The sequence below is a fragment of the Ictalurus punctatus genome, chromosome 19 (genome assembly GCF_001660625.3).
Source record: "Ictalurus punctatus breed USDA103 chromosome 19, Coco_2.0, whole genome shotgun sequence".
Taxonomy (NCBI): Eukaryota; Metazoa; Chordata; class Actinopteri; order Siluriformes; family Ictaluridae; genus Ictalurus; species Ictalurus punctatus.
In genome coordinates, this window is record NC_030434.2 from 14137736 (window position 1) to 14209824 (window position 72089).

At 39.2% G+C, this 72089-nt stretch overlaps 2 protein-coding genes across 2 annotated transcripts; one reads left to right on the forward strand and one right to left on the reverse strand.

The window, feature by feature from the left end:
- The first annotated feature begins 1485 nt into the window (after window positions 1-1485).
- LOC108279595 (fibulin-1) lies at window positions 1486-11504 on the forward strand. The gene is given in 13 exon segments (XM_053688120.1): window positions 1486-1566; window positions 1744-1885; window positions 3484-3576; window positions 3854-3991; window positions 4093-4230; window positions 8355-8498; window positions 9482-9607; window positions 9697-9822; window positions 9904-10023; window positions 10157-10270; window positions 10471-10615; window positions 11042-11093; window positions 11095-11504. Coding segments are annotated over 13 exon segments (1725 nt in total). The 3' UTR covers window positions 11401-11504.
- A 2967-nt stretch (window positions 11505-14471) lies between these two features.
- Window positions 14472-52939, reverse strand: LOC108279527 (potassium voltage-gated channel subfamily A member 5). Its single transcript, XM_017493835.3, has 2 exons — window positions 50447-52939; window positions 14472-15584 (listed from the first exon to the last, which is right to left on the reverse strand). Exon 1 carries the CDS (start codon window positions 52775-52777, stop codon window positions 51107-51109), a length of 1671 nt encoding a protein of 556 aa, XP_017349324.1. The 5' UTR covers window positions 52778-52939; the 3' UTR covers window positions 14472-15584; window positions 50447-51106.
- Window positions 52940-72089: the final 19150 nt, after the last annotated feature.

The following is a 72089-nucleotide window of genomic DNA, read 5'->3' on the forward strand; positions in this document are numbered from 1 at the left end:
GTTGTAGTTTTAGGCTACAAATCCCCATACATTTTTTAAACAAAAGTTAACATCTGGACTAAATAAATTGTTTAATTTCAAGGTTTCACAGGTTAAAACAAAAAGTGTTTTCCTACACTGTTGGCGCAGCAGATAGCATTGCTAGCCCACAGCTTCAGGGTCTCTGGTTCAATCCTGAGCTCTAGTTTCTGTTCATGGTCTCCCTGTGTCTGTGTGGGTTTCCTCTGGGTCCTATGGTTTTGTCCCACTCCAGGAAAAATATGCTACTATGTGTGAATGTGTGTGCATGATGGATGTACTGGTGTTCCATGTAGGATCTATTCCCTCACACTCGTTGTACCCAGGATCTGCTCCGGATCCACCAATACACTGTCAGAAAAAAGTACTGTGCAGGTGCAATTTTGTTCCTAGGGGAACAAGACATATAAATGTACCTTTAAAGGTCCACAACCTTGGGGTACAATTATGTACCAATAACGAGTTATAAAGGTACAACATTTTAGGTTCCGATGTGAATGGTCCATCTTTGTACCTTTAAAAATTTTTTTTTTTACATTTAGGTCCATAGAACTAGATTAACATGTCTATTTTTTTACACTTAATAATTTAATGTGTATGTCAGCTCATGATAACATCAAGACACAATAATAAATGGCTTTAAATGTTAAAAATATATCTTCTCAAAGTGTGTAAGAAATGTAAACTCCAACCACTTTATGTCTCCTGTCTGTAAAATAAGACAGACATTATTTAGAAATGTCCATCCATCCATCCTCAACCGCTTATCCGTTAATCGGGTCGCGGGGGCAGCAGCTCCAGCAGGGGACCCCAAACTTCCCTTTCCCGAGCCACATTAACCGGCTCTGACTGGGGGATCCTGAGGCGTTCCCAGGCCAGTGTGGAGATATAATCTCTCCACCTAGTCCTGGGTCTTCCACATATATCTCGCTCCTACATCTGCAGGTAGGAAAACACCTGGTTTGGGCCTCCATTACAACTAATAACACCACAAATGTGGAGGTTTTTCAGGAAAGCAATCATTTCTGCATAGTTTTAAACAGCTGGCTGAGCCTCACTCCCCCACTCATTCACTCACTCACTCACTCACTCTCCTACTCTCCCACTCATTCCCTTGCTCACATACTCACTCAGTCACTGCTTTATATCTGCTTTGAGCTTTTTGAGGTCTTTTTGATTTGATATCTGAATGGCTCAATATTCCTAATATAACAGAATTGTCAGATAGAATATTCTAATAGAATATAAGAGAATATAATGATTGTCTATAGGCTGAGATGATCTTTTTTTGCAGAAAGACAAGTGTGGATCAAAAAAACAAACAAACAAACAAAAAAACCACTGATCCCAAAGGCTCCATGATTAACTGAACTGTGATCTGTGCTGTTACACCATTGCCAACCATCTCTGCACTCTGCAGACTCACAAGCTACCACAGAAATTTGTGATTCTGTGTTCTGTGCTAGGATGGCTCAGAAACAGTGCTGCCAAGCTGCTCTGAAAGAAAATCTCTGTGTCAATGTCATGACCAGTGCCAAAAGGAAAGGAGTATGTGATTTCTACTTTTTCAGAGAGAGCCCTATAAAGTCAACACTGCCAAGGTGTGTGCATGTTTTTTTACAAGGTGTAGCATACTAGTTATATTTAAGGCTTCTCAAACATACTGTCTATAAACTGCATAAAGTGTCTTTCCTCTGTGCCATGTTTTATTTCCTCTTGCTCCAGATGTTTTGTGAGCGCTGTGTGCTTGGGCTGCTGGCTCAAAGAGAGAATCGTAACTGTGAACTGCAGATTCCTGTCACTGTTCACTTCGGGAACGTGGCACAGGCCTGCTGTGTGGAGAAAGAGCATGGCTTAATCCACCAAGGTAACAGAGTACATGAGGGAATGCCCACACTTTCTCATCATGACCTATGCATGGGAGATACTAAGACAAAGATAATTTCCTCGATGGAATCTACATGACCTGATGAACGTTTTAAAGATTACACAACTCACAATCACATCCGGTTACCTTGATTTTCTACTACTAGATATTTATCAAAAGTTTTGGCAGCAAAAAAAGAGAGAGAAAAAAAGAAACAAAATAAAAAAAAATTCTAGGTATAACAGGCAGAAATATGACCAATATTCTCATGCAACATGGAAACATATAGAATACTTGTCCAGTCAAGAAAAGTGAAAAAATTGATAAAATGCTCAGGAAACATATGTTAGGTTTGACATCTTAAGCCACTGATATTAATTTTTTTTGCCTCCAATGACTCCACTGAAATACACATTAAACTGTTTAACACCTACCAGAGTCAGTTTAGGTCAATGCTTCAATACTTTATGCCTGCAGTGTACAGTATCTGACTGATGACCTGAAAGCTTTCACCAGTAATACACATGTATTTACACTCACTCTCATCCATGTATGTCTAGGAATAATCAGTACTTATGCTTTAGTGACAATTATTAAAAAAATGCACTACTGAGATAAAAGATGACAAGCATGCCTTCGATATTCATTTTAACATTTTATATATCTATACATATAAGATTGTAAACAACCTCATTCAGATAATGTGTTGTGCTCATTCCAAGTCAACTTTGAATGAACTAATGTGGCTGTTTTAAAAAAAAATTATTATTATTATTATTATTTTTTTTCTCTTTCACACAGTGTCACCACTGCTGAATAACACTGATACCAGTAATATAGGTAATATCCAGGGCACTGACTTATGTGCAGGTAAGCATTAATCTATAATGCTAGCCTAAACCCTTTGGATTTTGTTATTATACATTAGAGAATAACATACTATAAGGCAGGGGTCGTCAGCAGGTGGGCCAAGGTCCAAATGCGGTCTAGTAAAATATTTAATCAGCGTAAACTAAGAACTAATAAAGAATACTATAGCAGAGCATCGCCAGGGAAGAAATACACACACACACACACACACACACACACATATATATATATATATATATATATATATATATATATATATATATATATATATATAAATAAAACCAGCAAAAGAGAACTGACTGAATTAATCAGCAATTGTTTCCCCTCAGATGTCAGCACATAGTTTTAACTATGGCTTGTTATGCACTTTACTTACTGTAGTTTATTAACACCCTTCAGTTATTTCCTGCATGTTAATGCAATATTACATAGGTCTAAGCTGTATAGTTCCTTGTCCTCTCTTGGTTCCAAGTCACTGGGATTTAACTCCTACTGTTTTTAATTACCTGTTATCAGACCACTGTGTCTGTTGTGCTGACCACTTGAATTTACATGCGTGCTCTCATTTTCTGAACGTCACTCTAGCAGTTACTTGTTCACATGCCACTTGCTCCACTTGTTGGTGGTATAAAGATATATTGTTTGAGAAATATAATTTGAGAGAATTGTATTCACTTTTCATAACTGATGAAGTATGTATCCTCTGACATTTATGTTTGCCTTAAAAGGGGGAACAAGATGTTCTCAGTTTTGTGTGGGTAACGGTTCTTGCGTCTGCCTGAGTGGTTTCCATCTTAAATCCAATGGCTACAGCTGTTAGGGTAAGTTTAGTACCTTGGATTTAATTCACATTTTGTATTTCCACTACAGGTGGAAAATGTTAAACATTATTTTCAGTATTGTCCATGCCATTTTGAAAGTAAAAAGGTGAAATAAAAACCAAGTATTGAGTTCAAGCAACTTGTCTCTTGCATGATTTTTGGATTATTTTTTTATAAGGTTACTACATATTTCGCCTAAGGACATGCAATTTAGCAATTTTAGAAAGAAAATTTGTATGTAAAAAAAAGATCACATGTCTTTCCCTTTTGCTGTCAGATTACAATGAGTGTCTGTCAGGAGCTCATAACTGCAAGCCAGGTGAAAGCTACATCAACACTGAGGGCTCGTACCGCTGTCAGAGTGAAACCAGCTGTGGCACAGGATATGAGCTGACTAATGTCAACACTTGCCAAGGTTAACCCGGGTTGTCCTATGTTGTCCTATATGTCCTTATTATTCTTAATGCTAAAGTGATTTGGTGCGCTCGGTTTTCAGTTATGTTTCATTTCCATTAGAAATTGATGAGTGTCTGGTAGGAACACATAACTGTGGACGTGAATTCACGTGTCAGAACACTGTTGGGTCATTTCGCTGCCATCCATGACATCAGTGTGAGCTTGGCTTCATCCAGGATGCTGTCGGAAACTGCATTGGTTAGATACTTGTCCATGTGATACACACACAAACACACATTATATATATATATATATATATATATATATATATATATATATATATATATATATATATATATATATATATATATTGTAGGGCCTCTCCCCAGGAACCGTCACCTTATCGTGGTGGAGAGGTTTGTGTGTCCCTACGGACCTGAGGGCTGTGTTTTCTGGAGCCTTGTGCTCCTGGTAGGGTCTCTCAAGGCAAAGTGGTCTCAGGGGAGGGGCCAGACTAAGAATGGTTCCAAAACCCCTCATGGAAAAGATAAAGAGAGGAGGAGTTACCCTACCTGGAGGAAGTCCGGGGCCTCCATCTGGAGCCAGGCCCAGAGGAAGGGCCCGACTGCGAAAGCCTGGTGGCTGGGTTTTGCCACGGAGCCCAGCCAGGCAAAGCCCGAAAAAGCAACGTGGCACCCCCCTCTCCATCCTATGGGCCCACCACTCATGGGGTGAACCATGGGGGTCGGGTGCGCTGCTACATGGGTGGCAGTGAAGGTCAGGGGCCTCGACGGACCACACTCGGGCGGCAGAGGCTGGCTCTGGGGACGTGGAACGTCACCTCTCTGTGGGGGAAGGAACTGGAACTCGTGCGGGAGGTGGAGCGCTACCAGCTAGATCTGGTGGGGCTTACATCTACGCACAGTCTTGGGTCTGGAACCGTACTCCTGGATAGGGGATGGACTTTATTCTACTCTGGAGTTGACCAGGGTGCGAGGAGCCAGGCGGGTGTGGGGATACTCACAAGTCCCCAGCTGAGCACTGTTACGTCGGAGTTTACACCGGTATACGAGAGGGTCGCCTCCTTACGCCTACAGGTTGTAGGGGGGAAAACTCTGACTGTTGTATGTGCATATGCACCGCACTCCAGTTCAGAGTACTCTGCCTTCTTGGAGACCCTGAACAGAGTCCTGTATGGGGCACCAGTAGGGCACTCCATAGTTCTGCTGGGGGACTTAAACGCACACGTGGGCAATGATGGAGATAACTGGAGAAGCGTGATTGGGAGGTATGGCCTCCCTGATCTCCCTGATCCCTGATCAAACACCCGAGTGGGCATTTGTTATTGGACTTTTGTGCTAGTCATGGACTGTCTATAACAAATACCATGTTCGAACATAAGGAGACTCATAAGTGTACGTGATACCAGAGCACCCTAGGCCGAAGGTCTATGATCGATTTTGTAATCGTATCATCCGATCTGAGGCCGCATGTTCTGGACACTCGGGTGCAGAGAGGGGCGGAGCTGTCAACTGATCACCATCTGGTGGTGAGTTGGATCAAGGGGTGGGGGAAGACTCTGGACAGACCTGGAAAGCCCAAATGGGTAGTGCGGGTGAACTGGGAACATCTGGAGGAGGCCCCTGTCCGTGAGATCTTCAACTCACACCTCCGGCGGAATTTTTCTGGCATCCCTATGGAGGTTGAGGCATTAAACCCGAGTGGGCAATTTTCAAAGCCTCCACTGCTGAAGCTGCAGTGGAGAGCTGTGGTCTCAAGGTCTTAGGTGCCTCAAGGGGCGGTAACCCTTGAACACCATGGTGGACACCGGTGGTCAGGGAAGCCGTCCGACTGAAGAAGGAGGCCTTCCGGGATGTGTTATCCCGGGGGACTCCGGAGGCAGTTGCAAGGTACCGACAGGCCAGAAGGGCTGCAGCTTCTGCCGTGAAAGAAGCAAAGCAGTGGGTGTGGGAGAAGTTCGGAGAGGACATAGAGAAGGACTTTCGGTCGGCACCAAGGTGTTTCTGGAACACCATCCGCCACCTCAGGAAGGGGAAACGGGGAACCATCCAAGCTGTGTACAGTAAGGATGGGACGCTGTTGACCTCAACTGAGGAAGTAATTGCACGGTGGAAGGAACACTTTGAGGAACTCCTGAATCCGACTAACACACCCTCTATGGTAGAGGCAGAGGTGGAGGCTGATGGGGGATCATCGTCAATTTCCGTGGTGGAGGTTACTGAGGTAGTCAATCAACTACACAGTAGCAAAGCCCCGGGGATTGATGAGATCCGTCCAGAAATGCTGAAAGCTCTGGGTGTGGAGGGGATGTCTTGGATGACACACCTCTTTAACATTGCGTGGAAGTCGGGGACAGTGCCCAAGGAGTGGCAGACCGGGGTGGTGGTTCCCCTGTTTAAAAAGGGGGACCAGAGAATGTGCGCCAATTATAGGGGTATCACACTTCTCAGCCTCCCTGGTAAAGTCTACTCCAAGGTGCTGGAATGGAGGGTTCGGCCAATAGTCGCACCTCGGATTGAGGAGGAACAATGTGGATTCCGTCCTGGTCGCAGAACAACGGACCAGCTCTTTACTCTCGCAAGGATCTTGGAGGGGGCCTGGGAGTATGCCCATCCAGTCTACAAGTGTTTTGTGGATCTCGAGAAGGTGTATGACCGGGTCCCCAGGGGTCTACTGTGGGAGGTGCTGAGGGAGTATGGGGTGAAGGGTTCCCTTTTTAGGGCTATCCAGTCGCTGTACACCCAAAGCGAGAGTTGTGTCCGGATGCTCGGCAAAAAGTCAGACTTGCTCCAAGTGGGGGCTGGTCTCCGCCAGGGCTGCACTTTGTCACCAATCCTGTTTGTGATATTCATGGACAGGATATCGAGGCGTAGTCGTGGTGGGGAGGGGTTGCGGTTTGGTGACCTTAGGATCTCATCGCTGCTTTTTGCAGATGATGTGGTCCTGAAGGCATCATCGGTCTGTGACCTCCAGCACTTACTGGATCGGTTTGCAGCCGAGTGCGAAGCGGCTGGGATGAGGATTAGCACCTGTAAATCTGAGGCCATGGCTCTCAGCAGGAAACCGATGGAGTGCCTACTCCAGGTAGGGAATGAGAACATAACCCAAGTGAAGGAGTTCAAGTACCTTGGGGTCTTGTTCACGAGTGAGGGGACATTGGAGCGGGAGAATCGGAGCAGCGGGAGCGGTATTGCAATCGCTTTACCGCACCGTTGTGATGAAAAGAGAGCTGAGCTGGAAGGCAAAACTCTCAATCTACCGGGCAATTTTCGTTCCTACACTCACGTATGGTCATGAAGGTTGGGTAGTGACCGAAAGAACTAGATCGCGGGTACAAGCGGCCGAAATGGGTTTTCTCAGGAGGGTGGCTGGCCTCTCTCTTAGAGATAGGGTGAGAAGCTCGGCTATCCGAGAGGAACTCAGAGTAGAGCCGCTGCTCCTTTGCGTTAAAAGGAGCCAGTTGAGGTGGTTCGGGCACCTGGTAAGGATGCCCCCAGGGCGCCTCCCTAGGGAGGTGTTCCAGGCACGTCCAGCCGGGAGGTGACCTCGGGGAAGACCCATGACTAGGTGGAGAGACTATGTTTCCACACTGGCCTGGGGACGCCTTGGGATCCCCCAGTCAGAACTGGTTAATGTGGCTCGGGAAAGGTAAGTTTGGGGTCCCTTGCTGGACCTGCTAACCCCGCAACCCGATTACGGATAAGCGGTTGAGGATGGATGGATATTGTAGGGATTTTAGCCAGTGGTGGGTGGAGCACAGACACACAGGAGGCTGTTTCAATGTTATGGGGGATTTATTTAAGATAATCGGTGAACGGGGGTGCACATGTGGGTGTGTGTGGGTTGAAGGGCGATCGGGCGGTGAGGGTCTCAGCCGTCGGCGGTTACAGCCAAGGGGGCGGGCGGAGCCGTCACTCGCGTCGGAGTCACCTGAAACCCGAAAAATCACACAACAGCGATTAGCAAACAGGCACGCGACGGCAAAACTGCATAAAACACCCCAGAAATCCGCGCACATGCTCGGGGATACTTCTCTCCTTCTGCGAGTGGAATATCGCCCTTTTATACTCTCCCCTCGCTTGCCGGATGGTGGAATTCTTCCGTACGGCGCACCATTCACGAGCCGGGGTTGTGTCGGCGGCCCCGCCCCGCCGTCTCGTGCTCTCTGGATGTCCAAAACATTTGGTGGCGCTGAAGCGGAGCTGTCTCTTCTGCGCCACTGCAGCAGTCGCGTGAGGAGCGATCTTTGTTTCCTGTGCACCGGCTACCGGCCTGGCGCCACGATATATATAATTAAGTATACCATACTATTCAGTACTATTTATAGTCAACAGTCATTCAGTGCTTGCTCTCTTTCTCAGATATAAATAAGTGCATACATGATCAGAGCCCATGCCAACCTGGTCACATATGTGTTAACACTGTGGGCTCCTACATGTGCCAGAGGTTCTCAGTGACCTGTAGACGTGGATATCACCTGAACAAAGAGGGCACACACTGCATGGGTAAGGAAATATGTGTTAGTAATTCCTATATTTCACCCATATATACTGTATTCCTATATTTCACCTTTTTACTTTCAAAATGCCATGAATAATATTAAATACATTTGCATGCTTATTAGAAAAATGTAAACATAATTGAAACAAACAATAACATCTTAAAGAATTTTTAATATGGTTTCACTTGTTTCTTTTTAAACCTATATTTTAAAGCTGTGTACAAATTAATAAAGTGTACTGGTTTCGTTGGTCAGAATTAAAGGTAACCTTTTCTCTCAAGATTTAAATACATTTAACAATACAATTAAAAAAAAAAAAATTACAATCTGACACATGACCGATTTCTTCAGATGTCTCTAATGATCTTGAGAGATTGATTTAGTCTCTGCCATATTCCCTCTATCATATATTACCTTTTTATGCACATAAAGAGGAAAAAATGTGATCTCTATGTACAGATGTTTCTATTAAAATGGATGGTGAGTGTGTATGTATCTGTGTGTGTATAATACAATTTAAAATTTAATATAATATAATATAATATCGAATATCATATAATGCCCTCTGCTGCCTGCAAGGTGAACTGCAAGTGCAATGAAATCAATTACACACTTTCCTTTTCCTCCTTTGCTTCATGGGTTCAGTTCTATTCCAGCTGGGGGACAAGCTAATTTCCAAGCCATAAAATTATGAGCAGAACCCAGAAATACAGAAACTGTTCACTCATGCTTCAGTTGATAATTTTTACCTGTATACTGTAGACATTTTAAGAACTACTGCTGTAATTATAATGAGTGTCCTGTGCTCAGCCCAGGACTCTTTTAGACAATATGCTCATACTGAATTTTCTTCCTCATGTTGTATCAGGGAGTGTTTTCTTGGGACCATCATTGACATAATATTCACACAGATGGTTTTGTTTTATGGGACATCTATTGCTAAGAAAATGAATGTCAAATGAAATGTCTTTCTCACATTTCTACCAGATGTAGATGAGTGCACCAGACCACACAGTGCCTGTCAGGGCCATGACTGTGTGAACCTTCTGGGCTCCTTCCGCTGCGACTGTCGTTCTGGATTTATGTTTAATAGCAACAGCAAAACCTGTGAGGGTAAGGCCAGCTTTTCCTCCCTGACACTCTGCCTTATATATGGTGTAAATATCTACATGGACTAAATAATTTTTACTTACTCCTCTTAGACAATAACGAATGCAACAGCTATCCTAGGCACCTTTGTGCTCATAAATGTAACAACACTCCTGGATCGTACCAGTGCAGCTGTCATCCGGGGTTCAAGCTGGCTAATGATGGCAAGAACTGTGAAGGTGGGTCTGTAATTAACCAGCGTTGTCGATGTTGGTAAAATTTACAGTGTTGGTGTGCACTGAATTTGATCCCTCCTTTAGATGTGAATGAATGCGAGAAAATCCCATGCAGCCAGGAGTGTGTGAATGTCTATGGCTCCTAACAGTGTTATTGTCACCGTGGTTACCAGCTCAACAACATGGATGGAAATAACCGTGAAGGTATATACGTTTTAGGAATGTTACCTGGAAATCCATATAAAACTCAAAAAACTGTTCATTAGCTGCAAATAAAGTAGCAATTAGTAATTTTAGAGCCCTCTGCTGCCAATTTCTTTCAATTATTCTTTTCTAGATATTGATGAATGTGCTTTTACTTCTGGAGGGAAAGTTTGCTTGCATCATTGTGTGAACACACCTGGTAGCTATGAATGCACCTGCCCTCCAACAGGCTATACATTCTCCCCCAGTGGGGGAGCACCTGCCTGGTTAAAGATTTTTTAAAAATCACACGGTGCCTCTCATTATTGTATTTTGCAGTTGATGGATATGTTTTCCTATGGATATGTAATATATCATTCTGCAAGAGAGCAGACTGAATACAGATCTATACCAACTAACAAGTTTAAAATTATGAAGGTGTGTAATTGGAAATGGTGTAATCTTGAGATGGCAATAACTTGTGTGCAGACATTGATGAGTGTGCAACAGGAACGCACAACTGTTCTGCCACGCAGACCTGCTTCAATATCTTGGGTGGATTTCGCTGCCTGTCATTTGAGTGTCCACCCAAATACCGGGGTGCAGCAGAGAAGTGAGTATCTTACACTTCTATTGTAATGGAAATTCAGATCAGTGAGAAAGTAAAACAACAACAAATAAATAAAATAAAAATAATAATGAAAAAATATTGTGCATAAATTAGTAGCTGAAGGTATGGTATTGATAATCAGTCACTGCATTGGTATATTACTAAAATAATACATTTATGTGTAGATTTCACCTGCTTTAAAAAAAAAAAAAAAGAAAAAGAAAAAGAAATTAGGGACCCTGTTTATAGCATGGACATGGAAAATACTTTTCTGATTGGTTGACAGGCATGTGACTTTGACAAAGGAAAAAGAATGTTTTCAATGTGATATCTAGTTAATCTAGCAAAAAATGGATGCAAAGTTACTAATATAGTAAGGATTAATTTTATTGCGCTATTTTCAAGCTACTTCTTGTGCTACCTTTCCAGTCGTTGTGAACGCTTGCCTTGTGAGCAGAATAGCGAGTGCCAGTCCCTGCCACCTAAGAATCTCCTTCTACAATCTCACATTTCCCATCAACATCCCCATACCTGCTGCCGTTTTCCGTATGGGACGGTCCAGTTCTGTACCTGGGGACGATATCCAGATCTTTATCATGGATGGTGATGCAGAAAGATTTTTCAGCATCCAGAAAACAGCCACTGGTGGAGTGGTGTCTGTGCATATACCACTGCAAGAACCCCGGGACTTTCTGCTCACTATGGAAATCAGACTGATTCGATACAGCATCACCAGCATTTCCGTGGCTAAGATTGCTGTGTTTGTTATTAATGACCAGCCCATTTAGCCCATTGTGCCAAAAAGCTGGCCAAAACCTTAATGCTGCTTCACCTACTGTGCCTTATTCTTTTTACAAGTGTAGCCATGGGAGTTGGTGTCAGCCTTCATTTGTATGATCAAATCACACATTTTAACATAACCATGGTTCTACAACAGTTTCTTGGAACGTGGAATTTTCCTGCGTGCTCGTTTCCTAGCTGGCTACTAATATCCTAATGACCATGACCCCATATGTGTTTCCTTTATAAAGTCCATGGTACATCACACTAATCCTCTGGCCTTTCTCATCAACACAAGTGACCTGGAGGTCCTTCATTTTATAGTAGAACCATGGTTACATATACATTCTACTATTCTGTTTTTCCATGATCCGGACTTCCAGGACAATTTCCTTCTAGAACTAGTTGAGACCATATGATGCATCTCTGGAGAGCGCTTACAATAAGTGTAAGGACTTAAAACAGTGCTTACAATAAGTGCTGATTTATTTTTCTATGGAAAATGATGAACACTCAAAGCATCAACATTACTCCTTCTTGAGGATACCAGTCACTCAAGTCTGATTTGTGAATAAGAATTATTTCAGTGCTGCTTTTGAGGATAAAAGTTACTCAAGTACTGATACTGTACCTTTTTACTAAGAGTAAACTCAACCTATCACTACTGTACTCTATTGAGGAGGAGAGTTATTGAGGGTCAGATACTGTTCCTGATTAGGGTGAGAGTCCCTCAAACTCACCAATGAACACATGGATTGTGATGACAATATTTTGTCTAGAGAATCAGGTAAAGGTGGATGGTACGTTCCCTGTCAGTGCTTCCAAGTTGTCCACCCCTTAGTGCTGCCAAGAAAGTTCTCATAGCGCAATCGCATTCGAGACGGTACTTTTACTTACTTTAATTCCTTTACCAGGTGGCCCGCATGACATGTTTGCTTTCTAGTCCCAATGCATGCTAACTGATAGCCCATATTTATAGCCCTTTTGCTGACTCACCTGACCATACTGATGCCCAATAACAATGCTTTATATATTTTGTTGGTTGCACAAAGTGCCTAGCACCAAATCCAGGCCCCACTGTGGGACCATTGCTTTGCATGGGGACTGGAGACCTTACACACCTTTTGAAAGAATGTCTATACTAGTCAAGATTTGGCCAGTTGTGTACAAACACATCCTGGCCCAAAACTATACATGTTACAAATTAGCTGAAAAAATTACATAGAGTTCAATCTCTATACACCAGATACACTCTTTGATTATAATGGCCTGAATGAAACTAGGCAGTGCTCTGAGACAGAAAATGTGCATCCACCCATTTCCATTGCTTGCTTGCCAAATTCTACATTGATTTTTGTGATTTGTGATTTTGTGCACAGTGTGGACACTGTGTTGTCTTCTTATAACATTAGTAAGGGAACTGGTCTCTCTACTGACAGGATTGATTTCAGCTCTGTTTGCCTCAACTATAGCAGCCATTATGTGTGCACTTATCAAAGATTCCTTGCATTCTGAAATGCATATAAAAGCTCCTTCATAAAACAGGTGCACTGTGGAATAGTCTAGCGTCTAGCCACTTACTTGGGCTTATATACCAAAAAATTGGTCAGGCATTTGATCCAATGTATCAGGTTAAGAATCGAGCTTTGTTTTGCCCTGGTAGCCTTTCAGTACATAACTACTGCTGTATCACACTCTGACCTTCAGAATGTTCCACTGATGGGCTAACAAGCACTCTCCAAGGTGGTCCTCAAGCTTAGAGAATGAGATGTGGCCATTGAAAGTACATCAGTATCTGTCTCTACATACAAGCCTTCTGTACTGCATTTCATTGCCACTAAAAGCTTGTGCTCATGCCCACAGCCATCATGCCAGTAAGGGCCCTCATTCTTTCCTTTCCATGGGACTGAGCAGCCGAACACTTTGTAGGCTGCTGTTCTTCCTTTGTTCGCAACACAGAGGAGTGGGCCTTTCATTCACATTGGTTGCCCACTTCACGCTGCACTGTACTCCTGCAGCATGGGGGAGGTTGCTCAACAGTTTTTCCATAGCCTGCAAAGCACCCCAGAATTGGCATTATTAATCTGCATTTGCAGCACTACAATGCTGCACACCAACACAAACAACAGACCGCATGTCTGCTTTCTGATTCAGTGGCGAATATCGATTAAATCAGTACTGAATCGCAGTATACACAATGCACTCTTCTTGATTGTGTAGATTTTACATAACACTTTTATGCAATCTTTTGTTCAAAGTATTTTTGAGCGCTTCTTATTTTATTCAATCAATTTCTTCGGCTCTTCAGAAAAAGAGCTTGGGAAAGTGGATGAGAGTGATTTAGCAAGAGCCCCTTATACTGTACAGGCTACATATCAAAGGTCATGGTCACAAGACCCCCTTGATATTAGAACTCGGCTAGGAAATAAGCACACAGGAAACTCCACTAGTTCCAGATGAAAACCGCCCTGACAGTCCAGCATGTAAGGAAGTAGAGCCACACGTTTATGCTGATAAGACTACACTTAAACTTAAACAAATACCTGGTATTTATTACATTTAGTAAATGCAATCACAATCTGAAGATTATATGTATTATTTCAGTGATGGTGTCATATTTATACTGCATATGCACTGACTTAATAGACCTTCTGTTTTACATCAGTATTTCCTAGAAGGAATAGGACCAACAGCTGTATTTGGTTGTTTTGGACACTTTAGAGTTTTAAAGCAAATTTCATTCTATGATGGACAAAACTCAGCAGCGTAATCTTACAAAAATGGGAACATTTTATGTAAATAGAGATTCTAAATTATTCCAAGTATAACAAAAGTAGCAATTGATTTGCACAAATCACTTAATGTTTACTCCACAGAGTCAATGTTAATGTCTCATTATTTTCCATTATTTTATCAAGAGTAAGATACAACAACATTGATTTTCTTTATTCATGTCTTCTTATTTTCTGAAATTATTGACACTTTAGAAAAGCATTGCAACATTTAAAGGGATGAAGTTTAAATGAAATGAAGGCTTTAAACCAATATGGCTGCATGTTTTTCAGGGTGTTTGAGAACAGAGGTCATTAAAAGTACTCTTAATAGCATGAGCATCATTAGGTTCAGATAAATATGAAAACCCCAGTGACTAGTCTCTAGTCTACTGACATTATCAGCATGCAGATGGTTTGGTAAAACAGGTATAATGTGCATGTGATGTAAAGAGAAATAGTACACAAAACCGTGCGGCACTGGGGCATAACAAAGCAACACTTGATTGTTGATATAATGAAGGTAGCACACTGAAGAAGATCAGTTTATCATATCAAAGTGTCTAAAATGATCTTATGTCAATCTAGGCATAGATTTTATACTTCCTTAGTGATGATTCCAGCCATGTCCCCTTAATTTCAGGTCTCTATTTTGGTTTTCAATTATCCATTTTAAAAACATTGAAGAAAAATGGCTTGAAAGGCAGGAGATTGATTAAAAAAAGTAAGATTAGGAAAAGAAAAAAGCTATTGGCCACACATCAACAGTGTATTGATACCCACTTCATTAAGTCAGGTTAGCCTCATGAAGCTATAAAAAAAACCCATAAACCTCCTGTTATACACTGAAGTCTAAAATAAATCTAGATTAAAATAAGTCCCACTTAGTAGAAACAATGCTATATCTTTTGCCCTGATGAAGAAACTGGGCATTTTCTTCTCTGAAGCCTTTATACTGAGTGACTATTATTAAAGTGTGCTTGGAGTTTCTTGGTCCATCACTTGGAGGGAAATTTCACTTTAGAAAAATAGAAATTAGATAAACAGCATTACAAAAATAAATTGACTGAGCACAGTCAGTCCATAATCTACTTCCACGTGACAACACTAATGTCGACGGATATTGCACAGAGAGAGATCACTTCTAATACGCACTGATTTGAGTTCCACACCAAAGGTAAGCCTCCGACCTGGAGAAACTCCTCCTTTAATGTTCCTCGTTCAGTTTGCAGAGAACAACCCGAACTGGAGTCATCAGCAGGATCTGTCACTATATTGTGGGTTGGGTGTTTTCTGTACACGAAGGGAGTGTCAAAAGAACGGAGGGCTTGATTGAAGGCACAGCTGTCTAAATGACTGTTAACTAGGTGGGAAGAGTTAGGATGGCTAAACTTTCCTCACTGCCTCCATTCTCCTGAGATCTGTTTAAAAAGGAAAGAAAGAAATTAGAGAAGGACATTAGACAGAAATCACACGTCAGTCACCCCAGAAAGAGCAACGTTGCTGCAAAGACAACATGGTTACTATAGCCAAAAAAATTCAAATAAATTATATATATATATATATATATATATATATATATATATATATATATATATATATATATATATATATATATATATATACACACACACACACACACACACACACACACACGGTCTCCCTTCACAGTCTCCCTTCTCCCTTCAGTCTCCTCTTCAGGAGGTGAAATGCTGCTCAGTTGGGTTAAGGTCTGGTGATTGACTTGGCCACTGTAAAACCTTTCACTTTTTCCCCCTGATGAAGTCCTTTGTTGTATTGTCAGTGTGTTTTGGGTCATTATCTTGCTGCATGATTAAGTTCCTCCCAATTATATTGGATACATTTCTCTGTAAATTAGAAGACAGATTGTTTCGGTACACTTCCGAGTTCATTCTACTGCTACCATCATGAGTTACATCATCAATAAAGATTAGTGAGCGGTTCCAGAAGCAGCCATGCAAGCCCAAGCCATGACCCTACCTCCACCATGCTTGACCGAAGAGCTCATATGTTTTGGATAATGAGCAGATCCATTCTTTCTCCACAATTTGGCCTTTCCGTCACGTTGACAAAGGTTAATCTTTGTTCCAGAACTTTTGTGGCTTATCTCTATATTTCATTTTCTTTCTGGTGATTAGTGGTTTGCATCTATGTGTGCTATTTGTGCTATGACCTTTATACTTCTGTCTTTTTCAAATGTTGGATTGTGATACCTTTGCCCCTGCCTGTGAAGGTTGTTGGTGACATCACTGACTATTGTTTTTGGGGGTTTTTCTTCACAGCTCACACAATGTTTCTGTCATAAAATGTTGTAGTTTTCTTGACCGACCTGTTCCGTGTTTGGTTGTTAGTAAACCAGTGGTTTCTTTCTTTTTCAAGACATTCCAAATTGTTGTATTGGCTTTGCCCAATGTTTGTGGAATAGCTCTGTTCGATTTTCACTCTTTTCTCAGCTTCAAATTGACTTGCTTTTCTCTGATAGACAGCTCTCTGGTCGTCATGTTGATTGATTTATTTTTTTTAACAACAAATGCAGTCTTCACAGGCAACACCCAAGGCTCAATCCAAGAGTAGACGTTCAGAGATATTTATTGTTAAAATAAGCGATATAACAAAGCACACCTGGACAACAAGAAACTCCACAGTTCCAATCACATATCACATGTCAGTCACATGTTCCAATATTTTAATCACTTGAAAAATAGGTGGGTTCACACAAAAGGTGCCATGTTCTAAGTTGTTTAACATGTCTAGATCTACATATCATGAAATGACAGCGGAAATTCTGATCTGTTGTCTCTTATTCATCTTTTGATCTCAAACCCAAAGGTCTTCAATGTATAGCAAAAAAAATTAATTGGTCTTCCAGTTCCGGTACTTTTGGAATGGACTGTATAATGCAAATAATAACGTAAAATCAACCTTAATGATTGGCTCAAACATTTAATGAAATAGTAACATTTCTGTTGTGTCTGGTTACAGAAGTGCTTTTGAAAGCCTACAGTGGTTTAGGCACCAAAACTGGACTGGAGCTCTTGCATGGAAAAGCTTCACTGAACATCGTAAAAAGAATTCATTTTGACACCAAAGTCTTGATGTGGTGCTATAAATAGTATGTCAGTATTCCTCTCAGTGTGACCCGCAGCTCTTTCAGTCCAATAAAAACAGGCAATCTGAAAGCGCATTCTACTTATCTTTCCTGGCCTACATTTGATTGAACATTCACTACTGAACCAAAATAAGCTGATGGGAATCTTGTATGAGCGAATTCAGCTGTCATCTTTTACTGTACACAGAGCATGCAGTACAATTAAAATGCAGTTTCTAGTGTGTCAGAATCACCAAGCTGTAACCTCCACCACACAGCCACCACTGGCATCTCCCTCAATTTTAATCGGTGACAGATGGTTACATGGAAACCCAGGGCACTGGGCTTGGCCCAAGCCTGCACACTGCTGTAGACTCTATATTTATGAATGATTGCGTGGTCTTAGGCATTAAGTTGGATCAGTGTAATCCTGCCCAGCATATGCAAACAGCTCGTGAGGCCAAATCTGAGCAGGACAACCCGTTAGCAGTCTACTGGTGCTTGTGTTTATCTTCTCCCACTGTATGTATTTTACCATGCAAAATACACTAAAAAACTCCTGTTTTTTTTTTTCAGTTTAGAGGTGGCTTCTTCATTGATAGGAAAAACATTTTCTAGTAAAATACTGAATGAGATGTAAAAAGATTTTAATGAGGGAACAGTGTGTAGTATTGTCCTCTGTCTCTCTGCCCCACGTCTGCTTGGCCACCATCAGCCATTCAGCCTTCAGCAGGCATTTCACATGGTTAACATTGAGTTTTTGTCACAAAACCTGATAAGTATTTTCATCTATGGTCTCTTTATCGTTCTTTGTAACTTGGAAAGTATTGGCCACTGGGCACGCTTGCAGAGGGTGCTTTGACCCCACAGACCACTGCTTGCAGGTATAAAACAATAGCATCTGTGGTTATATTGCAGGGCTCTTTAATTTAACAAGATGTCATGCATCTCATTCTGCTACTAATTGTGAAAGCTAACACATCAGCAGGCCTGAACAAATGTACATCAGTCCTCTTATCCGCCTGCAGCCCTCAGTATTCCATTAGTGCAGAGAATCTCTCTCTCTCTTCTTTATTCCATTTCTCTTCAGGTCACTGAACCTGAAGAAAACACTACTATCTCTCATGCTGTTGCATAACACATCCTGTCATCCTCTCTTTAATCTCCCAGTCCTGCGCACAAAGAGGACGATGCTTTCCCTCTGGGCTGTGACTAGTCAGTGCGAATGTTAAGTGCCCCCCGCTGCCTGGGGGAAGGTGGATGTAAGCCCCGAGTACTGCTGCTGCTGCTCACAAACCCAGGTCCACTTTAAATCAGTGTGAGACAGAGGGAAATTTAAGATGAGAGAGAGAAAGGGAAGGGAAATGAACAGCTCTTTATTAGACCCAGGCATAAAATCTTTTTACCAAATATCTGCCATTTTTTTTCTACCAAACTATAATGACTGCATTATGATGTCTTCTATTAAAGTGTCTAACAGGATACACAGGTTATTTATTTATTTGCCTAAAATTTTAAAATATTAATAGGCATTACGATATTAACTCATTAATTAAGCATACTAATATCAACTTGTATTTACAGTAAAAGCAATCTTAATTGAACTTTTGAAAAAATACTGTTAATATGTTACAAAATTCAGACAAACATTTTAACCCAGAGTAACTGGTTTGTGTTTTATGGGTGAAAAGATCAGAAATAAAAATCTCAAACAGTTCTAATAAATTAATAAATATGACCATAATTATTTGTCTAATGTGTCTAATAGTTGGACCGTGAAGTAAAGTTGGATAATGAAGCAAATCTGTGCTGCTTCTGCAATCAGAGGGCTTTTTATTTACATTCTGGCTGCAAAATGTTTGCAAGGCCCTGCCGTAAGGGCCAGTTGTATCGCACAAGCTTTGCTGACATTTTTATGTCAAATTATATAATATTTTATTTGCAATATATTAAAAAATCTCCATGTGGGTGGCTTGGCGGTGCAGTGAGTAATGTTGCTTTCTCACAGATCTAGGGTCCCCATTCTATCCTGAGCTCCGGTTACATTTAGCATGAGTTTGGCATGTTCTCCCCATGTCCATGTGGGTTTTCTCCAGGTTCTTCAGTTTCCACCCACCTCCCAAAAGCATGCCAGTAGGTGAACTGGCTACATAAATGCATGTGTGCAATAGACTAGTGTCCAAGCCAGGGTGCATTCTTGCCTCGGACCAACAATTCCCAGTATAGACTCCGGATTCTCCACAAGCCTGATCAGGATAAAGTGGTTATCAGACGAATGAATGAATAAATTAATGTCTTTTTGGGAAGATAATGTAGAAATCTGTTCTTAAAGACAATGTCTGCATTTCTGATCCATTTAAAATATGAGTTCTAATACTGTTATCGTCATGGCTCAAAGTAAGCATTTTCTACCACTAGTTGCACATTTTTCCCCTTTTATGCTCACTCTCTTGTCCCTGTATTTTGCTCCACTTGCCCTTGTTCCATATGCACACACATTCACACACTCATTCACATGTAGGGGAAATTAACATAGTCAATCCAAAAATTGGCATATTTTTAGGAGGTTGGAGGAACTCCACAAAGACTCGGGGAGAACATGTGAAAACTCCGCACAGACAGTAACCTAAGCTCAGGATAGATCTGGGGACTCTGTGAGGTGGCATCACTACCCTCTACACTTAAATTACACTCACTACTTAAAGCCATGCCAATGGTTCCCTGGTGGCCCAGAGGCTAGCATGTGGTGCTTTCATTACCATGGCCCAGGTTAGATTCCCATTAGTACCAGTCCCAAACCTGGAAAATGGGGAGGGTTGCATCAGGAAGGGCATCCGGTATACGGATTTGTGCTAGAATCAATATGCAGTTTAGTAATCTGCTCTGGTGATCCCGAAACTGGGAGCAGTCGAAAGAGGGGGAAAATCCCTTAAAGATGCACCAATCAAATCCAATGCTGGATTGGTACTGGGGCCACTGATGTATTTTACACAATATGGAGCCAGTTCTTGCAATGGACACATGACACAGCTGTCATGGTTCTGATGTTTCACATAACTTGGCGACAGAAACTTGCAGATTCTGTTGTCAAGAAGTGGATCAGTATCAAGTGCCACCTGATCACCTGATATCTGTATTTTATAGGACAAAAACAGTAATTAGCGATCAAGACATCCCTATATTTCTTGACAGTGGATGTATAAAGTTTTCCTGCTGCACTGTTCACTAGTTTGAAAACAGGACAGACAGCAATAATCTATGGTCTGCACTTATATAGCACTTTTATCCAAAGTGCTTTACACTGGTTCTCATTCACCCATTCACACACACACACCAATGGTAGCAGAGCTGCCATGCAAGGCGCTAACTTGCCATCAGGAGCAACTTGAGGTTCAGTGTCTTGCCCAAGGATACTTCGGCATGTGGAGTCATGTGGGCCGGGAATTGAACTGCAAACCCTACGATTAGTGGACAACCCGCTCTACCACCTGAGCCACAGCCACCCATATATATGAGAGATCACACATATCTGCCACTGATTATTAATTTAACATTTAATTAAATATTATTGACTGACACAAATACATGCACAAAGTGACCCTCTGTAGTTCCTATTGACTGCCTAGACTTGGTTAATTAAAGCCACTGATTAGCCTGTTATGTTTGTGGCAGTTACCTCCACTAGATGGCCTTGCACCTCTAGTTGCAGTGTCTCAAGGCTCTGGATTGATGCACCAGGCACATCATGCACTGTCACTTCCTTCTCATGGACAGCAGATAAACTGATGAGCTGTGTCATCTAGATGTAGGTTAAGGTTGAAATGGCTACATTCAGCTGCCCAGGTCTATCTACTTACTCCCTAAAGTATATAAAGAAGAATTTGCATCATTATTGCAAAGCAGAAGTTATTGCAGAATTCATGGAAATCGTAACTGATATATAATGAGGTACATAATGTTACATGCTTCTCAACTATGCTATTTATAACTAGGTTTGTACAGCAAATGTGTAGAAATTATATGGAGGAATAATTTCCTTAATTCCATTAAGATAAAACAAAAAACAAAAACTAATCCTGGATGTACTTTGTCTATGTTCATACTATTTACTGAAATTGTCTAATCATACCATCTTAAAACTACCTCTTGTCAGTTATATTGTAGCATCATTACCTTATTATTAGAAAAAGTAGACTAAAGCAAATGCTGTGCTGTGCTCAAGAGAAGGGCAAAGCAGAACCACACTCTTCAAAATAGATGTGTTGACTGTCAGTTGCTAAAAGCCTTCAGAAAAACACACATTTTGGGGAACCGTGTGAGACTGCCTCTGGGAAGGTTTTATGGCTAGCAACAAGGAATTATGGGATAGGTTTATCACATTTCTCAGTGAGGAACCTCTCAGGGATCATAGTGCTTAGCTTGGCTGATAACTTTTAATCCATAGAGACTCATCACTTTTACATCTTCTGGCATTTTTGATTTTTTTCCCCTAACCAGTCATATGCCATTTTTAGAAAAGTGACTTTAAAGAGGCTTGAGAAGTCAAGAGGCCATCCAGTTTCACATCCAAAATATGAGAAGTGATGGCTTTTGGTTAATATTTTCCACCAAATAATATTATATTATATAATATTTGACCACCAAATTATATTAACATCTAAATATAGAATCTAACAAGTTTTAAGTAGTAATAATAAGCGCAGTCTTACAGATATACTAACATCTTGAACTGCAACAGCGCAAGATTTGACTTTATTTAACAGACTGTAGTTGTCATTGTACTAAAATCATTGTGCAATAGGTACGTCTGTGTAACCGTTAAAAAAGGTAGTTTGAGGCCCACATAATAGCATTATACTACAATAACTACAATAAATATACACTATACCATAGCTTTTCATTCTCCATATAACTATATTTATGCAATATTAAGAAATGAATAATTGCAGCCTATTAAAATCACATTTGTAAACCCGTTGATATTTGTGGTTAAAGCCTGGCCTGAATTAATTTGAAGAAAATAATTTCCATTTGTTGGATGATGCCAATGTCGTGATTCATCCAAACCCCTACAGGAACTCTCATTTGAAATGAGACTAGTCAGGATGCTCACAGCTCACATTTAATGATTAGTCATAGGGCTTATTTGCATATTGCAGCCTTCTGTGATATCACTCCTGTTAATACTCGAATAACAATGAACAAATGTTATATAGTGCAGTGTGAATCTACAGAAATGCTTCTCAGTCTGGTACATGACAAGAGGTCATTATTCATTCATAACTCCTTTATCCTCAGGGTCACACTGGATTCAAAGCTGGAGTGATCACAGAGGTCACTGATCCACCTAAAGGAATGATTTTGGGAGTATGTAGGAAACCAGGAACTTGGAGGAACCCACAGGGAAAGCATGCCTCTCCACACAGACAGTCAAGATCAAACCAGGAACCCTGGAGCTGTAAAGTGGCAACCTGCTGCCTTTACATCAGCTTTTAATAGAGTAAGAACTGCAGGCTGGATTTTTGTGATGATGCAGGAGGTGCCTGCTATACTAATCCATGTTAATGTCTCTGTCATACAGAGCACAGTCAGGCTCAAGCTTTAGTCTCCAGCTGCAGAAATCAATCTAGGACAACCACAATACATGCGATTGGATTACTACATCTCCCATTTTGGTGCTGGAGCTATAACATCATGAAAAAGCTGGATGGATTCAAAATAGTGAAGACACTGCAGTTGCATTTCCTATTTGGTATAAGCTAATTTGCTGAATACGCCATCATAGCACGTTGTGTTCACATTTATACCATTTTTAAATTATATAGATACTCCTTGGCACCTATCTTCTGCACTACCTGCTATATCAGACGCTTCCACACTAAAACTGTGTACTTTTCGGCACTACACTGTCACTTACTGTGCCTATTGTCCTGTTTTAGTAGTACTGTACTGTCCTGTGTTTTTAGCATGTGCACTTTGTTTAGAATGTGTAGATCTTATTTAGTTCTGTGTCGTCTCATGGGATTAGTGTGTTGTTTTATGTAGCACCATGGTCCTGGAGGAACATTGTTTCATTTCATTGTGTACTGTACCAGCTGTATACGGTTGAAATGACAATAAAACCACTTGAACTTGAACTAAATTAGGTATACCAACCCCAGACTTAACCCTAACCCTAATTCTGTCAGACGTACCACCTACCTAAACATTGCTGCAGACCAAGTACACCTTTTCATGGCAACAGTATTCCCTAATAGCAGTGGCTCTTTCAGCAGGATAATGCACCCTGCCACACTGCAAAAATTGTTCAAGAATGGTTTGAAGAACATGACAAAGAGTTCAAGGTGATGACTTGGCCTCCAAATTCCCCAGATCTCAATCCGATCGAGTATCTGTGGGATGTGCTGGACAAACAAGTCCGATCCATGGAGGCCCCACCTCACAACTTACAGGACTTAAAGGATTTGCTGCTAACATCTTTGTGCCAGATACCACAGCACACCTTCAGAGGTCTTGTGGAGTTGAGGTCTCGATGGGTCAGAGTTATTTTTGCGGTATGAAGGGGAACTACACAATATTAGGTAGGTGGTTTTAAAGTTATACCTATTCAGTGTATATAATTAGCAAAATTCTGTAGTTGATATAAAAGTTGTAGTTGATATGGGCGGCTGTGGCTCAGGTGGTAGAGGGGTTGTCCACTAATCGTACTCGGTTCAATTCCCGGCCCACATGACTCCACATACCGAAGTGTCCTTGGGCAAGACACTGAACCCCAAGTTGCTCCCGATGGAAAGTTAGTGCCTAGCATGGCAGCTCTGCTACCATTGGTGTGTGAGTGTGTGTGAATGGGTGAATGAGACACAGTGTAAAGCGCTTTGCATAAAAGCGCTATATAAGTGCGCCATTTACCATTTACCATAAAACTTAATAGGTAGTAAACTAATTAAAATTGCAGTGATATGATCAGACTGTCTTTTCCTGGTTTGGACGTGATCTGTGAGAAGATAATAAGCCGATTTTTTAAAATTGCGTTTTGACTTTATTGACCTATTTACAACACTATGCTGGATTTTCCTGTACCTGTTTAATTTGAACTTGTGTTTTTTGACATAGTTAACTCTTTGCAGGCCAGATACGACTGCGTTTGGATGGATAGAATCCATCCTTAGAATCCGATGGATAGATCAGTCCTTGGATGGATAGGACTGAGTTTGAATTGAATATATTCAACTTCCTGTCAGTTTCGATTGATTATTTCCCTATTTACAAAACAGCTCATACAACAACTAAACAGTTTCCTCAGGGAACATGAACTTTCACAACTGTCACTGCTCAGACATTGAATATTGCTATTGTGAGTACAAAAACCAGTATCTAAACGGTGTAATTATATGCAGAAAGAACTTAACTAAACCAATAAAAGAAATGCACTGTCAATCAAAGTGTGCGCATGAGGACCTGACAGCTGGTGCCTTCTGCTGTTACATATAAAATCTGCACCATCCTTGTGTATGGAGTGTGGAATATACACACTATACTATGTTTCACTGAGTGGCTGCATGTTAAGTAATTAAATCAGTACTTTCGTATCTGATAATGCAGCACATGGTTGGAAATGTGCCAGGATGTGGGAGCTCAATGCATGAAAGGGATATAAGACTTCTTGACTTGACTCTGGACAGAGTGTTCTTTCTTCAATCATCTTTCTCTAGACATACAGCTGATTCATTGCTCCACAGAACAGTATATCAGAACTTCTGTGGCTTATTTATATGATTTTGAGCCGACTTTTCTTGTGCTTTTGGGTCAGTAGTGGTGTACGTCTTCGATTTTTGGCATGGAATCCTTCTGTGTTTAGTACACGCCTTACTGTCCTCACTGAAACCTCAGTGCCTGTTGCCAAAAAGTCTTGCTGCAGGTCTTTTGCAGTCACTCGAGGGTTTTTCACAACCTACCTTCTCAAAAATCTGGTTGCAGCCGTTGCAAGCTTCCTTTTTCTGCCCTGAACAGGTATTTGATGCATTTTCTACCCCTAGCCAGCTCAACAACAGCTGATGCAACTAATGAAGCCCTTTATTAGTTGCATCAGGTGTGCTTGAGACAACACCTGTTTTGCATATTTGTGCTGTTGTGAGGGATTCTATTCAGGGGGTTGAATAATTTTGAGAATGGCAAAGTCATTATAAGTTGCATTTTCCCTTGAATTTGGGGAAACCACTTGAAGCATTTGTTGTGTTGAACTATTTCAGTTGCTTTTGTTTGATTTGGTCATTGCAAACAGCTGAAAGTCTGTCAATTTTGACAATAAACCTTGGGGGTTGAATAATTTTGATTGCAACTGTAGATGTGTTTCGATATGCAATGTGTGGGAAAGGACATGTGATGATGTGTGTGCTATTCAGACCTGTGTGGGAGGTGAACAGCACACACACACACACACACACACACACACACACACACACACACACACACACACTCTAGTTTGTGTGTGTGTGTGTGTGTGTGTGTGTGTGTGTGTGTGTGTGTGTGTGTGTGTGCGCGCGTGTGTGTGTATGTTAAATGACATGTCTTCCCTGGTTGGCCTCTTCGGTAAAAGTCTGATTGTTGTAGATAGTGATTTGAGGACGATACGTGGGTGGACTCTCAGCAGTGTTCTCACAGGGAAACAGTGTGTGTGTGTGTGTGTGTGTGTGTGTGTGTGTGTGTGTGTGTGTGTGTGTGTGTGTGTGTGTGTGTTGGGGGAGGAGGGGGGGTACTTTAATCACACTGTGTGCTTTTATCCCAGTGAATGTTATTGTTCATTCTGTAGGACAGCATGTGAAGCTGGAAGCATGTAAAAAAAATCATGCTACACTTAAAAAAAGCTAACTTTCTTTTCTTTTTTTTCTTTTTTACATGTAACTATATCAAATAAAAAAATAATTGTGGAATTGTGCCATATGGTGTTATTATTCCCTGATAAAGGAGGGATTTTATTATTCATATCATGTGGCTCTCTTTAATGTCTAACATTGGACACCACGGTCTGTCAGTGATGTGATATGACCTTTGATTAACATAAAATTATTGTGAATTTATGTGACATTATGGCTGACTGTCCTGGCTGTCACTTTCTTTCTTTCTTTCTTTCTTTCTTTAAAAAAAAATAAATAAAAAAATCTGTTATATCTTATATATGTTTTTTTACATATATCATATATATGTTTTTTTGTTATATATGTTTTTTTAAGTTTAAATTTTTATACTGTATGTTTACATTCTTTTTGTTCATCCTTTCTTTCTCCCTTCCTTCCTTCCTTTCTCTTCTTGCCTTTCAAAAAATTCTGTTACATCTTCATGTTCATTGTTTACATTGTTATACTGTATGTTTACGTTCTTTCTTTCTTTCTCCCTTCCTTTCTTTTTTTATAAAAAAAAACCCTGCTACATCTTTATGTTCCTTATGTTTACATTGTTATACTGTTTTCTTCCTTCCTTTCTTTCTTTCTTTCTTGCTTGCTTGCTTTCATCTTTCCTTTTCATTATTTGTATTCCTTCTTTAGCTTCTTCATTTCTATACATTTTTCTGTCCATGGCATGTCAACATGTCAGCAGATAGAACTAGATATGTTTGTTCCCCTGGTCTACTAACAAGCAGAGATTTAGAAATACCTGAGGATGTGTAAATAATTTATTCTGGCTGCACTTTCCTAAGACTCAGCAAATTATTTCTGTAAAACAAATGGTGTTAAACTTTCACATTACACTTTTTCATCACACTTAAATACCATATCATAATAGTGTCAAATAATAGTCATCTGTCCAGACTGAAATAAATAACTAAGTCATTTTAAGGTATAGGGATTTTGTAATATGTCTGTTCTAACACCATGGAATAATAGCAGCAGCAGTTGGCTCAGCTAAACAGAATACATGTCTTGTCTGGCTACAAGAGAAGCCATGGCCTCAAAAAAGCACAAAAGCTGTCTACGCTATAAGTAATGGGGAGAGCATACAGCCGACCATTTCACAATGTGTTCACTCAGATAATGACTTGAGCAAGTCTCTTTCTTTTACTGGGTAAACAGATAATCAAAATTTTTCTTTTCTCGCCTCTCTGTCTTGCAGTGAAAAAGAAATTTGGAATTCATACAGATTCACTGTTTCAACATACATATATGTTTGGCAGTGATTTGGCAAGTGGTTTAATGTAATTATTACCAGTGGACCTCTGGGATTTTTGTCCAATGCAAATCTGTCATGTTAATCACTGTGTGTGTGTGTAAGGCTTATGCTATCTGTTACCTTCTATAAAATGAACAGTAGAAATAACCTCAAGTAATATATAGTCCAACTGAACTGACATGTTAATAAAGATGTGTTTATATCCTGTGAGAAACATGAAACCAAGTATTATGCAAGTTTAAAATGCAGGATAATAAATAAAAGGTCAAAATAATCGGTTTGTATTAAAATGAGGTGTACAGTCATGTGAAAAATAAGTACACCCCGTGGAAATTGTTGGCTTTTTGACATATATGGACAAGCAACCATTTGATCCTCTTTGTAACAGTGCTATTAATGAAGAAAACTACAAGGCAAATTAGTTTTTTTCAATAATTTATTCAACATAAATATCAATAGATGTGATATTCTTCTGTGGAAAAAGTAAGTACACCCTTGACCTCAGAAGCTAGTATTGCCCCCTTTAGCAGAAATAACTTAATGTAGGCATTTTGCATAATTTGTCCACCAGGCTTGCTAGGGTTTTTACCATTCTTCCATGCAATATTCTTTCAGTTGCAAGATGTTTTAGGGTTTTCTTTTATGTATTGGCAGTTTCAAATCCCCACATTTCAAATTCAAATCCGGGCTTTGACTAGGCCATTCACTAACCCTCCATTTCTTCTTTTTGAGCCATTCCTTGGTGTATTTGCTAGTGTGGTTAGAATAATTGTCCTGTTGAAAGTTCCACTTTCGGTTCAACTTCAACTTTCGGACAGATGGCCTCACATTATCTTCAAGGAATCTTTGATATGATGGAGAATTCATAGTTGAATCAATGAATGTAAGCTGTCCAGTCCCTGGGGCAATGAAACAACCCCAAACCATAACATTTCCACCACCGTGAGTCACTGTTGGTATGAGGTGCTTCTCCTGAAAAACTGTCTTTGTTCTGCACCAAAAATGTCTGCTGTACTGTGGCCAAACAACTCTATCTTTGATTCGTCTGTCCAGAGCACATTATTCCAAAAGGCCTGGTCTTTGCCTATATGCTCATTGGCAAATCTCTTTCTGATTGTAGAAGCATGCATTTTGACACCAACAGTTGCAAGACTTACTAGCAGATCCTGTGATAAAATTTTGGGGTTCTTGTAGACTTCATTTTTAAATCTGTTCTTGGGCTGAATTTGATGGGACAGTCAGACCTGGACAAATTGGCAGTCGTTTGAAATCTGCGCAATATGTAATTTGGAGATCTTTTTAAATCCTTTTCCAGACTCATAGGCATCCACAACCTTTTTTTTTTTTTTGAAGGCCTTACAATACTCTTTAGATCTTGCCATGATGGCACCACACACTTCAATAGCAAAGTAAACACCAGACACTAGATATGAGAGGAGTATAAATAAGACAGGTTGCACCTACACTCCCTAAGCAGGTTCTAATCACTGACACCCAATCTTCAACACTTGATTCTAATTTTATGGATTTGAAGGTGTAATTAATGTAGTGGTGCACTTACTTTTTCCATGTAACTGATCTGTTTTTTTGTTAATTTAAACTATGAAAATTACTACAAAATGCTAATTTTATGTGTCATTTGATAGTGTTCATCACCTATAGGCACTGTTTCAAAGAGGATCAAATGTTTGTTTGTCCAAATATGTAAAATAAACAAACAAAAAAAACAATTTCCATGGGGTGTACTTATTTTTTCACATGATTCTATGTAGTACACATGGAATTTTGGTGTGACAGCTATGCATACATTTTGAAAACACCTTCACAGACATCATATATCCTTTGTGAATTGATCATAATTATTACAGATGCCCTCCAGCAAAATTACATAAAATACATTTGTCCTGAAATCTTATCCCATCCAAATAATACTATAGTCATAAAGTCTATAACTAGTAAAGCTGTAAATCAAGCCAAAGCCCCTTGTTCTTTCCTACCACTCTCTACTTTTCTAGCCTTGACTAGATGTCAGTCAAACTACATCTGCTGCAGCATGATTGTGTGCTGGTGAGAAATGACATCTTAGCTACAGTACATATGGGCAAGACACCTTAAGATAAAAGGATGCTTAATGAAAACAGTGCTCCATAGAAGAGGAGAGAAGACATAGAAGAGAAGACACCAGACTTTTCTTCGCCCTTGACCTTTAGATTAGTACTAATAAATTATCAAATTAATGACAATATGGTCAATTATTTCCCTTGTACAGCATAATTGAAGAATAGTTTGCCACAGCCTTGGACTACTGGGCACTAATACAGTGCTGAGCTTAAATCCTTTGCAGAACATTTCCATCAACAGGAGATTAGAGTGAACATGAAACTTCAGATGTAAATGCACAGCATCAGAAATCTACTAGAGTATCTGTCAAAGTGGGTGACCTAAAACCAGAGAACCAGTCCTGGCTCCATCATGACACTGGCTGTTCATTTTTTTCCTTTTTTTGTGGCATCACTAAGTGAGACATACAGTTCCTTGCATAAATATTCACCCCCTGTGAACCCCCTTTCCACAATTTTGTATTATTACAATGTGGAATTGAAATGGACATTTTAAACCATGTGGTTTGCATTTGAATATGTCTAAAATTTAAAAATGCAAAATATTTTTCATGCCCTTGGTCATTTCCTGGTGGAACCACCTTTGAGTGCAATTACAGTTGCATGTCTTCTGGGATATGTCTCAGATTTATGTTTACCATCCATTTGTCTCTGATCCATCTAGACAAAAAGGACAATTACATAAGGATGCTGTTCACAGACTTCAGTTCAGCATTCAACATGATCATCCCACAACAACTGACAACAAAGCTGAGCCTGCTGGGTTTAAACACCTCCCTCTGCAACTGGATCTTGGACTTTATGACTTTTCCTCCAGGACTGACAACTCCACCTCCAGCACCACCACACTGAACACCGCCACCCCCAGGACTGTGTGTTCAGTCCACTGCTGTTTACCCTGCTATCTCATGACTGTGCTGCAAAATCCAGTTCTAATCACATCATCAAGTTTGCTGATGACACTACAGTTGTGGGCCTCATCAGCAACAGTGATGAGTCAGCGTACAGGGAGGAGGTGACGAATGGTGTAGAGACAACAATCTATCTCTTAATGTTGATAATACTAAAGAGATGATTGTCGACTTCAGGAGAACCCAAGTAGATCACTCACCACTGCACATCAATAGAACAACTGTGAAGAGAGTCAAAAGCTCCAAGTTTCTTGGTGTGCACATGATGGAGGACCTCTACTGGACTGTCAACACCACCTGCCTACTCAAGAAGGCCCAACAGTGCCTCCACTTCCTGCGGAGGGTGAAGAGAGCCAAAGTTCCCACTCCCATACTCACAACTTTCTACAGAGGGACGATAGAGAGCGTCCTGACCAGCTGTCTCACCGTGAGGTACAGGAACTGTACACCCTCTGACTGCAAGACCCTACAGCTGAAAAGATCATCAGAGTCTCTCTAACCACCATTGACACCTCTTTCAACAACCTCTGCATCCACAAAGCCACAAGTATTGCAGACGACCCCGCTCACCCCTCTCATGGACTAGTCACCCTCCTGCCATCTGGCAGAAGGTACAGGAGCATCCGTGCCACCACCAGCAGACTCTGCAAAAGTTTCCTCCCTGAGGCAGTCAGATTACTCAACACCCTGCTGACTCCCAAAGCTCACCTGGGCTTGTCAAACACCTAACCTAGTATGACTCAATACTGCTGCATATGCACTAACCCAGTAAGACTCAGTACAACTGCAAGGTGCACTTTACAAAGCTGCATCAGTCACTTCATATTATTGAACTAGTTTTTGCTGCCAATATTGCTGCTATACTTGTGCTATTACATTACACAACAGTTTACAGGTCATGTTCTGTGTATTTATTGTCCTGTGTATTTACTGTCTTGTGTATTCATTGTTTTGCACTCATCGCACACTGTTGTGTATTTACACTTTATGTAGGCTTGCGCACTGTTCTGTGTTTCACCATGGTCCTGAAGAAACGTCATTTCATTCCAATGCAATTACCTGGAATTATCTATGCTCTTCTTCACCAGCTTATATTGATTTCCAATACATATGCAACACCTAGTTGGCAAAAGGGGATTACTGTGTTCTATAGTAACCTAAATATCTGCCAAAATCCCACTTAATCTCTTGGGTGTTTACCTGACCTTAATGATTCATGTTTTAATTGATTTTTCCCCATCTCCTTCTGGCATTCTATTAATCCTCTACCTGAAAACACTGAAGATTAGAGCTGTTCAATATAATATTACAATTTCAATATTGTGGAATTTTTTAAAAAAAACATAAAAAAAACCCTGATTAGAAGCAGATGAGTTGATGTTAGTTTTATATTGAATATCATATTGAATCTTGTCAAATCCTTTACTTATTAGAATGTATAATTTCCCAACTCCTTTTCAGTTAGCACACCTGCCTCACACCTCCAGTGTTGGGGGTTCGATTACCGCCTCCACCCTGTGTGTGTGGAGTTTGCTCCCTTTGCTTAGGGGGTTTCCGGGTACTCCGGTTTCCTCCCCAAGTCCAAAGACATGCGTTGTAGTTTGATTGGCATTTCTAAATTGTTGCGTGGGCACCCTGCCTTGTGCCCCAAGTTCCCTGGGATTGGCTACAGGTTTCCCCACGACCCTGTGTTAGAGTGTTAGAGAAAATGGATGGATGGATGAATATGATATTGCCCACTACTGTTGAAGGTGTGTTAGATAATAAACTACAAAATACAAGATTTGTAATTGCTTGAACTCCTAAAAAAGCAGTTACTTGGACTTGTAAAGGCTTTTCTAGACCAATAATTATCATGTAATTTCAAAAATACATTTCACAATTTTGCAATGAATATTGTGATTGTGATTGGATCACCTGAAATAGATGTTACTATGAACTCCTGTTTCCTGAACTGTGTCCAAGTTTATTCACTGTAGAGCACCAACAGAGTGATTTGTTTTTTGAATTAGCTACAAAACCAGTGACAAAATTGTCAGTGACGTTATAGAGATGAAGACTCATGATCGATATGTGGCCCATAAAGCCCAGCTTCTCTCTTTGTTTCTTTCTCACAATCTTTCTCTCTCCCTTCCTCTCTGCCTCCTAACTACCCTGTCTCACACTGTCCACCCATAAAGATCAATATTACCACATAACCACAGATGCACAAAGAGGAGAAAGTGTGTGTGGCCGAACCTACATGTAGAGTGTGTATGTGGGTGTAAATAAATGTGTGGGAGTGCAGAGAGCAAAGGGGAGAGAGCAGAAGAGAGACTACATGTGGGAGTGTGTGTTTGAAAGAGCACAAAATAGAAAGAGTAAGTGTGTGAGTGTGACAGCAGGAGTGTGTACCTGTGTGTGTGTGTGTGTGTGTGTGTGTGTGTGTGTGTGTGTCTGTCCATGAGCCTGTGCTTCTGCATCTATTTGTCAAGATGGTGTAACCCAAGGATAAGTGTCAATCCTGTTGTCAAACAAACCTTCCAAAATAGACCTGCCATGATTTGAAGACTCCTATCTTCTAAGCCATCATAACTGAATTTAGGCAATTCAGTGATAAGACAAAGATATTAGACATTAACAAACAGGCTGTCATCAGTGTGCTCCACACACGCAAGTCTGAGCAGTTTTTGAAGGGAACATTCTTGCCTTCTGCCATCATGTTGACGTTGACGTCAGTGACTAACAGTCTGTCTCATGTTTTGTTTGCAGAAATGGTCATATAGTCACTTCTTGTGGATTACTGGGTGACTGGCCATTCTACAGCAATACTGCAATACATTCACAAACACTGACCACCCACTTTATTAGTACAACAGTACAACTGCTCATTCACGCAATTATCCAATCTAAATTGGACAGCTAAAAATGAGAAAAAGACCAGGCAATAGTTGTTTTTTTTTATCCAATCTTCATCTGTCCAGTTTTGTTGAGCTTGTGCCTACCGTAGCGTCAGATTCCTGTTCTTGGCTAACAGGAGTGGAAACCAACATGGTCTTCTGCTGTTGTAGCCCACCCCCCTCAAGGTTTGACATGTTGTGTGTACTGAGATGCTTTTCTGCTCACAGTTGTAAAGAGTGGTTTTCTGAGTTGCTGAAACCTTCCTGTCAGCTCAAACCTGCCTGGCCATTCTCCTCTGACCTCTGATCTCATCAAAAAAGTTTTTCCACCCACAGACATGCTGCTCTAGATGTTTTTTATTTTTCACACCATTCTGTTGTGTGACTCTTATGTGTGAAAATTCCACAAGATCAGCAGTTTATAAACTACTCAAACAAGCTTATTTAGCACCAACAAATGAACAGTGAATCACTCAGTCACCAAGTCACGTTATGTGAATATTAACTGAAACTTGTGCCTGTATCTGAATGATTTTAATCATGATTTATGCTTTTATTGATTTAATTAAATATGAATATAATTAATTTTGATGATGCCACATGGTTGGTCGATTGAATAACTGCATGAATGAGCAGGTGTTCCTAATGAAGTGTTGAGTGTATGCTTTATTTAGTACTCCTTGGTGCAGTTTATTTTGGAAGATGAACACAGCAAGTATGGAACAATGGCACCACACAGAGACAACTCACCAGAGGTCTCAGTCCCAGGGGTGCCATAAAAATGGAGAAAGTAGGGATGATTACAAAAGCCATGGGTAGAAAGGGAGCACAAGATGACCAAAGGGAATGGAAGTAATTCTATGCAGAGGTGGTCTAACTACCAGAGTAGGCTCATGGCACAGAGCAAAAGTATACACAAATGAACAGCTGAAAATGCTATCATTAGATTTGTGCTGAAAAAGATGAGTGCAGAGTTTCAGAAAAAAATAACCCAGCACAATTGTTAGTAAGAATTGGTACTGAAAGGCAGAGGCACATTTATATCAGCACTTTTACTTTTATTCTGTTATGTTCAGCTCTGTTTTTTTTGGTTCTGTATAGAATATTTTATGCAAAGAAATATGATAATGAAAAAGGCAAGGAAGTTATAAAAGGATTTCAGTTGGCCAAATGGGAGGGGACAAACCTGGAGTACTGCAATATGATGTGTTCTAAATAATAATTTCTAAAGTTGGGGCCCTCGATCCCAGACTCAGACTCGAGTCTGAGACTCGAATCTGCATCATGTGTAACATGAAAAGAAAGCTGGAAAATAAATAATGACATAAAATTAAGATAACAAGAAATTAATAGATGTCTCCCTGCCTGACACACTTGAAGCACGTGCACAGAAATCATTGTGCGAGTACCGAATTTAGTTCTCTTTAGCCGCTTATTACGCTTGGACGGTCAAAATACACACACATCCTGTCAGAATGCAGGTCTGGCCGAGTATTCATGCAAATACAGCCGGTTATGTCTAAGTGAATGTAAACAGTTGAGGAAAAAATCTAAGGTGTTTCAATACAGTGTATTGGATCTGTGCATTAGGTCTTAAAGTGACAGCAGTCCAATAAACCTGCTGCTGTCTATGTCACTAATGTTAATCAAGCAATAAAAGACAAAGAGAAAATCACTCACTCATTTGACTGAATAACTTCAGTAAATTTAATAAGAATCACTGTATATTTCATATAGTGAAGTCTATTTAATTTTACATTTAATTGCTTTATTCAATTTCCGTAGTATTTCTTACTTGAGTACTACTGATAGACCTGAGAAAAACGTATCATTATCGTGAAATAAGATTGTAGTCATATCGCCCACCCCTAAACATTAGCATTTGGTGATTCCAGTCTTGAATTTCACGTAAAATGTTAAATGAACTTCTTAATGTAGTAAATATCATAAATCCTGCTGATAGGGATTTTTTTCTGCATTCTTCAAATGAAATTTTTTTAGAAGAACCGAGCTGTGTTCAGAAATGAGTTTCTTGTCATTCATGGACTGATTAAAAGCCATAATAAAGCATGAAGCTTGTTGTTATGACATGCTGCTAAATGTAACTCTACTCTGTACTCTCTCTCTCAGCCTATATAACTGTATAGAACGGGAGAACACAATATAGTGTGATACAATAACAAAACAGTTTAATTTGTATTTTCATAAACTTATAATACAAATTCTACATATACCTTTATATCCCTTTTATTCTTTGAAACCATTTTTTGATAGGAAACTAGTTGAGCTGCTGATGACATGAAATAAAAATATTAAATGGCAAGATGTAATAGCGGTATTTTGTTACATTTATTTTGCCATTGGTTTGTGAAGGTTAAAATATTAATTTACTAGCTCAGTGTTGAGTTTACTCTGCAATTTCAAAAAAATTTTCTATTTAATTACCTTCTGGACCCAGCCAGACTTGACTCGGACTCGCCATTGGAATTGGACTTGAGTCCAACTCGGCCCCTTTTGACTCTGACTCGATTGGTTAAGGACTTGGTCTCAACTTGAACTCGACAAAGGTGGACTCGGACCCAACACTATCAATTTCACTCTGAATTAGGCAAATGAACTAATAGGTGAGAAATAATGGCAAGAAATCCCCTTTCACATTTACTCTAGTTTTGACCCCTTTCCCATACTCACCCGTTTTTGGACCTTAAGGCTCTCCATATTCCTTAAAAGGTCTTATTTTCCTGTTCTCATTTACTACTCTGTAATTAGTTTCAACTGGTTTCTTCCTTCTTTTTTCCCCAATTGCTTTAAATTCTTGGATGTTTGTTCAGTAATTCTAAACCCTGTTTCTCCTAAACTAGTTTCTCCATAGTCTAATCTGTTTTCTATTATCTTGTATGATCAGGTTTTATATCTAGCTTGTATTTTATGATCAAGGGCTCACCTACATGCACTGAAAACTGCCTGTGTTTCAAAGACTGCTACGGATATCACCAGAAACCTGAAATAAAAATGTTGATAAAAATACTGATCCACACCACTCTTCTAATGTTTTATACAGAAAATGCCAAAAAGTGCCATAAATGCCATATATGTAGTTTCAAGTATTTTCACTATACTGGTTCTAAAATTCCATTATGTTATACTGTATGTAGTCAACATATATAGCAAGGGTCGTCAGACCGGATGTGCTGCCAGAAGCTGGTGTCTGGCTATGCATCTTGTTTGCAGCAGGTCATAACAGCAAAAGGGTGCTCTATTAAGTATTAAAGATGCTTGCCATGAAGGGGTTGAATAATTTTGAAACTGGAGAAATCATTATAAGTTGCATTTTCAGTTGAATTTAGGGAAACCACTTGAAGCATTTGTTGTGTTGGACTGTTTCAATTGCTTTTGTTTATTTTGTTCATTGCAAAAAGCTGAAAGTCTGTAAATTTTTACAGTAAACCTGATTTGCAGTGGGGGTTGAATAATTTTGAATGCAACTGTACACACAACCTGTATAAAGTCAGTAATCTAGTCCATTGTTTCATACTTAAGTTAGTAACTGCAACATAAACTTAATCTTAATACAAATAAAGCAAAGTACTGCATTGAACAATATGCTGGAAATCTAGCATTCATTTTTGACACTTGCATAGAAAAAAAAGAAGAAAAGAAACATTGGCATGCATTTTTTGGTGCTAACATTAAAAATGTCATTGCTTAGTAAAGGCCAGTGTTTTATTTGAACACTCATATGCTTTCATTACACAGCAGTGAAAGATGAAGCTGTGGGCAGTGTTGAAAGCAGCTTATGTAAGAAGCATGTGCATTGTTTCCTCATTGCTTCAAGCACTTCCATATGAAGACAGGATAACGCACTCATAGTCATGGTTGTTTGAGCCCCCCAAGCCAACCCCCCACCCCCCATCACTGAGATTAACACTAGAAGCCCCACTTCAGCTAATGCTCTCAATACACAATAAAGCAAGCATCTTCAAAATAAGCACACAGATGGGAAGGTTTAGAAAATTGAACATGATTTACCTGCAAAATGTGCATTTCAGATTTCTGTTTGCAGGCAGTCAGTACATGAATACAAGTCAATGCACACTGTGTTTAACTTTCACCACTTAAATATTTTCATATGCACTGTCTGCTCACGGCAGACGAGACACCAGCTCACAAATTTTGTCAGAGCTAAGTGTTAAGCTCCATTGTAAGTATACATTAGATGTATAGCAAAATGTGACCTTTTTCAGGTCATGTAATCTGCACTAATGGCATAGAAGTTTATCTTTTATCAGAATAACAGGATGAATTAGACCGATACTGAATGGCAAGGTGGATTGATTTCACATAAACCCCATAAAGGCAAAAACCTCTGTTTAATCACAAGTTGGCTGCATCTATTATCTCTATGTACATTTCTATTATGGTAATATTGGGTGTGATAAAAGCAGGTCAAAAGCATACGTGGTGTGTGGGGATGTGTGCCTGCATATATGCATTCATGCATGTTTGAATATTCAGATACTTTAGCAAATAATGGAACACTACATGCACATCTGTTCCTAAACTCATCTTTAATTTTTTCCCCCATTTTCTTTCATGAAATATCCCCATAATCCCACCTTAATCATATGTAGTTCCCATTGCTTTAATAATTCTCTTTCAAATCAAAGGTCAGTCCATTCAAACTGCAAAGCCTGAGATCTTGAGCACTCTAGACTTCATAAGCATTTTCAAAGAAGAACTCAATCTCATTTTGCCTGCAGGTTCAGAATTGGGACCTGTGGTCTAATAATATTTCATCTTTTCTCTATACATTACTGATAGACCAACTACAGCCGATGGATTTTAGTTGTATCTTACAGGAATTTAATCGCCTTTCTGCAAAATACTAGGAAGGAGAGCATTCTATAGAAAGTGGTCTATCTGTAGGTATAATATTGCAATATGAGTTTACAGAAATGCTTAAGGAACTTTTTCAGGAACTTGTCCTAGAACTTTGTAGTTATATAGGATAGACCTGGGATGAATTTCTGACTTGAGTTTTCATCACACTACAGGAACCGCAAACATTATTTAAAGCAGGGTCATCAAACTCAAATTCTGGATGGGACACATCAGCATTTTTATGAGCAATTGAAGGGCAATAAACTAAGGCTATTCATCTTTAACATATTATCTACTCTAATGATAACACCAATAACCCAAGCTCTGAAAGTAGAATATAACTTTCTTAGGAAAAATAAGGGTTAACAGAAACTATTCAAATTTATGCATATTTATCAGGTGATAACATTTATTAGATTTTACTGATTTTTCAAATATCTACAGTTTATAACAATAAGGAGATACATGTCCTTGGTCTCTCAACTCTCGTCTTCGCAATCCATCACCTTTTCCTTTTTAAAAAATATATATTTATAGGTCTCTACAGTGGGTGATATATTTCAGGATTTGGATTCAATCACTGAATCACAATAAAGGCCAATACCTGTTTCTGAATCAATTTTAGACACAAGTCTGATTTGCATCAAATGCAGCTGATAAGTATCCATTTTAACTCGTGTTATGAAATCTCACAACCTGTGAGATGTGAGTCCATGCAAGCTGTACAGTGGCACATTGTAAATATCAAACTTGTTCTATATTTACAACATGCCATTCTGTTGTGTCAGGGAACACCAACTGTCATTAAAAAATGAAAAGAAAAAAAAAAACCCCACAGTCCTGGTGCATTGCATGAAGGAATGACAACCAATTACACCTGATCTGAACTGTCATCTACCATATTTGTTTGCGTCTAAAATTCACAAGAAATCCTACAGAATCCCAGATTCTGAGGTTTAGGGTCGATCACAGGTAGAGAAGGGTTGATCCAGTTTAAAAAAAAATGAGTGAAAGCTGTCATTTTATCTGGAGTATATCACATTTTGAACACTACTTAGTATTGTATAAATCTTGCAGTGTAGCCCTGGCATTAAGCGATTATGTAATAATTGTGACAGTCCACTCGCAAGTGCACAGTGTCACCAGCCTACTGACAACTGGCTTGCCACCTCTTCACAGTACATTCACCTGTTCAATGATAAGAAATCATCAGGACTCTACTCTCTACTCTCTGCTCTGACTTTCTGAGCAATGATAATTCCTTGGAATCTGACATATTTATCTGTGTATCAACCTTTGCCTGTTCACAGACAATTAACATCACTGGGCTGTGCACTGAAATGCTTTCATTCTCTTACAATCCTAGCTATCCTGTGCATAGAGTTCACTTTCTACATTCATTTGTTGCAACTGTGTTACCGTCAGCTTTTCAGTCAGCGTTTGTGACAATGTACCTACGTGTACCAGAAGTGAAAATAATTTATAATGTATAACTTGTGTAAGGAATAAAACAAGACAGGCGTGCCACTACAGGAAAATAATCAACAACAAGCTGGTGTGATGTTACTGTCCTGTAGTTTATTATTTACCAATGATAGCATGTTCTAAAGTATTTTATTTTCCTTATATCACAGCAATGTGCCAATGCTAACAATTTTGTATTTATTTGGAACAACATTTTTATCCATTTATAGTTGCATTTAATGTTAGATAACAGAAACAACTTAGTTCATACTATTCACTTATGTTCCACCTATACAACAGGTATAAACAGATGAACCATCACTAGCTACTTTTTTCCTCTAAAAAAAAATCAAACAAAACACAAAGAAATTGCAGCTTCTCATGTTACAGAGGAGCCAGAAAACCTTTAACCCTTGGAAAACCTAAAGTTGGCACTTTACCTCTGACTTGTAAAAAGTGTGGACACTCCTTCCAAGGCTGAATTGAGAAGATGCTAAGACTGAATCATCAGAAATACTGTTATGAAAATCAAATAGTTTAGATTTATTTAACACTGATCACTGCATAATTCCGATTTATTTCATAGTGTTAATGGAGCATTAGTTTGATTAGATTGAAGATGGATAACTTTGAATATAATTCTGTTTAGGCACCTTGAAACATCCATCCACCAGTGCCCCACTCATGCCTACTGCAACCACAAACAAGGAGAAACCAGGAGAGTCACAGGTATTAAGGAAAGGTATTGTAGCTCATCCATCCAATCTATTGATGGAACTTTTATAAAGTAAAGCAGTTTTGCATAGCTTCCTAGACTCAAACAGTTCAATAAAAAAGAAGAACGAAGAAGATTTTTGGTAAATGCTACAGTGCAGTGTATGTGTGGAGCAGTCAGCATTGTGAGAAAGCACACTTCCAGATTTAACCTGATGCCACCTCCAGTGCAATGTCACACTTTGCAATGTTCCCGTTCATGTGAGAATGAACGGGAGGTGAGAGAAGCTCTGGATAGTTAAATGAAATCTGATAATGGAGTATTGACAGCAATTCTTAAGAGCCCAGCTAGAGAAAATAATTGTAGATAGTACAGAAGAAAAAGTATTTTATAGCTTGGTGAAGGGCAAGATGTTTTTACATGTAATGCAAAGACAACTGCAAGGCTTTCTGAAAAAAGAGCATGGATTGAAGAGGTCAATCCACAGTCATTTAAAAAGGATGACAGACTAAATTCCTGTGAATGGGACAACTCTGTGACACCATAGTCCAACATAATCCTCTCCTGCAGTAGCATATTCACTTTATACCCTGGAAAAAATGGCAAGTCATTGACTAACATTTCAGCCATGTGTTGTGCTAGCATGTGTTGTACTAGAATTAGTGTTTCAGAACAATTTCATTCACTCTTCTGTATTTAGCTCTATTTTGTCAGTGTTTCCACATTCTCATGATTCTGTTCATGATTCTGAAGACAAATGTGTGTCAACTGTGAAAGTAAATTCATCACAATTTAATAAATTTAGTTCCTCAGTTCCTACCATCACACGAGAAGTAGAACAAGTGTGTTATAGTTACAGTCACAGCACTGAAGTGCTCCACGCTGCCAAAGGTTATACATGCATTCATGTTTTTGCATAAGTCAATATGGATCAGATATTTTCTTTATTTGTTTATTGGACAGGAGGAAAAGCAACTTTCTGAACCTGTTTCTCCGCTGGGGCAACTGCAAATAAAAAAAACAGTACTGTCTTGGTGACTATAGAAAAACCATTGCATCCTTGCATTGCATTTGGTGGTGGCTCAACAGTTAAGGCTCTGTGTTACTGATCAGAAGGATGAGGGTTCAAGCCCCAGCACTGTCAAGCTGCCACTGTTGAGCAAGGCCCTTAACCCTCTCAACTCCAGGGGTGCCTTATCATGGCTGACCCTATGCTTTGACCCCAAATTCCTAACAAGCTGGGATATGCTAAGAAAAGAATTTTACTGTGCTGTAAAGTATATGTGACAAATAAAGGCTTTTGCAAATATGAGCTATTTTTAAAACATTTCAGTTGGTTCCAAATAGTCTTTCTTATGGGCAAATTCAAAATGCCAGAGTCCAAATGTGGAGTAATATCATTATCACGTATCAGTATAACATCTTCTACAGAGCTGTCCTCTTAATTAGAGGCTGCCTCAGAGCATGGTGAGCAGCTTTCCTGGAGAAAGTAATAGAGTCTAACTGCATAATGCAATTGGCCATAGACTGCAGATGAGACAAGCGTGTTTGGGATAATCTAGGAATCTAGGAATCAGTAGTGAAATCAGTGTACATAATTATTATGATGATAGCACTGCAGGTTGGCAGAACAACTGAGCACATGCAGGTTTGTGGGAAATTATTTACTTTAACAATGTAAGACAACCCTAACTTTATGGATTTCCAGTCAACCTCTCGATTATTTGATATGAATGAATGAATGAATGCCTTTTATTGTCACTATACACATGTACAATGAAATTAAGAGCCACTCCTTTTTTTTGTTCCGTGCCAACATGTACATAGAATAAACAAGAAGAATAAACAGATAAATAAGATAAATAAACAGATATATAAACAAGATAAATAAACAAGATATGTTATGTGAAATGCTATCGTTGTTGTTGCATGAAGAATTGTAATCTTATTTGGGGGTTTCTCATACAGCATTCACTAGAAATTTTGTACATTAGACAATAATCTCTGTTCTGATGGTTACAGTTATTACTCCCGGTAGCTTCAGTGCTTGGTCAGATAATTGAAAAGATAAATTTGCCAAATCTTTTCTCCCACCCCAGACACAGTCCAGCAATATGCCACAAAATTTCTTACTATCAAACTGTTTATTTTCTTAAAGGACCACTGCCAGTTTTTTTTGGAATAAAAGAACATAATATATTTTGTAAAAATTGTTAAAGTTTCAAAACTAAGCTGCAAAAACAATTCGTTTTGGATTTTTTCGTTTCGTTTATTTGACATCACAGAAATGAACATATTTAAATATACCTGTCCATTCACTTTAAAACAGGTTAGCCCCGCCCATCCACTTTACAGAAGGTTAGCCCTATCCATTCATTTTACAGCAGGTTAGTCTCACCTAATCATGTTGCCATGTACAGCACTTACTGAAGTGAAATGTGTCGCAGCTAAACATTCCAAATTTGTGCTGAACAAATTTTAAAAAAGCATTCCAAATTTAAGCACATTTATCTTGGTAAGGATCAGGGCTGATCTGGTGCCTAACCCAGGATCACTGGCTATGAGGCATCAATACACCCTGGATGGGATTCCAGTTCATCACAGCGAACTATGCACATACATTTAAACCTAGGGACAATTTAACCCAGCCTGCCTTAAGGAGGTGGGATGAAACCAGAGACCCCAGAGGAAACCCATGTGTACACAAGGACATGGTTACCCTGGAGCTGTGAGTCAGCATTGCTATACATTGCACTATCATGCCACCCATAATTAACATTATTTGATTCTTTAATTTGATCTATTCCTGAATTTTCAGTATATACACCTTTGAGGCAGTTTTATATAACAGAGTACATTCTCAATGTGCTAATGCTAGCTAGATACACTATATGGCCAAAAGTATGTGGACAACTGACTATCACACCCATAGGTTTGTTGAACATCTCATTCCAAAACCACGGCCATTAATGTTGAAAGGATTTCCACTAGATTTTGGAGCATGGCTTTGGGAATTTGTGTCCATTCAGCCACAACAGCATTAGTAAGGTTGGGTACTGATGTCAGACGAGAAGGGCTAGCATGTAGTCGGTGTTCCAATTCCAATGTTGGCAAACCATGTCTTCATGGAGCTCGCTTTGTGCACACAGGCATTGTCAGGCTGGAACATGTTGCGCCCTTTAGTTCCACTGAACTGAAATCATAATGCTACAGCATGCAAGGACATCCTATACAGTTGTGTGCCATCAACATTACGGAAACAGTTTGGAGAAGGCCCACGTATAGGTGCGATGAACAGGTGTCCACATAGTGTAGGCCATATAGTGTACCTATCTTCTGCATTGCTAGTATAGTTGCTAATGCTATATGAAGTCATTGTCAATAAAGGTAGAATTAATATTCACTTTTTTAAATTGTTTTAAAAGTTTTGAACCAGCAGATGCTGTTATTTATCTAGCAGTGTTTCCTACACAGTTTTAAACATGTTACAGGCAAGGGTGTGGTGTGCCTCAATGTGATTGCACAGGGCAGAGTTCACCTAAAACAGTGGTGTGTCTCATTCAGTGAGAACAGGGGTTATTTACATGTAGCAGTCATAAAGACGCCATAACTAAAGCAGCCCATTTAATTCTGAGGGATAAAGAGAGGTTTAAAAATGGTCAAGTAAAAATTAATTATCAGTGTTTTTATGTATACGAAGTCTCAAAAAATGTTAAAAGATAAAACACAAATACAATCTAGGATATCAGACATTCAAGTTTCTCTAATGTAGAGTAAGTGGCTTGGAAGGTTGCCAGACCTAAGCCAAAACATTCTAACACATTATATGTATACACATTATACATATAATGTATAATGAGTAATGAGTAATGTATAATATTAACAAGTTATATTTAAATTGTAAATGGTCTGCACTTATATAGCACCTTTTAACCTTAGCGGTTCTTTATTAAAAATGTTTTTTACACTGTGTCTCGTTCACCCATTCACACACACACCAATGGCAGCAGAGCTACCATACAAGATGCTTGCCTTCCATCAGGAACAACTTGGGGCTCAGTGTCTTGCTCACTTCATGGATGTGGATTCGTGTGGGATAGGGATCGAACCGTCAATCCTGCGATTAGTGGACAACCTGCTCTACCACCTGAGCCACAGCTGCCCCAACTATATATATACACTATATGTGTAGTACTGTGTTCAAATGGAAATCATGGATACATATTTTTTTAAGTGGTCAGAATTGTATTGACCATATGAACAGGCGAGTATGGGGATGGCCATTATTCAATCACTTGTCTCTGTACATCCACACTACCCTCAGTTCTGCGTATCACTGCAGTTCTGGCTGTTCTCCATGTCCTAGCAGCTGAATACCACCAGACACTTAGCTGGATGTAATAACTACCATATGGGCCACTTCTCATCTTCACTCTATCACCAATGATATGAACTGAGGCAAGATCAGGCCTCCAGGAGGCCAAGGTGGGAGACTTCCCAATACAAGAAGGGGCAGTATGACAGAAAACAAAAACTGATCAGTCATGAACATAAACAATTTATAGTATTTCTTATAGTAGGTACACCTGGAGGTCATTACGCTTTATTACAGCTTTAATCACTATAATTACCACATACAAAATGGAAAAGTACAAACTGCCAATTAAGAAAAATATTAAGCAGTGTTCCAACAAAGAATTAAATTGTTGTATTTAAAGTTTTTAATAGTACGAATCCTAATGTGACTATAAATTAGTAGTTTATTAAAAGTGGGTGCACATGGGCCAGTTAAGCCCACGGGTAACAGACAAATACAGTGATAATATTCTAGGCATTTTCACAATTAGATTTTCAGTGTTTGTAATAAATTTACTTATACCTATTCCTTTCTTATTTAAATGAGCCAGTTGCTTGTTTAACACCAAAATCAAAAATAGTGTGTTTTAAAGTCTGGTACTAACTACATGAATTCAGATTTAGTCAGATTGAAATAATACAGAGAGACATTTCCTTGAACCCGTGCCCTTTTTCACTGTTAAAAATACTTCTTGCTGCTTTGCATTTGAAAAACAAATTAGTAGATTGTGCATTACCAGTCTCATGGCAAACCAAATTACTGTCAAGTACAAATGTATCTTGCATAGGGCTACAATTATTCCTCATGGAGCTGTATTAGTAATAAAGGTTGTGTTGTTTTTTACAGTAGGAGCTTTAAGGCAGATTCAGGTCAGACATGAGGAACAGATGTGTTTCCCTGCAGCTTAGTCTGCCTGCTCTAATGAAGAAAGCGTGTCGTTATTTAAAGTGCTCTTATGCTTCTCCCTAGTCATGCAGACAGGCAGGCTTTTACAGGTTTAGCATACACTCGCTACTATATTCCTTATTCCTTTAAGGAAAATATCTATCTTTGTTAGATAGCACTGTACAACCAGAGGGCTGTATTCAGAGTTGAATTATGTGTGCATAGTGAGGAGCTAATGCAGAGAAGTATTCAGACATCTGATAAAACTACAGACTTAGCTGCCACTTGGACATTTCTGTGGGCATTGAATGCACGGAACAGAGTTAAATTAAAACAGAGGTGTCTTAGTTATGCGTGATCCTAAACTTCGAATAACACTTTTTTTTTTGCACAATATCGGCTAGAGAGAGGAGCATTAAGTTCAGTGCCACAGTCTGAAAGCATCCAGAAAATCTGAAAACCTCAGAGGCATGATCTACATAAAGGTACTTTTAATAATCTGAATGGACCACTCAGAAAATCAATTTAGGTATGTGTGTAAATGGACAGAATAAAAAGAATAAAAGGAACTTTTCCACTGCATGTAAAAAAAAAAACTTATGAAATTGTTAGTCGTTAACCTAAGTCGCCAGCCCTTAATTAGGCCAATGCGAATAGGTTGAATAGACCGAATCAGATGTCATAGGTTTCTTGAGTACAACACTGATCTAAAAGTCTTATGAACAATAAATTGTCATCTGAGCACAGGAGCATTTCCCATTGCCCTCTTGCCCTGTGTTCTGTGCCAGTTGATATGCCAACCATTCCATGGCAACCATGCCAAGGCCTCATGCTGTTGGCCTTTTCTGGTCTGTGACCTTACACCACACCATGCCATCACAGCTATAATCACTTCAGCCTCCAGAACGGATGGAAGATTGTTAGACTTGCCAGTTGCTTTTATCCCTGTTATTAACCTAATTATGGATGAGATTTGGAAATCCAACGTACTTCCTCTCTTCCTTTTCATGATTAGCTTGTGCAGGGTGTTAAAGATATTTGTTTGACCATACCACACTTCCTACTTGTAGAAAATGAATGATGGCAATAAACAGATGTTGTTTAGATTAGTAGATAAGGCCAATGTCCATTTAATATGACAGGGATTACTGTGTCTAATAAATTTTCTAAAATACTAATTCTACTAATAGAATGTAATTTATTAATTACACAATGCATTGAACTCCAAACACCATGCTTATTCCAGAGCATGAATGAAAAGTCTTGCCAAAGCTCAAAGCACCTGCCTACAGTTCAAGCTTGTCAAAAGGTTGACTAGTACTCCCCAACTCTGCTGCTGTTAGAGAATACTCTCCAAACAGCATTCAGTGACAAGCACTTCCAGTCTCAGCCCTTCATTTTCGACCAGGTTCCAGGCTCTACTGATATTCACTTTAGTTTCTAAAACACAAATCTCACAGCTCCCACTGCAAAAATACTGTATACTTGTATATAATATCTATTATACTCTTGTCAACACATATAGCATACTAGCCTTCATGTATAATATGCAAATTATTAAAACCTTAAATTTTCACATTTGTGGCCAAGTTGTGAAAAATGGACCACGGGTACGGGAAGGTTGGGGAAAGCTTCTGCAGATTTAAAGTGATTTCATAACACTTTTCACAGATGTGTCAGCATTTAACATTAAGACAGAGATCCATGCCACCTGTGAATGCACTATTTAATAATGCAACAGTATCTGTAACAGTGGCATGGAGATTCTAGTCCCAGCTATGGCACAGTCTGTATGTAGCTGGACATGTTTTTTGGCTCTGAACTCTAGGATATAATATTTCAAATGGAACATTGTCTATGAGGTTAACACGTCAAACCTATTTAAAGTTTCACTGTAGTTACTGAATTATTCAGAATAGAAACTTAATAATCTGCTTTATGATGAATAACTGACTGTTTAAGGGGTTAAAGCAGACTGTCAGCAAGAATATTTACATCTAGGTGAACAGTTGTGATCGGAAGTTTTCATAAACTCATCATGGACATGAATGTCATGGCAATATTGGGCTTTCAAAAATTTCTTTGAACTTTTCTTTTTCTGGGGCAGAATGATTGTACAACATACATCTTCAATAAAAAAAAAAAAATTGGTTCACAAGTTTTAATTCATTTCGGATTTTCTGTAGTCAACACAAGGTCAAAATTATACATACAGGGTCAAAAATATACATACAAACACTTAGATTATTAATTCAGTGGTGCTGAAAATTCCAAAATGTCCTTTAATTTGCCAAGACCAAGGCCTCTTAATTTCCTGTTAGTGATCATGATTGACTACAGCTGGCAGCTTCTCTGTGCAAACATGAAAAGTGTGTGTTTGACAGCACTCATTGGATTGACCAACACACAGTACTATGGGAAAGTCCTAGCAGCACAGTGCAGATCTGAAAATGAGGATGGTGGATTTACACAAGTCAGGAATGTCTCTTGGAGCCATTTCTAAACAATTGCAGATTCCAAGATCATCAGTTCAAACAACTGTACGTAAGTACAAGTTATTGGGAAGTGTAGCCACTTTCAAAGTGCCAAGGTCTGGAAGAAGACCCAAACTGTCACCCTCAGCTGAGAGGAAATTGGTTCAGATGGTCAGGAAAAACCCAGGAACCACCAAGGCACAGAGCTGTCATGAGCTGGAAGTTGCTGGAACATCAGTGTCACTGTCTACAGTTAAGCGAGTTTTACATCGCCGTGGACTGAAAGGCTGCAATCCAAGAAAGAAGCCCCTGCTCCAAAATCGACACCTTCAAGCCCATCTAAAGTTTGCGGCTGACCATATGAACAAAGAAAAATCCTTCTGTTTTATGGTCAGATTAAACAAAGATTGAATTCTTTGGCCACAATAACCAGAGGTATGTTTGGAGGAGTAAAGGACACTGTACCAACTGTTAAGCATGGTGGTGGTAGCATTATGCTCTGGGGCTGTTTTTCTGCCAGTGAAATCAAACCATCAACCAGACGGATGAAATTTGGACACAATTGGGTGTTCCAACAGTGACCCCATACACACATCAAAGCTGGTTGTGGAATGGATAAAGCAGGCTAATATTAAGCTTTATATTATTAACCTTCCCAAAGTCCTGATCTCAACCCTATCGAAAATTTGCGGACTGTGTTTAAAAGTCAATTGAACTTCACCATTTCTGCCAAGAAGAGTGGTCAAATTCTGCCAAGAATTCTGCCAGAAGCTGGTGGATGACTACCAAAAGTGTCTGCTCGAGGTGAAACTTGCTAAGGGACATTCAACTAAATATTAGGTGTGCTGTATGTATATATTTTTTTCACCGTGTATGTATAATTTTGACCTTGTGTTGACTGCAGAAATCCCCAAATGAATGAAAACTTGTGAACCAAATTCTTTTAAAATTTTTTAATTAAAGCTGTATGTTGTACAATCATTCTGCCCCAGAAAAAGAACAGTTCAAAGAAATTACTGAAAGCCAATTATTGCCATGACATTCATGTTCATGATGAGTGTTTGTAAACTTCCGACCGCAACTGTATATTAAGTTAAATACATTATAAACCAGTGCATCGGGTCTGAGAGCCCACTGGCCAAACCAGTCACAGAGCTACTATCAGCCTGTACATGAAGTCTAGTGGTCTAATATGCTGTGGGATTTCTAAACTGTGATAAAAATAAATAAATAAATAAATAATCACTGTATTAATTAATATATTCAAGATTTACCTGTACCTTTATCAGCCATACTTATCTTGACAAAAAAAATGGGCAGGTAAATTTCTTACAGCTAAAAAGGTCAAACAGATTCTAGAAATTATTCCTTTTTTTCCTTTTTTGTGATCAAATTTTATTCATTTATTCATTGTCCCAAACAAACAAACAAATCAACATCATAAGACAAGGCAATATGGGGCAGTATACAAGAATGACAGAAATGTGACCACATTTTTTTTCAACTGTCTTCTCATGTTACACATTTTATTCATTTATTCATAAAAAAAAAATCAATTTAACTTTAAGTAAAAAAAAAAAAAAAAAAAAAAAAAAAAAAAAAAGGGCGGGTTACTGTATTCTAAAAAATAAACTAATTAGATCATTTTAACAAGAACCAGTATGACTGAATGAGAAAATGTGTGGAGAGAAAAAAACACTCATGATCCAAAGCTTACCACCTCATCTGTGAATCACTGTGGCCTGGGTATGTACAGCTGCCAGTGCAACTGGCTTTCTTGTCTTTACTGATCATGTGACTCACGATGGTGTCAGCAGGATGGATTTTCTTGTGAACAAATGTATTTTAGCTGCTCAGTTCCTAATGACAATTGCCTGAATTACTTGTATTTGTATTACTTGTATAATTTGCAATTGTATTTTAACCTAATCTTTAACATCTTTCCATTCATCTAACAGGAATTTCAACACATTTCCCTGCATGGAAAAAAAACCCCATTTACCAAAAACTCATGTATAACAGATATCTAAGGGATGTCACCTGCATGCCTGTTACTCATATTTAACAATCTCCAAAAATATGATTATAATTTTATTTTTTTCTGTTACTGGATCCATAATGACACCTTTTACAGACACTAATATAATATGTGTTATTTCAACACTGCTGACTTGTGTAGTCAGAAGTACTATGAAGAAAAACTTGTCTATATGAGCAACCTATATCGTGTAAGTGCATTTGGACCCACAGTAACACTGAGATAATTCAATGTTGAAAATTCAACAATGATTTGTAAAAAATAAAAAGTAAATGGAGCTACTGACCTTTCATCTGTAAGACAGTTTAGACGTGATCCTCATGATGAAGATTAGTATTGAGTACACCTGTGTTGGAAATGCTCTCACTGCCAGGTATTGATCCTGTATTCCCCATATGCCTCTCTGTCCGTCCTGATTCTGATGTCCAGCTCAGGAAAAAAAATAGTCTTATCCTTATGAATTCAGAATAAAAACAAGCTTTCCATGTTTTTGGGTAGCACTCTTAAACGTTCCTTTTTTAATGGATTTAAATTATATTAAAAAGTGTGAAATCTTCGTAGTCCATGTGTATAATAAAATACTAAATTGTGCTTTGGAGGTCTCTATAATTTATTCAAATGATTTATATGCTTCCACGCATGAAACAATCCAAAATACTGTAGCTCCAACCATGAGCCTGACACGGTACATTTAACACAGTACATTTCAGAAAATACATTTTCTTCAATTCGGGTTGTGTTGAACTGAGAAGTAGCTCTGTTAGGGTCTAATGAAAAAAATAATTAAACTTTCCAGGATTGTTGATCATTTCAGGTGTGCAAATACTTATACCAGTCTATAAGACTTAGAGTGTTAATATTTTTGACCAATCTATATTGATAAAATTAAATTTAAAGGTATGAACACACCTTAAAATGTTGGTGATTGAGGTTCATCACACAAACACTACAAATCTGTTTCCTTCGTGTCTAAGCAAAAAGCATAGAGGGACTCTTTAATATCTGTACTGCTATTTGCTTTAATGTTGGCCTTTCCCACTGGTGTGTCCTGACTTTCTACATCTCCTGTGGAATTTGGAGGTGACCTGCTGCATCCGTGGACATCACTGGAGGGCTCATCCTTGAGTGCAGCTTGGTCCTGGTCAGTCTCTCGATGGTAGAAATAATTGAAGTTGGACACGATCACAGGCACAGGCAGTGCAATGGTCAACACACCAGCGATGGCGCATAGTGAGCCTACAATTTTGCCTCCAACTGTTATAGGCCTCATGTCACCATAGCCCACGGTGGTCATTGTAACCACAGCCCACCAGAAGGCATCTGGGATGCTGGAGAAATGGGACTCGGGCTCGTCAGCCTCAGCAAAGTACACAGCGCTTGAGAAAAGGATTACACCGATAAAAAGGAAGAAGATGAGGAGACCTAGCTCTCGCATGCTAGCTTTCAGAGTCTGCCCCAAGATCTGGAGACCTTTGGAGTGCCGTGAGAGCTTGAATATGCGGAACACCCTCACAAGTCTAATAACTCGCAAGATGGCCAGTGACATGGCCTGCTGCTGCTGCTGCAGTCCGTTGTCATGATCCTGACCATGCTGCTGCTCCACCAGTTCTGTACCTACTGTGATAAAGTAAGGCATGATGGACATGATGTCGATGATGTTCATGACCGTTTTGGAGAACTCTGACTTGCTGGGGCAGGCAAAGAACCTGACAATAAGCTCAAAGGTGAACCAAATCACACAGGTGGTCTCAACGACAAAAAATGGGTCGGAGAAAGTGAGAGATGGCCGAGCTTGTAAAGTGGAGTTGGCAGCTGTCCTGCTTGCTGCTTGAAGCTCCCTCTCATCCCTGAACTCAGGCAACGTCTCTAAGCAGAAAGTGATTATGGATATAGTGATGACGATCACAGATACAATGGCGATGCCACGGGCAGGACTCGAGCTTTCGGGGTACTCAAAAATGAGCCACACCTGTTTCTGAAACTCACTGTGTGGTAGGGGTTTTTCTTCTTCCTTTATGAAGCCCTCGTCTTCACGAAAGCGCTCCATAGCCTCTTCACCCAGCTGGTAGAACCGTATTTCATCAGCGAATACATCAATTGACACATTGACGGGCCTCCGGATTTTCCCACCTGACTGGTAGAAGTACAGGATCCCATCAAAGCTCGGCCGGTTTCGGTCAAAGAAGTACTCATTCCGAAGTGGGTCAAAGTACTTGATCCTCTTATCTGGGTCTCCTAACAAGGTGTCAGGAAACTGGTTTAGGGTGCCCAGCTGTGTCTCGTACTTAAGACCTGCGATGTTAATGAGCACGCGCTCATTGCTCCCATCATGCTCCACGTTGTCCACCACATCCACTACGTCCGATAGGTCCTCGTCATAGAGGTGAGGGACGCGGTCGGCGCGCAGCAGCGCATCCACGGCGCTTTCGGCGCAGCTGAACGTGTCGCTCATGTCGTTCATTCTCCACGAGCTCGGTTCCGTGTTCAGCTCCTTGACACACTCGTCGTTTCTCCCTGAAGCCGTGAGCTGCTCCCGTGCGCTCCGATAGCTTTCTCCGGCATCGCTCGCGCTCCCTCTCGCGCCGCCGTTCTCCAAACTCACCAAGGCTATCTCCATTCCGGAGCCATGAAATGTTCACCAGGAAAACATTTAAAAAAAAAAAAAAAAGACCTGAAGATTTTGACCAGATTCACTTATTAGTAACAGTTTTCTTCATTTGAAGTTTTAAAAAAATATATATTAACGCTGTTTTAATGTGACAGATAATGAGCGCGCGCACGGAGCGCCAGCGCGAGCTCTGTGGTCACTGGAAAGTAAATAAAGCCGCGAGAAGCGAGATGAAGACCCGGATGACAAAATAACGAGGATGATTCCTGACGTGAAAGCAGCGCTGATCGTTCAGCGCGGTGAGGGAATCCTCACAGTGTCACACAGAGGGGGAAACCTCCTCATCCTCCTGGCACTTAGTATTTCAATACCGTCCATCTCCAGCCCCTATGAATTAAAGTGAGCTGTGTGTGCAGTGAATTAAGGTGTATGTTTCTGAAATTCTCAGTGTTGACTGTCTACAAGCGAAGGAAAAATGTTTTGATCATATCCTAAATAAGCACGACTGACTGATTGACATGTTTAATGACATGTTTGGGAATTTTATTTGGGACACATTTGCACTGGTTTAGGGGTTTACTTTGATACTCAATTGTGTAAAACAGATTTTTTGTATGCTTAGTCATTGCATCAAGAAATCAAATATAAGTATTACAAATTCGTCAACATATTCTAATCTTGTAGGAAAAACAGCATAATAGGCTACTAGGTTGGCCTAAGTAACATTGTATAATTTATTTCTTTCAGCAATAACAGAATTCAATATTTTCCAAACCCAATAACCATTTTTTCACCCAAAAATTCAGTATGAAAATATTTATATAAAAAAGATTATTATAAACATATGGACTTGAGGGGCGCACGGTGGTTTAGTGGTTAGCACGTTTGTCTCGCACCTTCGGGGTTGGTCCAAAGACATGCGCTGTAGGCTGATTGGCTTTTCCAAATTGTCCACTGTGTGTGTGTGTGTGTGTGTGTGTGTGTGTGTGTGATGGGTTGGTACCACGTCCAGGGTGTCCCACGCTTCGTGCCATGAGTCCCCTGGGATAAGCTCCAGGCTCTGTGTTCAATAAGCGGTACAGGAAATGGATGGATAGATGGATAGATGGATATGTACCTGATTTGAAGAAACCTTATGCTTATTTTGTTACAGTAGCCTAGCACATTTTATGTGTATGCATCATAAATATGTGAAATATATTAGTCATGACAATTTTATAACCTTTTCTGACCTAAAAAATTAGCGAAAGCATCTCATTTTTCCTAGACCAAGATTTTTGGGGTCAACTTCCTGTTTGATGGTGACCACACCCCTTCATATGATGTTACATGAATTAAGTCATGTTATTCCTATCAAACAGTTCCATAGGAAGGACTCAGTAACACAAGTTTTTAAGTTTTATATATGAATTGATACATGCACTAATCCTTAGCGCATCAGAAAATAATGAAGCATAAGCTATACATTAACAGCATTTGAGTCATATGGACATTATGAACAGCTATTAATAATGGTAACAGTTAAGTAACTATTAACATCTCATTAACATGTTCTACAATTTAATATCATGACTTGCAGTATTCATAATAGGTTATCCCAAAATATAGGCTATAATGTACTGGCAAAGATTTTAGACCCTCTTTTGTTTTCCAGCACCCCCATTTAAAACTGAGTGACAGTTTTGTGTTCAAGTTCTCATAGATCATCAATCATAGACGCAGCTGTAAAGAAGTTCTACCTGGAAGGTTGTCAGTGCCTGCAATGCAGCAATCCTAGGACAGGTTGGTGGATAGCAGTGGTCAAATGGTGTCAATTTGAAGAAGATGCCTTCTAAGTATGAAGCTAATGGAGAGCTCTCCTTGCTTAGTTAAAAGGTACAGGAGGGCCAAAGGATCTGCAGAGAAAAAGCTCAGGCGTGGAAGGACTTTGGAAAGGCAATGGGGAAGAAAACTTTTTGGGTGGCCTCAAAGATGTGCTGGCAGTCTGTTTGGTGCCTCAGGAGGGGGAGGCAAGACCATGCACAAATTCTTCTAAGCAAGTGCAGTTGAGTGTAGATGAGATTTCACCAATGAGATGTTGAAAGCACTGGACAAGATTGGGGTTGTGCGGTTAACACACCTCTTCAATGTTCCATGGAAATCTGGAGCTGGCAACCTGGGATGCTTGTCCCTATTTTTAAAAAAGGGGACCAGAGTATGTGATCCAGTTATATGAGAATCACACTCTTCAGTCTCCCAGGTAAAGTCTATGCAGGGTTCTGGAGTGGAGATTCAGAATTCATGTAGGTCAGCCTAGGAACCAGTAGGAAAAATGCAGGCTCCACACAGGACGTGGAACAACGGACCAGCTCTTCACTCTTGCCAAGCTTTGAGAGTGACTATGGGAGTATGCTATTCCAGTGTACATATTTTTGTTTTGTTTTGTTTTTTATTTGGAAAATGCCTATTATTGGCACATCTGCTATGGAAGGTACTACAGGAGTACAGTGTATCTGGGTCACTATTTTGTGTGACCTAGTATCTGTATGAGTATAGTGAAAGTTGTGACAACATCCCTCCTCTTCACGTGAAAGGATAAACTGATCTAGAAGTTTAAGTAGTTTTAGTAAGAATGTGTGTGACAAAGAGATTGGGTCAGTAGTGTTAGATTCACCGCATTGGTTTGTACTGGTAAAGCAGGAGCTCAATTTTTAGAGGAAGCTCTAGTTTACTGGTCAGTCTATAGCACATCACTATCCTTGCCTGTGGTCAGTGTTGTGGGTAGTGACTGAAGGAATAAGGTCATGGCTGTAGAAATTAGAATCCTGTGCTTCTGGGCATACTCTCCATGATTGGGTGAGGCAATTTATGTGAGCCTTAGCGTGGAGCTGTTCCTCCTCTGAATTGAGATGTGCCACTTGAGGTGGTCAGACACCTTTTAAGGATGGCAGCTGCTCAGATCTTGCTAGTGCTGTATCAGGCACTGGACAGAGACTTCGGGAAACATCCAGGACTCACTTGAAGGGATTATATATTACAGTTGGCCTGGAGTATGTCTGATGATCCACCAGGAGACGCTGGAATCTGATAGAGAAGTTAGAAGGCAACTGAGGCAGTGGTAGCTCAGTTGTTAAGACAATGGGCTCCTGATCAGAAGGTTGTGAGTTCTAATCCAAGCACTACCAATCTGCCACTGCTGGACCCTTGAGCAAGGCCCTTACCCCTCAACTGCTTAGTTGTATAAAATGTGATCAAATGAAAGTTGCTCTGGATAAGGGCATCTGACAAAATGCCATAAATGTAAACTTCTCATCCTGTTGCCAGTGCATCCCCACCAGAAGAGGAGAGAAAATTTATTTTAAATAGTAATGCCCAATTAGTAATTACCAAGTGAATAAGCATATACTGATTACCTGATTTTCAGTTTGAAGGTTACTAATTACTTTTTAGTATTTTGGTTTAGCAGACAGCTCTTTACCAAATGGCTGACCTTAACCTTCATGTACCTTCTACTGTGTATGCAGTTTTTTGATTGTAACATCTGTCAGGACTTTTGTATTTCCGGTTACAATAGACAGCTGTCTTTGCCCATCTGTCACAATTACACTCCACACTCCTGAGCTTCTAAATCCTTTCCCTTTCCCTTTAGCGCTTACATAATCATTCACACACAGAAAAAACAATATTTGGCCTTGATAGATGTATATTATGTATTTTGCTGCGGGATCTCTTTATAAAATGTGTACTGTGTTTAAAGTGTCAAAATCAGCCTTTTTGAATGAAATAAAACTTAGCAGGAATGCTTTATTAATGCATGTGAATCATGTACGGTACATGTTGAAACAAACATGCATACATTTAAAAACATGGCTGAGGGCATGGCTAAGTAGGTTAATGTTCTTTGGCACACAGAAGGGAGAAAGATATACAAAGGTTAAAATGTAAAAAAATAAACAAACAAATCAATAAAACTGGGCCACTTTATTTAAAAAAAAATAATATTTTTTTTTTTTAAATCTTGTGTTTGTGTGTTTTTCTTACTATATTTCCTCCCCAACAGAGTTTTTTTTAGACCGGTTGTATTCTTAGTCCATGACCTAGTGAACCAGTATCAGGATGTGTTTATTGATAGAGACTTCAAAGTACTTCTGTAAGTTGTCTGGATAAGGGTGTCTACCAAATGGTATGAATGTAATGTGAATGTAAATGAGTGTGTGTGTGAGTGTGTGTGTGTGTGTTCATGATACACAGGGTGTATTCCCACCTCATGCCTAGTGATCCTAGGATAGGCTCTTTATGAACCAGGATAAAGCGGCTACTGAAAATGAGTGCGAATATGGTGCATAGTGTCCTCAGTGACTCCTGTGGGACAGCTGTATTCATGTGTGTATAAACAAACAAATGGCGGCTATTGTTCTAAAAATAAAAACTCTATATGCTGCTTCCTTTGGTGAAGCAATGGCCTTGGATGTTTCCTGTGCTGGCCACATTAAAAATGACAGGCTCGAGAAACATGACACCCGGCTTGCATTTCACTGGAACATGGATACACAGAATAGAAAAGATGCTGAGAGAATGACGAAGACAAGGTAATGTCCTTTACCTTGTTGGTTAACGCCAGTTTCTACCCAAAAGTCAAAAAGAGATGTGACCTATTTGAAGGTTAAAATGTTAAAGTGTACCTGCACTAGACTACATGGAAACATGACAGAGGGATATTATATATAATTTTATAAGCAAAAATATAAACGTCCTCTCACATTCAACTGCTTTTATTTCCAGCAAATTTCTTAACATGTGTAAATATTTTTATGAACATAAAAACCTTCAACAGCTGAGACATAAACTGAACAAGTTTCACAGACATTTGACGAACAGAAATGGAATAGCGAGTCCCTGAGCAAAGTGGGGGTCAATAATAAAAGTAACAGTCAGTATCTGGTGGCCTCCAGACACTGGAGGTCAGAGGAAGGTCTCTTTAGTGTCCTAAGATATTGTAACTGTGACCTTAATTGTCTACCGCCTGTAAACTGTCTGTGTCTTAAGGACTGTTCCACAGGTGCATGTGCAATAATGGTATATGCTTCATTGAACAACCATGAAAAACATTGTTTAAACCCTTTCCAATAAAGATCTGTAAAGCTTATTTGGATTTTACAAAACTGTCTTTAAAATACAGTCTCCTGAGAAAGGAACATTTCTTTTTCTGAACTATACACACACCCACACAACCACACCCACCCACACACACACACACACACACACACACACACACACACACACACACACACACACACACTCAGCTGTGTGAATCAGTGAATCAAACAGATGAAAGCAGTGTCAGAAAAGCTACAGCAACCCAAAATAACAGCACCAGTGAACAACCAGCCCTTGGCTATTATGTAGTGATGGTGGACTTTTAATCACATTAACAATAACACTTTTAACTTTTCAACAGCTTTTCCTTATCGTCAGTGCACATGTCAGGACTGACCTGCAGTTAGGCACATGAACACAAAGACACAACAACAAAAGTGCTTTTCTTTGAGCACTTGGCACTGTAATTAACCCAGATGCAAAAACAAACAGATGTGAAAATATAATTAAGAGGCATAGCAGTTGTTCTGATAAACTAAAAGGAGCTATGCTTTGTTCTTTGTCAGCATTAATTGGTAGGATTATTTCGGTGTACTTTGGCCTGAGTGGAGATAAATTCAACTTGCACAATTTCTGAAGCAATTTTGTGTGGATGCACATGTGTGTGTAACTTGTGTTTTCTGCACACAAAATGTATACAGCATACAGGTCTGAAATAACTGGCAATAAAACCTTGCATGCAGCCTCTGCTAACTTCTAGGCACAGGACATTATGGCTGGCATATAAAACTTACCAGCTAACCAGGTTGTAGAACAAGACTGTTTGGTCTGATGAGAAGCAAATTGAGTTATTTGGTCATAACAGGCAATGTGTGTAGAACAATCATAGTGCGTAGCCAGAAATTATTAGGATAAGAAAACATACTTAATAAACTCACAGCATGATCTGAAAGTGCGCCATGTTCATGCTTTTTGGGTGGACCTCAGACAGTTATTAAAAGCGACTGTGGAATTCACAAGTTTCCTTTTAATTATTTACTGTGAATTATTTACTGTCACTCAATCTTGCCACATAAATAAAATGAATAAGCATAGGAAATCAAATACCTTTATTATTACTGAAGAGGTTAAATTAATGTGCTAGTAATGGGAGGGAAGTGACACCTCATGAAACTAGATCCACCCTTGCTTTTCTCCTGCAGTAGACCTCCAGTACTTCATCAGCTACCACCTCGATACCTATATGTTCAGAGTGTAGCTAGCTGCTAACAATTTGCAGACAATATGGGGAAAAAACATCATGGTCCTGACTGGTTAATCATTTTTCATAACAAAGCGGCTGGCAGGCAATAAAATGTGATTTAACAAAGCAAGGGACATGTTTGTCTGATGTCTCAGGGCCTTGCAGGGGCATTATTAGTTTAGTGCAATTTTTTGACAAGTATATAATGAGCTGTGCTGTAGGTGGTGTGGTATATTAACCACCTGTATGCATTTGAAACTGATCAAACACCTCTGGTGCAGACCACTGCCTATGAAAAGAAGAAGACCAATTCCACAGATAAACATGGTGGAGGTTGTCAGATGATTTGAGGATACGAGTCTTCCGGATCTCTGCAGAAGGTGAAAGGATGAATGAATAAAGTTCAATATAAGTGTGGGTGCATCCTGCAACAGGACCATGAACTGAAACATGAGGCAAAGTCAACAGAGAAATCGCCAAACATTCTGACAGATTTAGCACACGTGTCAGGAACAATAGGCAAAGGTGACCACTTAGAGGATCCAAATGTTGTTCAGAGGATATTCAAAAGGTCAGAGGCATTTATAAAGGTGAAGAGTGGACATACAAGTGTTTAAAGTATATTTAGTGTATATCACATTCAGGCAGGGAATGACAACTCTAATTTTGATGGTTTCGTTATGAATACGTGAACGTACAGTATTTTTTTTTAACACTTATGTATATTTTGAAAAGGAATTTGATTATCTCTTGTTTTATCCCTTTATTATTTAAAAGTAATGGGACACAAGAGGAAAACTCTTGCATTAAACTGAATGTACCTGGATAATATGCGTTTGCATTTTGTGCATGCCAATTTGTCGACTGTGTGTGTGTGTGTGCGGGTGTGTTCGCGCGCGCGCGCGCGTGTGTGTGTGTGTTACTCGAGTGTGTTTGCTGAGGAACTGAGGGAAAAGACAGCGTTTATGTCTAGTGTCTCCGTACTGACGCTGAGCTTATGAGCACTTCAGGTTTTGTTGCCAGCAGCAGAGGGAAACTGTAACCATAACAACAGGTATCCACTAACAACAGGCATTCATGGCGGTAAGCGCTCTGGTGAGCACCTCTAATTGCAGTGGAAGAATTCAGTGGCTGGAATTAGCAGCCTTGCCCTGATGATATCTGCAGTGCTGTGTTTCACTAACAGAGGAAACAATGGCAAGCTTTTTTCCCTCTGAAACCCAAGGAGCCATATCACAGCAAATGCTTTATGGTAACAGCGTCTAAGATTACAGCATTGGAGGAACAATAGCAGTTCAAATGCATTTGTTTGGAGAGAAGAATCTCAGTTAATAACGCAAATGACATGGCATTTATTCCTTAGGGAATCCTGAGAAGGGCAATGGTGTTGCATGAACCTAACAAATTATTTATTAAACTATATATATATATATATATATATATATATATATATATATATATATAAAGATTACATGGTCTAAACAAGGTATTTATAATAAAGCACATTAAAGAGTCAATGCTAATCAAGCATTAACTGTAGCTCCATGGTTCCTGGTTTGAACCTGAGCTCAGTTTATGCTGTCCGCATGGAATGTTCTCCCTGAGTCCATGTTACTTTTGTCCTGGTTCTCTGGTCTCCTCCCACTTGGCAAAAACATGCTGACAAGTGGATTGGCTACTCTAAATTACCCGTATGTGTGTGCATGGTGCCTTGCAATGGACAAGGGTGTATTCCCACCTCATGCCTTAGGGAATATAGTTATGTGTCATCACCACAGTGAAAGCCAACATAATGTATTTAAATTACATGTCCAAGTGGCAAGATATAAAATATAATATTATAAAATAGAAAAAATATTAAACAAATATAAAAAAAAAAATAAGAGACCCAAAACAGAACCTTGTGGGACACCAAATTAATGTTTAGTTAATTCATTTTCAGTAACTGCGTTATCCTGATCAGTGTCACAGTGGAGCCTATCCTGGGAATACTGGCAGTGAGCTGAGAATAAACACTATATGGGATGGCCCTTCATTGCAGGGCACACACACATTCACACTCTTATTCACACCTAAGGGATATCTAGCATAACCAATCCATCTACATGCATGTTTTTGGGAGGTGGGGGGAAACCAAAGAACCCAGAGGTCCACAAAAGGGAGAACATGCACAGAAACTCCATACAGACAGTCACCTGCGCTCACTAATCAAACCAGTGACCTTGGAGCTGGAGCTCAGAGACAGCAATGCTACACACTACACCAGAATGCTGCCCTATACTTTTTTAGGCTCTGAAAAGTCTTAATTTGTTCTAAGAAACTAGCAACAGGCTCTCCTTTAAAGTGTCATGGTCAATAGTTGCAAATGCTGTGTTCATGTCCAGCAGAACCAGAACAAAAACACATGGACAATGTGAGGTAAGCAGTGGGTCAATGATTGCTTTAGCCAGCACTGATTCAATTGTCCGTATGTGAAGATATCACCAGAAACCTTTGCTAGTGTTGGAGAGGTGACAATGTGCAAGTTGTGCATGGAAAAGATCAGGCATCTGTTGTGTGTGTGTTTTTTTTCTTTCCATTTCAATGGTAGAGTTGGCAGAATGTCATTCTAAGAATCTGTATAAGGAGGCCATATAATGTTTATAAGAGGCCAAAAATAGTGTAGTGGATAGAGGATAGTTTTAATACACAATGCACTTTGTACAATGCATTTTGTAGACTGTAAGGAGTAGGACACTATTTTGGACACAGCACATGTTAGAGAGGTTAAAGAGGTTAAAGTAGAATATGGGTTAATCTGCCCCTGGTTGTGACATACTAGCATTCCATGCCCTGTGACATACTGGCATCAGATCCAGGGTATTTCAACCTCGTGGCAAGTGTTCCTTGGCCCCTGAATAAAGTGCCCTGTGATTTAGATATGTTCCTGTATTCAGCACTGGCAGTAAAAATATTTCACATTACATTATACCATTAAGGAAATATCTCTACATGTCACATGAAATGCTTTTCGCAGTGCAGGCAGAGAAAGACAGAAAGAGAGTGTCAGTCCTTAAAGAAAGAAGAGTCTACTGTTGAGGGTAGGCTATGGAGAGAGAGAGAAGAAAAGGGACAGAGGGAGGGATGAGTTATGCATGCTGGCATGAGCATTAGGATTCCTGACAACAGATGCCTACATGGTAATACGGCGAACAGAGAGGGTACATGGGTGCAAGGGGAAGTGAGGACACACCATGTCATACCACTCACTTATAGACAAACACTCTGTTTGGGAGTTGGGACTTTACCAATAACAACAGAAATGGTTCTCCTCATAAACACTGAGTGTGTATGTACAAGATGGATGCAATTGAGTGGCTATCGAACACATTTCAATTGTCCAGGCATTGAACAACACTTGGAAAATTCATAAATGCATTTGTCTAGAACTGTGTGCAAATACTTGTATACTGTATTATTCACCAGTGTGTACTATGTAATCCGTACTATTCATCATAGATGTGAGTGGTATATATGTGAATAGTATGCAAGCATGCTCATTTAGTACTACACTACACAGTCACTCAACCACTTAATTACCTCAGAATTATTCTGCTGCATATTTAGCTAAGTATTTACAATTTGTATGGCCCAAAATGTGCTAATCTGGATAACTCACTGGTGAAAAGTCAAAAGTGGGGCACTGGATAAAGAGATTAATGCAGTCAATTTAGTCTTTGTTTGGGGACAGGAGTATAAAAAACAATAATGTGAATACAATCACAGGCAGGGGAAAATATAAATAGATAATGTATACATTTTATATGAATATCTGATATACAACAATAAATAATAAACTTTAGCCATTGCTAATAGCTGTTGTTTAGCAATAAACAATACATTAGCTTATGTACATTTTTGGCATTATAGTAATGGTCTTTGCCCAGGTCTCACCCTTGATTCAATAGATAATCTTACCTGGATACTGTAGATTTGTACATACTAAGAAGTACTGTTGTAACCATAAGGAGTGTTCTGTGCTCATCCCAGGACAATGCACTTATACTGAACACACACTTAATAGTGTTTTGAGTTTAACAGTCGTAGAAGAGTAATGAGTTAAAATCCGGCTATCCAATGTCATCCGGGAGAGGACAGATTCTGAGGACACTGTCACCTCTGGCTTGCTCTTTAGGGATCTAAAATATCTATAAAGCTTCTTTGCTTGATTTGGTTACTCTAAGGTACTAAGGTACTGTGCCAATCTTTCTACCTTACCTTAGAATGGTGATTATCACAATGCAGTTGTTTGGGTGGAACTACAGACTTTTGCAGTTACATACTGTACATTGAATATTTTCGTTCACTGTAATGGACTTGTATTTAATTTTTCTGCATAGATGAATTAAACCTGCTTTTGTGCATTTAGTACTGCCTGTGCTCTTATTTTATCCCCTGCATGATGTCTTTCCTCTGTCAGTCAGCGAGGCTCAACGTTGATGGGACTGTGGTATTGTAAACCATCAATGGTATCAGCTATTTTTAAGAAGCACTGTCATGGGCTGTGCTGGATGGAGTGCATAATATGTGCAAGAGGAAGCAGACAGCAGCTGGGTTAAGTCCTAGTACACAACACATACTGCAGCAAGCTAGAGGTTAATGATATCAGTTCTAGGAACCACAAAAAGATAGATGAGCCATCAGTTGGAAATACACGTGCATGGAAGTCTGTAATTGTAATCTGAATTCTGAAAAACAGCCTAAAATCAGGTTTTGACCCAAATTGCGTTTTCTCCCAGTAATATGCTCTGTCATGACTACCACAGACAATTCCTCCCCAGACCACCAGAAGGCACCCTCACTCATTTTAAAAAAATTTCTCCATTCTTCCTTGATTGTGTTAACCTGTTTTGTGTTTTTCCAATTAGTTCCCTATTTAAGTTCTGTGTTTGTGTGTAGTTTGTGTGGTTGCTGGTATGTTATGTTATAGTTTTGTCATGAGGGGTTTTCGTTCTCTCATTTTCTCTTCTCAGCATTTAATGCATTCAGTCTGCTAATAACCTTGCTAGCTAAGCGTGCTTGTCTAATGCAGTGAACGTCATGATTTATTGATGTTGTTCGATAGCTACGTGCCATAACAAAATCAGTATAAGGCTAATCAGTTCAGTTTGTAATCAGATACCAACTTCCAAAATACCTGTGACACACTTGCGCCATCGCATCATCGAAACAGAAAAGAATGCTTACACAGTGGAAAGAACCAAACTTTGTGGTAGAGTGAAGCTCCATGTACAGAGTTTTTTAAGACACAATAAAATCCAGTTTCCTAAGTAGACAATATTCAAACAGTAATGGCATTGATAATCAAAACAGTGGGGCAATCCAAGAGATTTAAACAAGACAGTGAAATGGTCAACCTCATGAGACATTGCGTTGCAGATAAACACAAACTTGCACAACAGGAAATACTGGCAAAATTATAAGCCCATATGCAACAGAATCAGGATGCTGCCAGAGAATGACCAACTGATTAGACCTTGAGTGACAGTGACTTCTGATGGTGAGGAGGAGTACTGTTCTGTCACAGAAGTGACTAAATTAATCAGTAATTATATCTCAACATTATATCCAATCAATGGTATAGCAAACAACACTGACTACATTTACATGCACATCAAATTCATCAAATTTTAAGGTATATATTCAGGTTTTAGCCATATTCTGAATATGAATATATGTGCATACAGGCACTGGAATATTCCTATATACATGGTTGTTGTAAGTATGCCTGAGTTGCCATTCCTAAATACCTAGCCTACAGCTAAGCATCTGTTAGCACCCACAAGACTGAGCAGGCACATATACAGTGCTGTGAAAAATTATTTCTTCTGTTTTTGTGTATATCTCATACTACGTTGTTTGAGAAATTCCAGAAATAATGAGGAAGAAGGTGATTGAAATACATCAGTCTGGGAAGGGTTACAAAGCGATTTCAAAGGCTCTGGGACTCTAAAGGACCACAGTGAGAGCCATTATCTCCAAATGGAAAAACTCTGCACAATAGGGAAGCTTCCCAGAAGAGGCCGACCTTCCACAATTCCTCCAAGAGCACAGCGATGACACATCCAGGAAGTCACAAAAGAGCAAAGGACAGCAATATCAAATGAACTACAGGCCTCTCTTGCATCAGTAAAAGTCACTGTTCATGACTCCACTATCAGAAAGAAACTGGGCAAAAATGGCCTCCATAGAAGAGTGGCAAGGTGAAAACCACTGCTAACCCAGAAGAACATTAGGGATCATCTGAGATTTGCCAAAACACACCTTGATAATCCTCAAACCTTTTGGGAGAATGTTCTGTGGATTGATGAATCAAAAGTGGAACTGTTTGGAAGGCAGGGATCCTGTTACATCTGATGTAAACCAAACACAGAATTCCACAAAAGATCATCATACTTACAGTCAAGTATGGTGGTGGAAGTGTGATGGTGTGGGGATGTTGTGCTACTTCAGGGCCTTACATCAATCTTAAGTTACAACTTACAACAATTGAGGGAAACATGAATTCTGCTCTCTACCAGAAAATCTTAAAGGAGTATATCCGGTCTTCAGTCTGTAAATTGAAACTCAAGCGCAACTGGATTATGCAGCAAAACAATGATCCAAAACATAGGAGTAAGTCCTAGAAGCAAGTGAAAGACTGATCTCCAGTTATTGGAAGTGTTTGGTTGCAGTTTTTGCTGCTAAAGGTGGCACAACTAGATTTTTGGTTTAAGGGGGCAATTACTGTAGTTTTTCACATTGGTGATAGGTGTTGGATTACTTTTTTTTTTGCTTCAATAAAAAAAAAAAACCCAACTGTATTGTGTGTTTACTCATTTTGCCTTTGTTTTGTGTTGTATTTCATTTGAAGTTTTAAAACTATTTTGTATGAGATATACACAAAAGCAGAAGAAATCAGGACAGGGCAAATACTTTTTCAAAGCACTGTATCTCCTTTCAGAGGATTTTCTGAATAAGGTGCATGAAATACATGCATCAGTGTTCAATGAATCAGGCATATTCCAGGGTGGGAATCAGAATTTGGGGGATCAGAATATTATCTTGAGTGTTTACATGTCACTTTTTTTTGTCAGAAACTGATTGGTGGTTGATGGTGATAATCAATTAGAACAAATTTTCCATTGTAAACTTACATTATAATTCTTTAATACTTGACAGTCATGTTGTTTTCCAGGTAGGTTATAAATGTAGAGGTAGGTGGGGTTTTTTGGATTGCATTTGGAATGCAATCTTTAAATGTAATTCTCTTTTTTCCTTATTGGGGTGACAAGAATTTAAAATTCTATAACTTTACTTGTGATTGAGATATGTGTAAATAAGATAGCCTTTCAGCTCAGGAAAGGTGGTAGTTTTCAGAACTATATTAGTGTATAGAGGAAGGATTTTGTCTTTCTGCTGAAATAGTTTGCATCCTTCCTCTTTCAGCATCATGTAGGCCATTCATAGTTGTCTGTGTATGTAACTCAGGGCGGGTCTTAGCTGACCCATCTATAATAAGCCGATTTCACACATAACCTGGTTGATTTTGGTTTCAGTAGATTTTTTATGACTGTAGTTGTAAGAAAATCTACAACCACTGACAACCAAAACGTTCACTGTTCTTCTTAACTAAAAGCTACACTTTGCTTTTATGAATTCTTATGATTTTTCACTCATGAGTCGGTGCTGGAAAAAAGACTTTTTGAGCGATCAGATGGTGAATGAGCTTCAGATATAAACATTGAGTTTAATTTAACCCCAACAAAGCAGGTTTAAGATCATTGCACAGACTTCCAACTGATAATTGAATGGGTAAAAAGTGAAAAACTGGGAGAAGGGCATACATTGGCCAATCAATGATGGAAAGACAGAGAACAGAGGGACACAGAGCTATGTAATGCTTCACAGAGTGACAGAAAGAGATTGGGCAGTAAGATAGAAGCAGGAAGACATATTGACTAAGAACAAGACAGAAAAAGAGCCAAGCAGATAGCAGTTCTAAATGGCATCTATCCAAATCCCCAGATGCATCCTGGGGGTTCTTTCTCTCCGAGACCCGAAATTAAGAAAACTATTACAAGGGAGTGGGGTAGGGTGGGGTAAGGCACAGATATAGCATCAGGATTGCACTGCTCTAATTTTTCTTCCCTTCTATTTAGGATGTAGACCATCACACATCTGTTTTCTGAAGATAACACTGGCAATTTGAATTTGCATGCTGTGCTCCAATCCACTGGGATTTGCAGTGACACCCTCGATGTGATGCAGCAAAAGAGAAATAATGTGTCATATGATTGATTATATGTGCATCATGGTTACTGTAGTACTAATGAACAGATGTATCATTCAGTGGCTATAGTACAGGATTCTGCTGCTGGGATCGACTGTTAATTTTCTAAATATAGATTTTTACATTTATCTGTGCATAACACAAAGTGTGTAATATATAATATTATTAATACTAGTTGAGTTACTTGTATTAATAATTTATTTACCTTCATTAACCACATGCATAGAGGTTACGTTGAGGATGTTAACAGATGCTCTGTCTCTCAAAAAGAGAGTGATATTGTGTGAGGCCCCTTGGGAGGGACCATGGGGAATTTGGGACAGAGCTCAAAAGGAAACCGATTCTTGGATTCAGACTGTTCTCTTCATTTCACACCTGTTCTAAAAAAAAGAAAAAAAAGAAAAGAAAATGACAGAGCATGACAGAGCTGGATTTGTCTTTACACACACACACACACACACACACACACACACACACACACACACACACACACACACACACACACACACACACACACACACACAGAGTATATTTAAACTGTAGTTTCACATACATCACACATACGTTAAGTGCTTTGGATCATATGGGCTTTGTGAATAAATAAATTTGTAATACTCAATGTCAATGAATGCTTAATGAATGTGATGTTAGTAAAGACAAAATACGTATTAACTTACATGACCATTTTAAACAGTTGACCTATAATGGTAATTGAAGTTTCTTCTCCTTTCTCTGTCTCATATGAAGACAAAGCAATGTAATTCATAAAATCCTTGGTGTGATCACGTGAGTTTTGACATCAAATAAATCTGACTTTTGACAAGTCAGACATAAATTCTCCAGTATTACAATATTTATTTCATTCTTATGAATGTTTTATAAAGAATGAATTTAGTTACCCTTCAAATAACGTGTTACTAAAAATGTGTTTTCTCTTGCTTACAAGACAACTATGGAAATTTCAGAACACAAATGTACACAATGTGAATTTTTCTCCAAAATCCTCTGCAATATCACTTAGCCTTAGCCTTAGTCTCTTTACAGTATTGCTTAAAATAGTAAGGATTAGCAAAGATTGTCTTAACTATGAAACACAATTACATCTCATCATCAAACTTGAGCAATGCCATGTGCCAGGACTTGAGAAGGAACATTTTTTAGTGATTGGCTTACACTGAGTGGCTACTGCTCCAAAACATTTGCAATGCTGTATGACTCATATCTAAAAAAAAATTGTGGTAGTTGACACAATGTGCCACAGAGAAGGATGGACTGTAATAGTGTCTTGGGAATTAACAATATTTAGAAGGTGAAATTACCAAAAAAAAATTAAAATGGGTGAGAGCAGTGCCTCTGGTGTCCATTAGGATAACTACAGGTGTTTATGGTAGTCATGCCATGAAGAGAGTTTCTCATATTTTCCATCATTAAGATTTCATCTGACTAGCACTGAAAATGTGGTTTCGTTTACAGTGATTGAGCACATTTCAGGGTCCTAATGGATTTAGATAAAGTAGGGATGGGTCAGAAAGATTGACTTAGTTAGTAATCCATCGGTGAGGGTGACAAACAGTGACCTTGGAGAATTGTTTTTAGCATTTCAGTTAGGTTTAACATTATTTTAATATTGGTAGTAGTAGTAGTAGTAGTAGTAGTAGTAGTAGTAATAATAATAATAATAATAATAATAATAATAATAACAAATGTATTCATTAAATGTTCAATATTCAAAAACATAAAAATAATAATAATAAGAGTCATTTGTGCTGCTTGTTTTATAGCAAGCGTCCTTTGTAAGACTAACTTTTCGAGGCAATTCCTGTAAGGCTTTTTTGCTGTAAGCAATCTTCCAGTTATTCTGCATAACCCATAATGGAGTGTTTGTGATTAGTATTTGTAGACATTAAACATTACAATAAGATAACAAAGGCAAGGACATAGACAATACTGGTAATATAACATTTCTGCTATGAACAGAAGAGGATAATATATACACAACTGTTGCACTCTAATAATAATATTAAACAAGGAAATGTTGTAAAAATAAATATTGCACAGAAAAAGCTAATGCATCATCATGTTTGGGAGGTAAGTTTATAAGTTTATATTGTGGAAATTAGAGTTTTGATGCACATTTATCTGAAGTGCTGGAATATGATGGTGTTTTTGGTTCGGTAAAATAGCTCCAAAGTCATTTATATTATATAGTTGATGTATAAATAAACTTCAGGACAATATCTACAGTAGCTTAGTGTGTAAAAATATGTAATTTTTGTCCTTAAGATAAATCATAACTGTGCCAAGTATATGTAATGATTGTCCCTGTATACATTCTCATTATGTTTATAATTAGTCTGTTTTAAAAATGACCCTAACTTGTCGTTATCATTCAGGCCTAGCTGTCATGCAATCTTGATCAATCTTGGAGATTGTGCTGCCTTATGAACCTCCTGTTCATGCCATCCTGATGTCCTGTTACCATGGAGATGGATATGCAGATTCTCACGATGTCTTTTCTTATTTTCAATCCAGAAACTCATCATGCTGTTTCACGGCAGCACTCTTCTCTTTCTCTGTAGTGAAGTGAATGACACACATCTCTCTCATAGCAGAGCTGGTGGTGGGTGGGTTTTTTTTTTTTATCGGTTGCCACAAGCTGGCACTATTGCATTTAGATGGTAAAAACTGCAGTATCCACATAGATGTGAATGTTTTTGTATAAATGAAAGCAGCCGATTATCAGACATCTTTAGGAGTTTACCATCCTCATCTCTAATTATTTTCATTTTCTTGCAATGTGTTCACCATACATTTACATAAACATTCGCTGATAAGATTAGAGATTCTTCACAGTCATGGTGCTTCAGAGAACAGCAGACTGCATTCCCTATCTATATGTACCTGTGTGGCACATACAGATAAGTGCCTGTATGGTTAAAGGATAAATATTTTGCACTGAAAATCTGGAGAATGGCATGAGATGTAAGTCATAGGAGGATGCGGATGAAGATGTGGGCTGCTCTCTGTGCTTGGAGATGCACATACAGTACCTGCAGGCTGCCTCTTTGCCGCAGAGCTCCGTCAATAGTTCTCTCTCTACTGCCCAGTACTGGTGAACATATGTACTGCAAGAAAGGAGTGGTGCAAAGGATCGTATATTCTAGATATAAAAAAAAAACCAAACAAACATTTAATCCTTCAATAAAGAGACTTTCAATGTTCAGTATGCACATACAAATTATATATTATATAGCCTGCTGTTATTAAATTATTAGATAATTGGATGAGTCAGACATGCATGAGTCAGGTTTTTAGTTGTTTTTGTTTAGCATATGCACACATCAGTATTACACACACACACCCCACACATCATATTATATTCTTTTACTTTGTCCAGAAAGAACAGCCAAGACACCACCACAAGATGGTGTAGCATATTTATATTACATGACATTTCCGATTGGCGGAGGAGTTCTATATATAGTCATTATGAACTTATAAGCTGTTATGTAAGTGTAGGAGTGATCTGTGGTGGTCTATATCAGGCTTGGTTTCACACAGAAACATAGATGTGGGTGATGTCACGGTCACTTTCCCAGTTTTCGATAAGATAAGATTTTAACATTTAAGGCACTATAGGTCTCTTCCAGGAAGAGATATCTGTCCTTGCCCTAGTGAAGTATAAACACATGCACCGGATTTTCTCCATGACTAGAGGCGTGATGCTATTTGTGACAGCCATTTTGCTGTTACATCCAGGTCATGTTTCCTCAGGCCATAAAGAGGTGATGATGAGTTCTGTTACACACTGTACACGTTGTGTAATCCCAGCTCCAGCTCAGTTTATATCCCACATTAACCACAGCTCCAGGATGAGATAAAGGTTATGTTGTGATATGGACATATTTATCCCTGGGTGTATGCTCAATCTCAATAAACAGCTATTGGGTTCCATACTTTATTCTGGCACACTGTAGGGGTGTGTGTGTGTGTGTGTGTGTGTGTGTGTGTGTGTGTGTGTGTGTGTGTGTGTGTGTGTGTGTGTGTGTGTGTGTGTGTGTGTGTGTGTGTGTGTGTGTGTGTGTGCACTTATGTAACAGTCACTGTCTGAATTTAAAGAGCAGTGCTACTTTACATGCTCAAATCTAAGAATGGGCACTATTTCTGATAAATATATTGAAAATACATATTTGTTATGGAAAATACTGTTTGCATTTGGTGGTCATAGAAAATGTCACATGGGTTGCCATGCAAATTTGTTCAGCAAATTTCTCACCTGCACAAGACTTGAAATTAACCCAAAATTTTATTCATTAGACCAGGGGAGACACATTTTTCTTGCTTTTCGAAGTTGTCGCATGGGAAACAAGATAACAGTGGTGCACATGTATTTCAGATTTATTTATAGAGCTGCCAATCCATATATCTCATACAGACAAATGATTATTCTCCATTATTAAAAGCAAATCTTCCCAGATCATATAGGCTTAAAGGACCCCATACTGACTCACAGCAGCTCTGCATTGCTGCTTCATAGTAGATTCTGATTTGGGGAAATATATTATTGTTTTGAAACATCTAGCTTACTACATCTAGTAATCTAACTTACTTAGTCACATTAGATATACAGAAAGACCTCTGGTGTAAAGCATGCACATCTTCCAGATTAAATATGAATAAGGATAAATATG

What these genes read in the sequence shown, in the direction of transcription:
- LOC108279527 (XM_017493835.3), bottom strand. Translation starts at nt 52,777, where the DNA reads ATGGAGATAGCCTTGGTGAGTTTGGAGAACGGCGGCGCGAGAGGGAGC.